Source organism: Notechis scutatus, chromosome 9 (genome assembly GCF_049901735.1).
Source record: "Notechis scutatus isolate UNSWTSFEM ecotype Mainland chromosome 9, rNotScu1.2, whole genome shotgun sequence".
In the NCBI taxonomy this organism is placed as follows: Eukaryota; Metazoa; Chordata; class Lepidosauria; order Squamata; family Elapidae; genus Notechis; species Notechis scutatus.
The window spans coordinates 5573219-5645307 of record NC_142017.1 but is presented as its reverse complement, the minus strand read 5'-3'; the positions used below and the strand labels follow the sequence as shown (position 1 = coordinate 5645307).

The window sequence follows — 72089 nt, the reverse complement described above, 5'->3', positions numbered from 1 at the left end:
GACGGCAGCGGAATTGGACAGTGGGAAATAATGCGGACCAGTCCAGGAGTCTGGAGGGGACCTGGACGAGGGTCTTGCGTCCGATACAGAGCTGGGGCCAGGACCATCTAGGAGTGGTATGTTGACTCTGGAGCCTCCAGAATCTGACAGCAGTGAGGCGGAGGAACAAGGGGAGCCTGTTTCCAGTATGCTTGTGCACAGAGCTGCTAGAAGGGTAGAACAGTTAAGACATAAGAGCCGACTCAAGAGTAAGGCTTGGAGGTGATTGCCCCTCCCCTAAAATATAAAGGAGGTACAAAGGTAAAGAAACCTTTGCAGGAAGCAAAGTCGTTTGCTCTGTTCGAATTAAACCTAGATGCTCTGTATGGACTTTGTACTTCGGTTGTTGTTGTTTTTTACAGTTCATTTGGCACTTTAGTTGTTGGCAGTAATTCAAAGGAGAGAAAGGTGAGTGCTTATCTTGAGGGACTGTTTGGGACTCATTAGGGGCTGGGAATGAACATAATTCCCAGCATTGAAATAAAACAAGAGTTATTTTGACTCAGCGTGTGCTTAATTACGGTCTCAGGAAGCCTTGGTCAGAACATGGGGGAAGTTTAGGGGACTGGAGGATAAAACATATAAAGAAGGTTTGTGGAATTGGGTATGTCTAGCTTAATGGAAAGAAGGACTAGATATACTATAGCAGAATGTCTAAGGAGTTGCCATAAAGAAGAGGGGATCAAGCTATTCTCCAAAGTACCTGAAAGCAGGACAAGAAGCAACAGATGGAAACTAATCAAGGAGAGAAGCAACTTAGAACTAAGGAGAAATTTCCTGACCATTAGAACAATTAATCAGTGGAACGACTTTTCTCCAGAAGTTGTGGGTGCTCCAACACTGGAAGTGTCATGCCCCTGGTAGAGACTGACTCTGAGGGAGAGGAGGAACAGCTGACAGGGAGTGTGGCTCTGGAGGTTGTGGAGGAGGCTGGGGGAGGGCAGAGGCTGGCTGAGCAGTCAGAGGAGGACCCAGGCCCATCCCCTATCCATCTTAGGGCATGCAGGGAGGAGAGGATCAGGGAGAGACATGGTCTACTGAGGAGGAGAGGGCCTTGATCCTCTTCATGGGCTGCAGCTGTGACAACTGAATAAGAGTACGGACCTGCATATGGGTGAACGCTGGAAACAAAGCATGGAAATATTTCTAGTTTATGGTTCCTCTCTGAGTTTGGTGTCCTTCTCAGTGTGTGTTATCAGTAGATGTCCTCCAGCCCTTATCTTGCCTGGTTTGTGTTGCTTTTTTCCTTCTTCTTGTAACTGTTTGTGGGGGAATTTTTTGTCTTCTGTCAAGAATATTCGGAGCTTGGAAGCAAACTGAAGGAATAAATGTCAGGACCTTGCTTACTACTAGATCCATGTCATCCTTATATTTGGTTTCAATCAGCACCCACCCAATCAAAACTAGAACTCCATCCGTAGTCTGGAGGCTACAGACAGACTTCCTTAAAAACATAGAATTTGGATCAGTTTGGAGTTGTAAACAGGCCGGCTGGAAGTCATCTATTGTCTTTGGTTGCAAGGTAAACAAGTAAATGTTCTTGCAGGTCATGTTTTTTACAACATCAGAGCAGAGAATTTTGTTCTCAGAATCCATCCTGAATTTCTTGCGCTTGACTTTGTGAAGGTACCACACTCCATCCTTCTCCATGAAGCAGAAGATTCCTGGGGCCTGAGGTTGGTTCTTCTCAGAAATCAACTCCATCGGTTGCCACATCTGATAATCCACCCCAAAACCACCATCAACAATGTAGGTTTTACCTTCAAGAATGACTCTGATCAAAAGATGAGTGAAATTTGGATAGTAGGCCTTTCGCTCTGGGTCATAAACGTGAGCACCTAAAAGATCAACTTTGTAGCCCATGATCTGGAAGGCCCAAAACAGAAGTTGGTTGTTCTCCATGCACCATCCACCACGGTTGTGCTTCACAATTTTATCATACACTGATTCTAAATCCAACTGAATGGTTTCGCCACAGTGGAGGCTGAGATTTTCAAAGGGCACTGCACGGATGTGATGTTGAAAAACCTCAGTTAAGGTTTCCAAGTCTATTTTGTCCTGGGAACCTTTGTAACAAATTCTTTCAAAATAATCCTTAATATTCATGATGGGTTCTTTTTTCTTTTTCTTTTTTGGTCTCTGCAGAGTGAAACAAATAGTTAAACTGGTTGTATAAAAATATCTCCGCCATTGTTTTTATTTCACGGTTGCAAGAAAACCCTGGAAAGTAAAGTCATATAATTATCCTTTGTATTTCTAATTTGGAACGGACAGACAGACGGACGGACGGACGGACGGACGGACGATTGACGGACAGACGGACTAGGACGGGACAGACGGACTTTGGACAGGACGGACGATTGACAGGACAGACAGGACAGGACGGACAGACAGACAGATGGACAGACTGACGGACTGGACAGACAGACTGGACGATTGATGACTTGACAGACTGATGGACTTGATGGACAGACAGACGGACGGACAGAGAGACGGACGGATCGGACTTGGACTTGGACGGACGGACGGACAGACAGATGGACAGACGGATTTGACAGACGGATGGATTGGACGGACGGACAGACTGATGGACGGACAACAGACGACAGACGACAGATGGACGGATGGACGGGACGGACAGACGGATCGGACAGACAGACGGACGGATGGACAGACAGACAGACGGATTGGACTGGACAGACAGACAGATGGATTTGGACAGACGGACGGATTGGACAGACATGGACAGACGGACAGATGGACGACAGATGGATGGATGGACGACAGAGGAGATGACGGATGGACGATGAAGATGGACAGAATGGACAGATGGACAGACGGACAGACGGACGGACAGACGGACAGATGGACGGACGGACGGATGGACGGTTGGACAGACAGACGGACGGACAGACGATGGACAGACGGACAGACGGACAGGATGGACAGGACAGATGGACGGACGGACGGACGGACAGACGACGGACGGACGGACGGACAGACGGACAGACGGACGGACGGACGGACAGGACGGACAGACAGACGGACGGACAGACAGATGGACGATCCCACCCTAGGTCACCACAGGAAGTTTTTAAGAAGAGATTGGACAGTCATGCATCTGGAAATAGCAGAGGGCTTCTTTCCTGAGGAAGGTGTTGGACTAGAAGACCTCCAAGGTACCTTCCAACTCTATTATACTGTTTCTGTTTCACTTGTGGACATCAACTCCCAGAATTCCAGCACTGCTGGCTGGGGAATTCTGGGAGTTGAAGTCCACAAGGATGGATACCCCCGGTGTAAAGTGTCTATGTATAAATACAAATAAACTGGATTCAGTGCTGTTTGGTCTTCCCCTCTTCCTGCTAATGTCCCACCAACGCTAAAACGGAGGCCGGCAAAACCATTGCTGCAGTTTGTTGCTGATGGTTGGCAGTGAGCTATTTATTTCCTTTAAAAAAAAAACTCCAGATAGAATCCATAGCTGGCAAGAGCAATTCTGTGTAATGTTTGCTCTGCAACAGCCGAAGGATTGTATTTGTGTAATTAAGGCAGGGGCCCCCCTGCCGATACAGGTGATGGGCTATAGATTTTAACGGGTCTCCGTTTGCAGAAATGGCAACCCGTCCTGATTCTCCCAATTTTCAATTACCTGCCTGAACCAGGCAAAGCAGAGTGAGGCTGAACAAGCATTTTGTCCTGCGGTGTTTTTCGCTGGCCTCCCTTTAGCTACGTGAGAAATAATGTCAGAAGGTCTCCGGACATCAAGACCATGCAAACCCTACCCGAATGCTCCGTCAAGGCAGAGTTTTGGATGCAGAAATCTACATTTTGAAGCCCACAAAGACTTTTTGATGGCAGATGGCATGGTGCGAGGGTCTTCTACATACTCTTTGTCCACTACACTAGGGGTCTGATCCAGACATAAAACATCCATGTCCCAAGGGAATGTCCCATCCAAGGCACAGAAGCTTGAATTGTGTCCGACTTTCTAAGTAGACCAGACAGTAATAACAATAGCTCTTAGACTTATATATTGCTTTACAGTGCTTCACAGCCCTCTCTAAGCAGTTTACAGAGCCAGCCTCTTGCCCCCAACAATCTGGCTCCTCATTTTTCCCACCTTGGAAGGATGGAAGGCTGAGTCAACTCCCAAAGTCTTTCCCAGATATGGTTACAACTTTCCACGAAAAAGAAAGGAAAGGGAAGGAAAAGGGAAGGGAAGGAAAGGGAAATGAAAGGAAGGGAAAGGAAAGGAAGGAAAGGAAGGGAAAGGGAAAGGAAAGGAAAGGAAAGGAAAGGAAAGGAAAGGAAAGGAAAGGAAAGGAAAGGAAAGGAAAGGAAAGGAAGGAAAGGGAAGGGAAAGGAAAGGGAAAGGGAAAGGAAAGGAAAGGAAAGGGAAAGGGAAAAGGAAAGGAAAGGAAAGGAAAGGAAGGAAAGGAAAGGAAAGGAAGGGAAGGAAGGGAAGGAAAGGAAAGGAAAGGGAAAGGAAAGGAAAAGGAAAGGAAAGGAAAGGAAAGGAAGGGAAGGGAAAGGAAAGGGAAGGAAAGGAAAAAGGAAAGGAAGGGAAGGGAAAGGAAAGAAAGGAAAGGAAAGGAAAGGAAAAGGAAAGGAAGGGGAAGGAAGGGAAAGGAAAGGAAAGGAAGGAAAGGAAAAGGAAAGGAAAAAGGAAAGGGAAGGGAAGGAAAGGGAAAGGAAAGGAAAGGAAAGGAAAGGAAAAGGGAAAGGGAAGGAAAGGAAGGGAAGGAAAGGGAAAGGGAAAGGGAAAGGGAAAGGAAGAAAGGAAAGGAAAAAGGGAAAAGGGAAGGAAAGGAAAGGAAAGGAAGGGAAGGGAAAGGGAAAGGGAAAGGGAAAGGGGAAGAGGAAGGGGAAGGGAAGGGAAGGGAAATGGAATGAAAGAAAAAAGAAAAGAAAACATATAAGGCTTCTGGAGGCATTTTAGAAAAATGAAGATGGTGTTTTTCTATTTTTAAATGAAAATAATTTATTAACTATTTTTAAATGAGCGGGCCTTGATGCTCCCTGAGCTTGGTTGATATCTTGCAGATGTTTTATGACCCAAACTTGATAAAATCATCCATGCTAGTCATGTTACCTAGCTTGGTTCATCATGAAACATCTGCAAGCAAACAACCAAGCTCAGAGAGCGCCAAGGGCCATTCAAGTCAACCCTGAGCTACAAATATTCTCCTTCGTTATTTCTAAAGTCCAAAATTAGTTCCCATGAGACCTTCTTGCCCACCCTTACCTAAAAGGTTTTAATTCCTTGAAAATTCAACACAGGAAGAGTGTAAATCAGAGAGGCAAGGACATTATCTCCGGATTGAGAGAAATATGTAAGAAGTCAGCATCCCAAGGAATGCGTGAATTGGAAGTTCGAATTGTGTATGTGTCTATCTGTCTATCTCTGCTGCAGGTGCAGCACAGGTTTTCATTGGCTGGTAAATTGATAGGAAGCTGTTTATTTCACAGGACAGGCCCAAAACAGCACCAATCTAGCCAGGAAACATGGGGCCAACATCTGAATTAGCATATGGTTGTGCAGAGCTGTTTGGCGAGCGTAGAGAACAACCTTGAAATAAATGATGGCCCAGAATAGAGCTTGAAGCTAATAGAATCCTGGGAAAATGATGCAATTGTTGTCTTGACAGTAATAAATCAATGAGATGTTATTTTACAAACCTAAGAAAAGCAGAATGGATTATTTTTTTTAAAAAAGGGAGGGGGGAAGCTCTAATCATGTGCTATTTCCCCCCACTAAATTGGGAGTGGAGAAAGGAAGGCACATGTAAACTGTTGAAATGATTATTTGCAGAGAAAATTCTCTCTCTCTCTCTCTCTCTCTCTCTCTCTCTCTCTCTCTCTCTCTCTCTCTCTCTCTCTCTCTCTCTCTCTCCCTCTGTCTCTGTCTGTCTGTCTCTCTTTCTTGTAGAATCTGTCAAACTTGTGTGGTCGATGAAGTCTGATGAAATCGGAATCCACCAAAATATTATTATCTCCGGATAAGACGTCGAATTACATTTGTCTTGTTTTTAATATTTAAAGAAGTTCTTTAAATGTTTGCTGCCGTTTATGCCATTTTCCTCCATTTCACCATGATGGTCCTGGCAGAAAAGTCCCTCTCTAGGATAAAGGAGAAGAAAGAGATGCTAAAGGTTTCACCGTGTTCCTTGGTCACTTGTTAAGAATCAGTTTGCTTGAGCATCGTTTATTTAGAGGAGACAGCTTTGACATCTATACATGACAGAAGACGAGTGAATGAGCTGAATCAAAATTGCTCATGGCTGAGTTTTCAAACAGCAATTGGGGACTCCAGGGAATGTATGTGACAAAAGGCAACATTGCTGGGAAGCTTCCTTACCTAAAGTCTTAGTGGAACACATGATGATACCAAGACATCATGTTTTGGTGCTAACACTCTAGTGCAGGGGCAACTTGGCAACTTTAAGACTTGTGGACTTCAACTCCCAGAATTCTCCAGCCAGAGTTGAAGTCCACAAGTCTTAAAGTTGCCAAGTTTGGAGACCTCTGCTCTACTGGAACATATGATCTCACCAACATACCATATTTTAGTACCAACGCCTTAGTGTGATGACACCAAGACACCATATTTTGGTACCTTTATTAATTTTGTTGGATTAAGGTACAATTTCGGCCATCAAGGTCTTGCTCCAGTAGGTACCACTACTAGGACGAAGGAATGAAAAAAGTCAAGACAATAATTCTTAACAGAAATATGTGTAGTTCATTCAATTCATGGTATTATTCTCCATGCGTTTAACAATTTCTCCTTTGTGCACTAAATTATAATAAACATTGCTAATTTGCTGATAAAGTTTGGAGCCTTGGCAGGGGACCTTACTTTCTCCCTGAAATGAAATGAGTTGGTTCTGCATGCAATATAGATGATAGAGAGGAATGATGATGCTGAGAACAATGATCTTAAAACTCTAATAGTTTTAAGCTTCGAGCATCGACAAACATGTTCTAAGCTAGAAAATCATCATCATCATGTTCACTGCTACCACCACTACCACCAGCCACCATCATACTCATCACATAGCCACTTGTCAACTTATAAAACATTTCTATGCCTCTTTTAGAGTTGCCATGAACCGAAGGGGGGGAGCGGGGAGAGAAATTTGAAAGAGTAGTAATTTGAAAGAGTAGTGTAGCAGTTTGGAATTGAAAATGCATTCCATTTTTTATCTTGCAAAGATTATAACTAAGCTACCAGAATATCTGCTGCGCAGATCTCTAATTGGAGAACATGATTGATAACTCTTGGCTATGAATGTGTTTCATTGGAGAATATGAATTATGATTCACCCAAAGAGGTGTGGGGGGGGAACCAGGGTCAAGGGTGACAGTGAATTACATGTCTCAGAATCGGCTTCATACAGGTCATGCTGACATGTTCGCTCCTTTTAAATTCCTTGAAGCTTGGATTGAGGCGAAGGATTTAATTAAGGCAACTGCCGGAAACCTGACACCACTAAAAAAATGAATTGAAATAATGAAAAATGAAATTTTAGCAGATTGTTCTTTTTTTTTTTTTACAAAACAACATCAAAGAGAAACAAAGTACTATTGCTTGCATCAAGTTCGAGAGGTTGAAGACAAAGTCTTCCATACTTAAGCTTTAAGATATGCCTCGATTTTCAGTATGGAAGATCCTATCACAATTATGACATTTAACTGAATGGAAGTAGGGATAGGGTGCCTTACTGATTGATAAATAGCTTATGCAGCATGCGCGTAGACCATGATGGATTAAACTATCCAATGGGAACCTACTTTGTCCATGAATAGAAGCACATAGAAGCTGGCATTTGCATGCATCGTAAGATATTGTAACCTGCTATCAAAAACACAACATTGCCATTGTGTTGTGTGTGGTTCCATTGCAACTTGTGCAGTCTACATGACTATGTCTCATAAAGACACAGGAATTCATAAAAGGAAACTGTGTGCATTATAATCACAACTGTCAGTAAAACTGAGCATTCTTTGTTCTGTTTTCCATAATAATAGCAATCTCACAAACGATCCACTAAGGTGAATTGAGCTCAGAAGCTTCATCTGATTATTACATTCTTTTTTTGGGGGAGGAGGGGAGAGAAATGTACTATTTTCTGGAAGGGCAGTGAAAGATAGGAATACATCTTGGAAATGTTCTCTATTGCATTTATATTTAACAGAACTGCAAGCAACTGGCAACGTTTCCATGCTTTCTCTCATTCTGTTGTGCTTAGCTTAAAATGGGCTGTATCATTTGGAGTTAAGTCTTTCAAATTCATATTCTTTTTGGAGTTAATCTGGTGTAATAAATCACAAGTCATCCAATGGACTATTCTTTCTATAAACTTTGCTAGATGCTCTTAGGTGTACTGATTGAAGAGAATAGTTGTAGCTTAGGGTTGAACTGTGGGCTCCTTGATGGTCTCTGAACTTGGTGGTTTGCTTGCAGACAATTCATTATACATGCAGGTAACCTGTAGCTAGCACTAATGAAGTCACATAGTTTGGAAAACCACCAAGCTCAGACACCATCTATGATGACCTGGGGCATGGCACAAAAACAACACAGTCAGAGAATAACGCTGGGTCCCTTTATTAGTTCCAACTTTTCCCCCAGTGATCCGGTTATCTTCCGGTCTGGAGAACAACTCTCTCACAAACCTGTAACAGCCTTTGGCTGCAGATATTCCAATTCAAACATTGTAAACAGAAAACTTTAAACTATAAATCCAACAAGGCAAGATAAGGTAATAAATCTGGCAGGGCAAGATAAGGAGTTCCAGAAGTGAAGTAACCTGGCAGTAAATCAAACCAGTTGGGAGGATGCCAGGAACTCAGATAGCAGCAGCCAACACTAGATGAACTCAGTGTTTGTTCCCTACAATCACCCCTCCCATCTACCTCTCCTTTAAACTCCACCCCCAGGTGTGCCTTGTGAAGGGAATCAGGGCCCTTTCCTCCCTTGTAAGCCATGTAAGTCCCATTGCTCTTTTCTCTGTTCTTCCCTGCATGCCCTAGGATGAGGAGGGGGTGGGCCTTCATTTTCATCTGAACCACCTCTCCCTTGTTCTACCTCTTTCCTGCTCTGCCCATCCTGACTTTCCCATTCTTTGTCAGATGTTCGTCTTCCTCCTCGGATTCAGACTCCAACAGGAGCCATCAAGGACCTCATAGCTGTTAGGGTTTTCTACTGATTGTCTTTGTTGTTTGTATGTCCAGCTCCAATGTTGGAAAGAGGTAGTTCATAAGATTGCTCTTAGATTTAAGATCAAGCCACCAAATCGTATCCAAAAGCAGATTGCCTGGGAAATGACTATCCATCACCACTTTCCCAATGGTGTCTTCTTCAGAGGAAGTCCAGCATTATCAGATGACTATTCTGCAACAGACAACCAGATTTTAATATGTGGGCTTTGCACCTTCTCAGAGGCACTCTGTGTCTTCACAAAAAAAGAGAAATGCTTTATTATTATTGTTGTTGTTGTTGTTGTTGTTGTCATCGTCGTCATCATCATCGCCAGTTTGCAAAGATAACTCTGGGGTAGCAAGTTGATTCCTCTGTGTGAGAGGCACCAAAATAGCCAAGATGATATAAGGTCTCCTGCTGGAGCAGGGGGTCGGACTAGATGACCTCCAAGTTTCCTTCCAGCCCTGGATTGCTGTGCTGTTTCAAAGCAGCAAAGCCTGCAAACGAAGCAAAGATGGGAACTGTCAGTCCACTGGCAGTATGACTTGCCTTCCCTTGTCCCTGCCTCCTCCCAAGAGATTCAGGTGTTAATAAAATCAGCAAAATGAAAAATAGGCAAATTATTGCAAGCTATGAAAAGCTACGGCGTGCCACGCCTCACTAACTCCCAATACCACCTCATTCTTAACAACAACCCATCGGAAAAAGAGATGCAATTTCATCCTTTAGTCAGGATCATACAAAGGCAGGACAAAGGAGACAAGATATTGCAATCCAAAGGTCAGTAACCCACTCACTTGTATAATTATAGCATTTCATTTCTCTCTTTCAGGCCGCTTGGGCTGTGTGTGTTAGTAAATAAGTGTCTAAAAAGTCAATTTAAAATAAGATATCATCCACAACTAGAAAGTTGAGCTTTGCTGTCTCCAGAGTGTGCTTGAGAGAACAAACCCATGTTTTCAATTTATTCTCCCTCTCTCTCTTTCTCTCCCTCCTCCCTCTCTCTTTCTTTCTTTCTCTCCCCCCCTCTCCCCCTCTTTCTCTCTCTTTTTCCCTCTCTCTTTTCTCTCACTCCTCTCTTTCTCTCTTTTTCTCTCACCCCTCTCTTTCTCTCTCTCCCCCTCCCTCTTTCTCTCTCTCTTTCTCTCTTTCTTTCTCTTCCCCTTCTCTCTTCCCCTCTTTCTCTCTCTTTCTCTTCCTCTCTCTCTCTTTCTCTCCCCCGCTCTTTCTCTCTCTCTCTCACAACCACACCCACTTTCTCTCCCTACATCACTTCTTTCCTCCTTCCCTTTCTCCCACTTCAGAGAACAAGCTGATATGTATATTTTTTTATTCCCCTACCCCTCTCTATCTCTCTCTCACACACACTTTCACTACTCACTCATTCTTCCCCCCCCTTCCCTTTCTCCCTTTCATGATAATTAAAGGTAACTTTTGGACTGGAGCCACAGCTTGTTTATGTAGTATTGCAAGAAACCATTACTGTGTTTCTTTGGAAAACAAAACAACAAAAACAACAACAAAACCAAAAACACAAAAATTCATCCTTGCAACAAGTTGCTTTGGTTTCTGCAAGGAAGTTTTTAAACGTTTTTTACATTTTTCAGAATTGTATTAGGGGACTTACACTCACCACCTCCCACAAAGTTTTCCTTTCCCTCTATAAAATTCTAGAATGTCCAATGAATTCAAACTCTAAATCAAATCCAAACCAAATACACCTCTCTTTCTTTTTCTTGGTAGAAATGCCAAAAGCATCCTCTAATTTGCATCTTTCTTTTTGCACTGACAAAAAGTGACTTATGGCCATTTTTCACACTTAATGACTTTTGCAGCATCCGCACCATCACGTGATCAAAATTTCAGATGCTTGGCAACTGGCATGTACTTATGACGGTTGCAGAGTCCTGGGGTCGCGACCTTCGGACAAACAAAGTCAACTGGGAAGCCAGATTTGTTGAACAACCATGTTACTACCTGAATAACTGTGGTGGTTCACTTAACAGCAGTGGCAAAAAAGGTCATAAAACAGGGCAATATTCACTTAACAATATTGCTCTTGTTTAGCAATGGAAATTTGGGCTCAGTTGTGGCTGTAAGTCGAGGACTACCCGCCCTGTAGGTCGTTAAGTGAGTAATAGGCTTTTATATGTGGACACATGGCACTTCCAGCTCCTGAACTCTACAGTTAAACAACTTAGAACGAAGGAGAAATTTCCCAACAGTGAGAACAATTAATCAGTGGAACAACTTGCCTCCAGAAGTTGTAAAAGCTCCAACACTGGAAATTTTTAAGAAGAGATTGGATAACCATTTGTCTGAAGTGGTGTAGGGTTTCCTACCTAAGCAGGGGGTTAGACTAGAAGACCTCCAAGGTCCCTTCAAACTCTGTTATTTCACATCAGGGGTCTTCATACTTGACAGCTTTAAGAATTGTGCACTTCAACTCCCAGAATACAGATACAGATAACCAGAGTTGGAAGGGACCCTATAGGTCATCTACTCCTACCCCCCGCCCAAGCGGGAGACCCTACACCATTTGTGACATAAAGCAGTGCAGTCTCTTTTTGAAAGCTTCCACTGATGAAATTCCCACAACTTCCGAATGCAACTTTTGTTCCATGGGTTGATTGTTCTCACTGTCAGAAAATATCTCTTTATTTCTTCTTCTCTCCTTGTTCAGTTTCCATCCATTATTCCTTGTCTGGCCTATAGGCACTTTAAAAAATAGCTTGACCCCTTCCTCTCTGTGGCAGCCCCTCAAATGTTGAAAGACTGCTATCATGTCTCCCCTGGTCCTTCTCTTTACTAGACTAGCCAAGCCCAGTTCCTGTCACCGTTCTTCATATGTTTTAGCCTCCAATCCCCTCATCATCCTGGTTGCTCTTCTCTGCTCTCTTTCTAGAGTCTCAACATCTTTTTATAATGTGGTGACCAAAACTGGATGCAGTACTCTAGGTGTGGTCTTACTAAGGCTTTATAGAGTGGTATTAGTACATCGCTTGATCTCAATTGTATCCCTCTGTTAATGCAATTTAGGATTGCATTGGCTTTTTTTGGCTGCTGCTACACACGGCTAGCTCATATTTAGCTGGTTGTCCAATAAGACTCCAAGATCCCTTTCACAGTTACTGCTATTGAGCCTGGTTTCACCCTGTTTATATGTGTACTTTTGGTTTTTCTTGCCTAAGAATTCTTCCTCCAGTCATGTTAGCTCAGAAATTCTGGGAGTTGAAGTCTGCAAGCCTTAAACTTGCCAAGTTTGAAGGCCCTTGTTCTACATTCTAAATTGCAAATTAAAGATATTCATTGGGTGGGTTGAACTGCTGTGGATGATGGTCCCTTCGGCATCTTGCTTGTTCTCCAGGGATTTTTGTCCATCGTTGCTTCTCTATCTTCTCCATTTTTTCCTCCAGTTACTGTCTCCCACGCCCAGTACGGGCTCCAGCAGCCTTGGGATTCGGTTAAATGCTTATCATGTAAAACCTTAAGTGCTAATTGCTTAGTAATGAAAACTTTAATTGCTGGGAAATTAAACCTTTAATTGCAAAGTGGCTGGCAGAATGCCAGTCCATAACAACAAAGATTTGCTTCTTCTATTTTTTTTTTTTATTAACGGGAAAAAAAATGTCCTTTACTCAATATTACCCACTTGCCTGCACAATAAATAAAATGGAAATAGGTCTTGAGGGTTTTATTGTTATTATTATTATTGTTACAAAGAAGAAAAATCAATCTGTAGAATTCTGCATGTGGCAAGTGCTAATTTCAGCTCTTGGTTATGAGCAATTAAAGAGAAAAAAAAGAAGAGATGGAATTGAGAAGATTAACTATGGCGTATTTAGGAAGGATGAATTTAGCTGTAAATATCTTGCTGGATGGGTCTACCAGCTGCACCAATCCAGATGACCACAAGAGGGCAGCAAGGTGTTAGAGTTTTCTCCCCTCTAGTGGTCAATTGGAGTTGTGCAGCCCAATCTAAAGGGGGTGTCACTTGACCAAAATTGGATTTCCAGAATTGTTTGGCTTGGACATTAAGCTGATTACATACACAGAGCAAAGAAAGTGATTTTTGATTCCTGGGAATGCAGAAACTGTTTTTTACAGGGACATATCTAGGAAATATCAAAGGGAAGGGAAAGGAAGCAGGGGGGAAGGGGAGGATAGGTAAGGAAAGGGTAGGAAAGGAAAGGAAGGATAAGGAAGGGGAGGGAAGGGAAGGGAAGGAGGAAAGGAAAGGGAGAGGAAGGGGAAGGGAGGGAAGAAAAAGGAAAGGAAAGGAAAGGAAAGGAGGAAAGGAAAGAAAGAGAAAGGAAAGGAAAGGAGAAAGGGAAGGAAAGAAAAGGAAAGGAAGGAATGGAGGAAAGGAAAGGAAAGGAAGGAAGAAAATGGAAAGGAAAGGAAGGGAAGGGAATGGAAAGGAAAGGAAAGGAAAGGAAGGGAAGGGAAGGGAAAATGGAAAAAGGAAAGGAAAGGAAAGGAAAGGAGGAAAGGGAAGGGGAAAAGGAAGGAAAGGAAGGGTAAAAGGAAGGAAGAAAGGAAAGGAAAGGAAAGAAAGGAAAGGAGGAAAGAAAGGGAAGGGAAGAAAGAGGGAAGGAAGGGGAAGGAAAAGAGGAAAGAAAGGAAGGGGAAGAAAGGAAAGGAAAGGAAGAAAGGAAAGAAGGAAAGGAAAGGAAGGAAAGGGAAGGAGGAAAGGAAAGGAAAGGAAAGGAAAGAAAAGGAGGAAAGAAAAGGAAGGGAAGAAAGAGGGAAGGAAGGGAAGGGAAGGGAAGAAAAAGGAAAGGAAAGGAGGAAAGGAAAGGAAGGGAAGGGAAGGAAGGAAAAATGGAATGGAAAGGAAGATCTTTTCAGAGGCTACCATCCACACACTGCAGTAGATAAATCACAGTTACCCTAAGCTGGCTGACAGAACTTTAAGCTCTAGCAGTCATCATTCACAGAGGGAGTTTCTTCTTTTATCTTACTAAATGTAAAAAAAAAGTAAAAAAAAAAGTGCCAGGAACTAGTACCACTGCAAGTCCAATGGTGCTGACTTTTTCTTTCTTTCTTTCTTTCTTTCTTTCTTTCTTTCTTTCTTTCTTTCTTTCTTTCTTTCTTTCTTTCTTTCTTTCTTTCTTTCTTTCTTTCTTTCTTTCTTTCTTTCTTTCTTTCCTTCCTTCCTTCCTTCCTTCCTTCCTTCCTCCTTCCCTCCCTCCCTCCCTCCCTTCTTTTTTCTTTCTTTTTAAAGAGACTCTCATAAATATCAGCCAGCAGTAAGCAAATTTGGCTAATAAAATGTAATAAAAGGATGAGGGGTTTCATCCCCAGCTGTTTCCCCCAATGCACTTCTTAGCTTTTCCCCTTTCACTCAGCGAGGGTTGCTGAGATTATAAGGTTTGCTTTTATCTGTCAGGAATCAATATTTCAAACATCGGATAAAAGAGAAAATTGAACTGGGAATCGGGCTGAAATGCTGTAAAAAAAAAAACTACAAAGCACAATTATCAAAAAGCACTTAAAGTACTTAATAGGACACACATATAAAAATGCTCAAATTAATGTCAAGGATGTATAATGAGCTCTCCTTCCTCCTCTTCAGCTTTTGATCCAAATGCAATGTAATTCGAAAGGCAGCCTGGCTTGTCAATACATTTTTCGATTGATAAGAAGTCCCAAGGAGATCCAGCAAATCTGCTCTGAATGGATCTGGATGCCCGTTATGTAGGATTGGTTAATATTTCAGTTGATTGAAAACACATTTATTTTCGCACTGAGTGTTTCAACACAGCGTCAGGGTTAAGCGCCATAAACAGTTATGAGAAAATAAAGCCCTCTGGATAAACAAAAGATTTTTTTTCCGGGTGAGCTTTTCATAACCAACCACCCAGTGGTGGGATTCAAATTTTTTTTACTACTGATTCTGTGAGTGTGGCTTGGTGGGCACGGCAGGGGAAGGATACTGCAAAATCCCCCTTTCCTCCCCACCCCACTAACCTGCTTTCCAGCTCCGTTCTCCTGTGCAGGGCAACCAAAGAAGACCCAGCCGATCAGCTGGGACTCAAAGGGAGGCAGAGAATAGATGGGGGCGGGGCCAGTCAGAGGTAGGATTGGCCGGTTCTCTGAACTACTCAAAATTTCTGCTACCGGTTCTCCAGAACTGGTCAGAACCTACTGAATACCATCTCATCTCCCCACCCCACTAACCTGCTTTCCAGCTCCGTTCTCCAGTGCAGGGCAACCAAAGAAGACCCAGCCGATCAGCTGGGACTCAAAGGAGGCAGAGAATAGAGGGGAGGGGCCAGTCAGAGGTAGGATTGGCCGGTTCTCTGAACTACTCAAAATTTCTGCTACCGGTTCTCCAGAACTGGTCAGAACCTACTGAATACCATCTCAGCTCCCCACCCCACTAACCTGTTTTCCAGCTCCGTTCTCCAGTGCAGGGCAACCAAAGAAGACCCAGCTGATCAGCTGGGACTCAATGGGAGGCAGAGAAGAGGAGGTGGGGCCAGTCAGAGGTGGGATTTTCCAGTTCTTCAAACTACTCAAAATTTCCGCTACCGGTTCTTGAGAACCGGTCAGAACCAGCTAAATACCACCTCTGGAACCACCATAACTGGAAAATTAGATTTTGAAGAGAACGGGATGGGAGAGAGATTTGGCAGGGAATCTAAATGTGATAAAAAGTTTCGGCCAATCATATTTATCCATGGGTGATAGATTGAAAAAAATTGGTGTGGCACCAATTATAGAGAAGATGAGAGAAGGCTGGCTTCACTTGTATAGACATCTCCAGAGAGCAACACTGTCCACAGTGGCCAAGACTGCCTACCAACTAGAAGTCAATGGATGGCGATCTCGTGGGCACCCAAAATAGAGGTGGCAAGACACCATCAACAAAGATATGCAGGCCACGGGCGTGTGCCCTGGAGACTCAGCTGACTGTGCAAAATGGCGTTAAGTGATCTGAAAAGCAGACACTGCACCTGTGGGAATATGCTAGGAAGGAGAAAGAGAAAGAGGAGGAGGAGGAGGAGGAGGAGGAGGAGGAGGAGGAGGAGGAGGAGGAGGAGGAGGGAGGAGGAGGAGAAGAAGAAGAAGAAGAAGAAGAAGAAGAAGAAGAAGAAGAAGAAGAAGAAGAAAGAAGAAGAAGAAGAAGAAGAGGAAGAGGAGGAAGGAGGAGGGGAGGGAGGAGAGGAGGAGGAGGGAGGAGGAGGAGGAGGAAAGAAGAGAAGGAAGAGGAGGAGGAGGAGGAGGATTGAAAAAAGGAGTGCACGATGGCTCAAGTGGTTGAAATGAGCCCATGTTCGAGACCTGAGAGCTGCTGTGGCCGGGGTTGAGTTCTCGTCCTTCCCTTCAGCTCCTGATGGGGACGTGAAAGGAGCCCTCAAATGGACGTCCCCAAGGCAATGGTGATTTCACCAGTGAATCCTTTCAACCAGAAGCACCTCGGTGCTTTTGACTCAAATCCAAAAAGTGCAGGTTCATAAGAGCAAGCTAGGGAATTCTTGAAACAGCAGTTCTAAGACATTCGGAAGAAGGCAATTATAAACCCATGACTTCTTCACAGGGTTATCTTTAGTGAGGTCTGCAAAGAACATTTGGCAATGACACCCATGAGAGCAGAACCACCTGTTACCCAGAGCTTCTTCCCTCCTCAGAACTGTGCACTGTATCTTCCTCTTCGATTGTTAACTACAAAGGTTTAACTTAAAGCACAAATGTGCTTGTCTCTGTAGGTGTTTGAATTGTAGCTGCTATTTAAAACTAATCAATGTTTTCTTTTAGTATTTTAATAGCCTGTTTGCAAAGCACCTCTTTAAGGAAAATTTGCACTGTGTTCACTGGAGGAGAAAATGCATTTTTATGGGCAAGGAACGGCTTGTGATAAAACATAGCAAGTTTTCCTGTGCTGCAACTTATATGTGTACATTATTAAGATTGTATATACCTTTAGGGCTTCTAAGAGTTGCTCTTGATTTACACTGAGCCAACGATCAGGAAATGAGAATCCTGGAATTATTTTGCACTTTCATAAATTGATTTTGTCACCCAATACTCCTATTTTTGAGGGATAGCCTTGTAAGAGGAAGAAAGAATTGTAAGAATCCTTATTTTGCATCTACGAATTATTTGGTCAAACCCCAGAAGGATTTTCCCCTTGATAGATACAACATTTATGTGAATGTCTCACGAGCAAAGAATACATATTTGGCTATAGCACTGAATTAATCAGGTATGAAATTAAATTAATTAAGGTGGTGGTTTAGAAACAGGAGGCAGCGAGTTCTAGTCCTGCTTCAGATGCAAAAGATGGATGGGTGACTTTGGGCCAATTCTGAACTGAACTGAGTTCTTTATTGGCCAACTGTGATTGGACACACAAGGAATTTGTCTCGGTGCAAATGCTCTTAATTGTTCTGTCAGGAAACTTCTCCTTAGTCCTAGATTGCTTCTCTCCTTGATTAGTTTCCACCCATTGCTTCTTGTCCTTCCCTCAGGTGCTTTGGAGAGTAGCTTGACTCCCTCTTCTTTGGGGCAGCCCCTGAAATATCAGAACACTACTATCATGACTCCCCTAGTCCTTCCTTTCATCAGACTAGACATACCGAGTTCCTGCAACCGTTCTTTATATGTTTTAGCCTCCAGTCCTATAATCATCTTTGTTGCTCTTCTCCGCACTCTTTCTACAGTCTCCCAACATCTTTTTTACATCGTGGCGATCAAAATTGGATGCCGTATTCCAAGTGTGGCCTTACCAAAGCATTATAAAGTGGTATTAACATTTCACGTGATATTGATTCTATCCCTCTGTTTATGCATCTCTCATATCTGCTCACACCTGCTTTCGTATCTCCCCTAGTACTTTTTTTCACTAGACCAGACATATCCAATTCCTGCAACCATTCTTCAGTGGGGTCTCATTGTTCGGCAGGCACACGGAGTAGAAATCCGGGACCGCTGCTTCTCTGAAAGTTATTACCACTCCCAAGATCTCTCTTGAAGAAGAGGAGGAGGAGGAGGAGGAGGAGGAGGAGGAGGAGGAGGAGGAGGAGGAGGAGGAGGAGGAGGAGGAGAAGAAGAAGAAGAAGAAGAAGAAGAAGAAGAAGAAGAAGAAGAAGAAGAAGAAGAAGAAGAAGAAGAAGAAGAAGAAGAAGAAGAAGAAGAAGAAGAAGAAGAAGAATTTGCCTCTTCTAACCAATTTTCTGTTGACTCTTCACCTACCTATTAAATCATGGTTGAATGTTCTGAGAGGCATACCAGTGTTTGTCTACTTGCTATGCATCGGCCACCAAGTAAGTGTTGCAGTCATGCCATTTGCACAGGAGGCGCAAAGGCACATCTGCTTTGGGACTCACATGTCCCTGTAATAAGCAACTGTGTCCAATGTTTTCTTCTCACACCTCTTTCATTGTCTGGCTGTGGTTTAAAAATACAGATGTGCTTCCTCCCAATTAAATTCCACAGTGTGTGGTGGGTGGAGAAGTCTGTTGGTTTGAGTTTTATGACAGGCAAGCATTAGGTGTATGCATAGACTTTAACCCAAGGAAATATCTGAAGCTTCAGATATCCAAGTTGAATTTCTAATGAGATACGGTGAAAGTATTTACTCATGCTAGCCACATGACCATGGAGACATCTTTGGACAGCGCGGGCTCTTCGGCTTTGTAACGGAAAGGAGCACTGCCCCCTAGAGCCGGAAATGACTAGCACATATGTGCGAGGGGAACCTTTACCTTTAACGTTGAAATCTCTCTATTCCCACCGAGTAAGATGTTACAGTGCCAGAAGGAAGATCATTTACTTTTCAAGCATTATCTTACCAATCAATTGAAAAATTACCCCTATGAATGACAGAACTGTGGACCTTTGAAGTATTTCATTAAAAGAAGCAAACATTAATTACAAACCCAGCCCAACTTTTTGCAGACATAAATTATGGGGACGATCTATTTTCTCCCTCTTTAATTGGAAGTGGTGACCAGCTCTTTAAATTATTACCCGTAAAGCATGAATGAAATTAGAATGCAGGGCAGAGCATTCAGAAGGTTTATTTTGCACCCTAAATATCTCACAGAAGTTGGAATTAGCCAAAGAATACTCAGTGATGGAGCCAGTCAGAAAGAACAATATCTTTTGATGAAGAGCTTCAAAATATTATGACCAACAGTTCTAACCCTTCAAATACTCTGCTCAAATTGCAGATTCACAAGGGCTCTGTGGCTTGCCCAGAAGCTCAGCTGTAATCAAATGAAGGAATGGAGAAGCTATCTCTGTCTGTCTGTCTGTCTGTCTGTCTGTCTGTCTAGCATCTATCTATCTATCTATCTATCTATCTATCTATCTATCTATCTATCTATCTATCTATCTATCTATCATCTATTTATCTATCATCTCTATCTATATATCTGTCTGTCTAGCAACCATCCCTCCATCCCTCCCTCCCTCCCTCCATTCAGTTGTCTATCTATCTATCTATCTATCTATCTATCTATCTATCTATCTATCTATCTATCTATCTATCTCTATCCATCTCTGTCTGTCTGTCTAGCATCTATCTATCAATCTATCAATCAATCTATTTATCATCTCTCTCTCACATACATACACACACACACACACACACAAATACAAACACATCCATCTATCTATCTACCTACCTACCTATCTATTGGTATCTATCTATTGGTATCTATCAGTATCTATCTATCTATCTATCAGTATCTATCTATCTATCTATCTATCTGTCTGTCTGTCTGTCTGTCTGTCTGTCTGTCTGTCTGTCTGTCTATCTATCTATCTATCTATCTATCTATCTATCTATCTATTTTTGCTACCCATTTTGTTAGAAGATGATTCTGGACACTTGAGTTATATAGCAAATTTCCTTATTTAGTTAATGACTTCTACTCTACTTATCTGGAGGGTGAGTAGAATTCAAAACCATCCCCATTATAAGGATAACGTTACAATGGTAGTCCAATCTGAGTTCTTCACAGGGGATACCCATGGTTATTTATCTGCATGTCCACAAAGATTTGGAGAATGGAGGCTAGGTTTCTTGTCCTGTGATGTTGTTACATCTGAAGTTGGAAGGGAAGGGAAGTGAGAGAAGGACTACAAGGTAAGACTTCTATAGAAGGAGGTATCTGCTTTCTAAGGAAAGCAGTTTTAGCTGTCAGCAACATCTAGAATAAGGGTGGAGTCTTCTTCTTCTTCTTCTTCTTCTTCTTCTTCTTCTTCTTCTTCTTCTTCTTCTTCTTCTTCTTCTTCTTCTTCTTCTTCTTTCTTCTTCTCTTCTCCTCCTTCTCCTTCTCCTTCTCCTTCTCCTTCTCCTTCTCCTTCTCCTTCTTTCTCTTCTTCTTCTTCTTCTCTTCTTCTTCTTCTTCTTCTTCTTCTTCTTCTTCTCTTCTTCTCCTTCCTTCCTTCTCCTCTCCTCTCCTTCTCCTTCCTTCTCCTTCTCCTTCTCCTTCTCCTTCTCCTTCTCCTTCTCCTTCTCCTTCTCCTCCTTCTTCTTCTTCTTCTTCTTCTTCTTCTTCTTCTTCTTCTTCTTCTTCTTCTTCTTCTTCTTCTTCTCTCTCTTCTTCTTCTTCTCCTCTCCTCTCCTTCTCCTTCTCCTTCTCCTTCTCCTTCTCCTTCTCCTTCTTCTCCTCTCTTCTTCTTCTTCTTCTCTTCTTCTTCTTCTTCTTCTTCTCCTTCTCCTCCTTCTCCTTCTCCTCCTTCTCCCTTCTCTCTCTCTTCTCCTTCTCCTTCTCCTTCTCCTTCTCTTCTCCTTCTCCTTCTCCTTCTCCTTCTCCTCTCTTCTCCTTCTCCTTCTTCTCCTCCTCCCTCCTCCTTCCCTTCTTCCTTCTCTCTCCTTCTTCTCCTTCTCCTTCTTCTCCTTCTTCTTCTTCTTCTTCTTCTTCTTCTTCTTCTTCTTCTTCTTCTTCTTCTTCTTCTTCTTTGCTGGGGTGGGTTGCCAAGGAAAGGACTTTCCTTGTGTCTTCCATTCCTCCCCATCCTCCCTTATGAGGGATGATGTATGACTTAGATAATAGTATAGGTTAACGATCTTCAGCTGCTCCTCCTAGTCAAACCAAGTAATTTCATAATACAGAACATGGTGGATTAAATCATGCGAGGGAACATACATTAAAGGAAACGGTCTTTTTGGCACGCTCAACGGCAAGACGGAAAACACTTTTAGGAAGTTGTATGATGAATTGGCTGCCCTTTTTAATCTATGTGCCATGATAAAGCAAAGGACACTTTTTGCCTGGACAAAATTACCTCCTGGGCTATTAGGCTAAAACTTCCTCTCCTAGAGACGATGGTTTGGGATGTCGGGAAGACCTCAGGTTGGTCTTTCTTGTGATAAAAGTCAGAAATTGCGTGACTTTCCCTGCTTGCTTCAGGGCTATGGTGGCGTCGTCCCCACACTTTGCTTCAATCACAACTTCTCTTTCAATTTTCAAGACTCATCTGTAGCTAATATTTATGCCTATGAGAGATTGGACAGCCATTTGCCTGTAATGGTATAGAGTGTCCTGCCTGAGACTCACTCTGTCTGTCTGTTTGTCTACCTAGCTACCTATCTAATCTATTTCATCCATCATCTATCATTTATCTATCAATCTATCTATCTCTTATCTATCTCTCTGCCTATCTCTCTCTCTCTGCCTATCTATCTATCTATCTATCTATCTATCTATCTATCTATCTATCTATCTATCTATCTATCTATCATATATCTATCTATCACTTATCTATCTGTCTATCTATCTATCTATCTATCTATCTATCTATCTATCTATCTATCTATCTTTATCTACCTATTTATCTGTTTGTCTATCTCTCTGTTTATCTGCCTAGCATCTCTCTTTGTGTTTGTCTGCCTGTCTGCCTGTCTGCCTAGCATCTATCTATCTATCTATCTATCTATCTATATCTATCTATCTATCTATCTATCTATCTATCTATCTATCTATCTATCTATCTATCTATCTATCTATCTATCTATCTATCTATCTATCTATCTATCCATTCATTATCTATCAATCATCTCTCTCTCTCAAATCTATTTATCCGTCTGTCTGTCTGTCTGTCCGTCCATCCATCCATCCATCCATCCATCCATCCATCCATCCATCCATCCATTCACAGCCATTTGTCCCCACCTACCCTTCTATATTTTCTCCCTTCTTCTCCCTCTAGGTCAGGGGTGTCGAACTCAATTTTATTGAGGGCCACATCAGCGTTGTGCTTGTCCTTGAGGGGGGGCATAGTGGATGTGACCAGCTTGACGTCACTCGTGTCAGGGTGCCTGTGGTGGCCCAAGTGCTCTTCCAGCAAAAACATGCTCCTGAGCTCTGTTTTCGGGAGTGACGGCCTCCTGCGACCCTCTGCCTGTGAAAATAGAGCTCCTGAGGGCTGCTAGTGGCCCTCCTGAGCTTCGTTTTTGCTGGCAGAAGCAAAAGTCCTTCGCTGTTTCCAGGTCGGTCCCGTGGGCCAGATCTAAGCACTCCAAGGGCCAGATCCAGCCCGCAAACCTTGCGTTTGACCCCCCTGCTCTCGTTCGAACTCTTAACTGGAACTTTCTCCTGTCCAAAAAGGGAGAGAGGGAGGAAGGAAATGAGAGAATGACTTGGTTGCAGTGGTGAAAAAAAGGCAGCAACAGCACTAGAATCTTTAACTATCCGATTATCTCCCTTATTCAGAAAAGGGTTGAACCGGTGGGGTCTTTGATGCTCTCTGAGCTTACTGGCTTTCTTGCAAACATTTCATTACCCACTTAAGGAACATCACTGTGCGGCGCTGAAGATGTTCTCCATCAGGGTAATGAAATGTCTGCAAGAAAAGAATCAAGCTCAGAGATTACAAAGACCCCACGTCTTTGTAGCTTTCCTAGCCAGTCAAAAGGCCAAATGGTCCAAGAATATTAATTTGTGGGGGCAATCAGGAAGAGGCAGGGGATGGGATTCTACCGGTTCGGACCGGTTCTATAGAACTGGTTGTTATGATTCTGCACAGTTCGAGAACTGGCAAACTGTGCCTCTGCCTGGCCCCTCCCCTCTCCGCCCCACCCAGTCAGTCCTTATCGCGCATGCACAACATCACATGCATACCTGACATCACTGACTGTGTTCTTCCCTGCCCAATCACTCCTTAAGTTATTTCTTTTTTCCCCTCCCAACAATCAGCTGTTCCTATGATCAGCTGTGCTGGGATCCTCCTCGCTGCCTTATTGCTTCACCCAGGAGGCTCCCTGGGCCCCAGTAAACTTCCTGGGAGCAAAAACGTCCCCCCCCCCAGGAGGCTTCCCTGAGGCCCAGAAGGCCCCTGTAAGTGTATTTAAATAAAGACTTCTAGGGCGATGTTCCTATTGGTTGACAGAAGCAATGATACAATTGGTTAGTAATGTTAGTACCTGATTGGCCGCCAATAGCAGCGGAAAGTTTAACTAAATATCATTGGTTGCGAGCCATGGAGCAGCCGCTATAAAAAGGGCTGCTGCGGTTCGACTGCAGTTGAAGTTACTGTTATTATTAAAGAGCTGAATTCAACTCCAGTCTGCGAGTCTCTTTACTGGCGACAGAACAGCCCCAAAATGGAGCATGGCGGAGTCCAGGCTCCATTTTCTTCCTGAGCCCCAGAGAAGCCTTCTGGGAGCAAAAATGCCCCCTAAGAGGCTTCCCTGAGGCCCAAAGGCCCCAAAAATGGTGTGTGTGTGTGTGTGTGTGCGTGCTGCAAAAGAAGCCACGCCCACTTGGTCACATGGCCACGCCCCCTAACCACGCCCACAGAACTGGTTGTTAAAACATTTGAATGCTACCCCTGGGAAGAGGGTTTCCTTTTGGCTCTGTCCACTCCTTCCGGCCTCAATTTCTGTCCGGTTGTCTGCTTTGTAGGGAATGAACGGGGCCAGCAAAAAGATTCACCGAGAATTACAGAATCCTGAGGGTAAGAACAGACAACCAGTGGAACAGCTTGCCACCAGAAGTTGTCGGTGCTCCATCCCTGGAGGCTTTTAAGAAGAGACTGGACAGCCATTTGTCTAAGATGTTTTCTAGGGTCTCCTGCTTCAGCTGCGGGTTGGACTAGAACAGTGGTCGCCAACCAGTGGGCCGGGGACCACTGGTGGTCCGTGAGAAAACTTTGATGGTCCGCAGAGAAATGTCACCCCCAAAGTAATTAATCCAGGCTGCACAGGAACACAGAGCTGTGTCACCCACATGGCCCACAGGAACACAAGGCTTGCGTCACTTGCATTGCGAACAACATGAGGTAGTGAGGGGAGGGGGGGAAAGGGTGGAGGGGGGAATTTGCCCCACGCATCCCACGTGCCTCGCCTAGCCACTGGGCTGCTTCTCTCCACTTCTTTCTTTCTTCTTCTGCTTTTGGCTGCACACAAGGAAAGCAGCCAAAGTCTTTCTTTCTCTCCCCCAAACTCCGCCAGAAATGCGTCTTTGGGACCCTGCAAGGCCTCCTGCTCCAAGAGGCTGAGACTCATTTCTGGCAGAGTTTGGAGGAGAGAAAGAAAGACTTCTGCTGCTTCTGCTGCTTTCCTTGCATGAAGCCAAAAGTCTCTCTCTCTCTCCCCCTGAGAACGGAGCTGGAGACGGTATCCTGCGATCCCAAACAAAGAATGATCGATCGGTAGGAAAATGCTGCGGGGAATTTTCCTGCAGACTTTTTGGGGGATTTTCCCAGGGTCTTTGGTCCGCGGAATTTAAAATTATGAGTTTGGTGGTGCCTGAGATCCAAAAGGTTGGTGACCCCTGGACTAGATGACCTCTAAGATCCCTTCCAACTCTGTTATTCTGTATTCTATACTTACATTTCCCCATCTTCAGTATTTTTCCTTCCCTGCAAAGGGTGAGGCAGTTGGGGAAACCTCCCCCAACCCTCACATTACTGTCAACAAGCCAGAAATGCAAAGATACATATAAAGTGTAATTTTGTCTCATTAGCCAACAACACGCACACTTGCTCTTCATCTCTATAATTCATTTCTTATTGTTTTTTTTCCCTTCCCCTTGTCCCCATTCTTCTTGTTTTATAGTTTTTGTAAGTTGCCCGTTATGGTTGTAATTTATGGCCGGGATTGGACAGTAGCAAATCACTGAATATTTTCATTGATTAGCCTAAATTGTCTAATCTCCTGTATGTTTTTAAGGAGTTGATTGGTTGGTATTTACTGATTGCCTTCATCTAATTTAAAAATCAATCAATAGCCACAACGAGAGGCAATGGATAAATCGAGTCTAATGTGGCATAACTGCTGCAAATATCCATCAGAGGGCCATTTTCAATCGCATTTGGAGCAGTTTTAATACATAAACCAACATGTCTAATGGTTTTACATCCGAAGCATATCATTTGGCAATAGAGCTTCACCCTGTGACAGAGCCTGATATTTCTGCTGTCTGTTTAGGGTGATTTCCCACCCCGAAAATGAACATATTTCACCACAATAAAACTGCAGCAAATGAAAGGGGAGGGAAAAAAAAACTGCGATAAACTTCGGTTTAAAGGCGCTTTGCTCCATCGTCCCCAATATGATCAGCGTATATTAATGGGAAATTAGCATAGTGCTAGTTTTTCTTCGAAAGGACGTGATGCCTTCAAAAAACAAGGCTGCAGATGGAAGAGCGGGCTTCCTCTGCTTGTAAAAATTCATTTGGCAAAAAGTATGATTTCATTCAGGCACCTTTAGCCATTGCAGAGGCAAAGAGGGTGGTTTTAATTCTTCTTTTTTACAAAAAAGCTGATTTGATTTTTACATGGCGTTCCTGAAATTTGGTAGTATATTAAGGGCGTAAATGGGTGGGGGGCTGCTTTGTTTTTGTCACTTTTAGAGCGAGAAAGCAGGCTCGGTTTACCTCTGCGCCGTGGTTTTTCAAGCTCATTATGATTGCTTACCACACCATAACGGTGTGCTTGGCTTGAGAAATAACTTGAAAGCCCTTCGACCGGCTCAGCATCTCGCTGGGAAACCAAAGTTTTCTCAACTTTGCAAAGTGGGGAGTTGACAAAGGCAAAACCAGGGACCACGCTGATGATTTAAAACACAGAGAGGAGGGCCTTTCCGATCCCCCCACCCCACAGCTGGCTGTTTCGGGTGAACCTCTGAAAAACAGTGAAGATGGAGGTCTTCGGGGAGGATGCAGGGAAGCAGAGATTCTTGAGAACTTTTAGCTCCGCTTCTTTTAACTTTTAGCCCCGCTCCCTCCTCACAGCAGAAAGGGGTGAAAAAGGAGGAAGCCTCTCCGTGGTCCATTACCCTAAGAGCCAAAGAGCAGGCTTCCTTATGAAGATTTCCCAAAAAAATTGATGACCGGTTGATTTGAAAGTTTTATGGTCATGGTCATGCAAGAATGGAGAAAAAGAATCTAAAGGATCTTAAAGGTTCCTTCTCCTCCTCCTTTTTCCTCTTCCTCTTTTCTTCCTCTTTTCTTCCTCCTCCTCCTACCCCTCTTCCTCTCCTTTTCCTCTTCCTCTTTTCTTCCTCCTCCTCCTCTTCTTTTCCTCCTCTTCCTCCTCCCTCTCTTCCTCTCCTTTTCCTCCTCCTCCTTTCCTCCTCTTTCCTCTTCATTTCCTCCTTTCCTCCTCCCCTTTCCTCCTCTTTTCCTCCTCTTTTCCTCTTTTTCCTCCTCCTCCTCCTCCTCCTCCTCTTTTCCTCCTCTTCCTCCTCCCTCTTCCTCTCCTTTTCCTCTTCCTTCTTTTCCCTCTTTTCCTCCCTCTTTTCCTCTCCTCCTCCTCCTCCTCCTCCTCCTCCTCCTCCTCCTCCTCCTCCTCCTCCTCCTCCTCCTCCTCCTCCTCCTCCTCCTCCTCCCCTTGTTAGTGTGACATAGGAAAGACATGCAAACTCTACCATCTACCTGAACATAGGCAGGCATACTTAACCTCATTTGTTTTTACAAAAGAAAGCCTTCCACAGCTTATGAAAAAGCCTAGATTTCTACTCCTGCCCGTGTGTGTGTCTGAGAAAGCTGTACCTGCTTAGCAACCCTTCCTTGCCCCAAACTTGAGCTCTTGACTACCCACATCTTCTCCTTGTGCCTGTCAAATTTTGCCCTTGGCGAAAGGAGCACGAACAGAGCCTGCCAGTCTGTGAATAAAACTGTGAAAAGACGTGAGTCTCCGTGAGATCATAACATCTTCACATTCTCTTCCCCTCCCTCTGCAAATCCACCTAGATAGATCGGATAGGGGACATAGATATGCGCATGAACGTGTGCAAAGATAGATGGATGGACAGCTAGGCAACCCTACAAGGCGGGAAGCTGGACGAAGACACACGGGTTCAAAGCAAGAAGGTTGATGCAACCTGACGGATAAGGTGCTACTACTCCACACCATAGTTAAAGCTCCTTTTCTTGTTAACAAATGGCTTATGAAACATCTTTTGAAATGTGATGTATTCCCTCCCTCTTCCCTGCCTAAATCATAAAGAGTTAGGGAGGAGGCGGAGGAGGAGGAGGAGGAGGAGGAGGAGGAGGGCCAGACTGGGAAAGAAACATTTTTGCAACATGCATCTTTGTCGGTATTTGTCTTGCCAAGGGCTCTTTGGTCCCCTTGTCACAGCCTTGCAAACCACATTACTTACCCAAACACGCTACAGGGAGACCATGATGGATATAATTTCCAGAAGATTGTAAGGCAGGCCGTTCTAACCATTAAAATGAAATAAATAAGAATAAAAAAAAACCTAAGAGAGCTTTCTAGGATAATGGAAGAGGCTCGGTTTGTTCTTGCTTCTCTATGGGCCATTAGTTAGAGGGGGAGGGGAGGGGGGAGAGACAGAAAGAGAGAAAGAGAGGAAGCAAGAAAGAGAGAGAGAGAGAGAGAGAAAGAGAGAAAGAGAGTGAGAGAGAGTAAGAAAGTGAGTGTGTGTGAGAGAGAGACAGAGAGAGGAAGAGAGACAGAGACAGAGAGGAAGAGAGAGTGTGTGTGTGTGAGAGAGAGAGAGAGAGAAGAGAGGGGAGGGAGGGAGAGAGAGAGAGGAAGAGAGAGAGGAAGAGAGAAAGAAAGAGAGAGAGAGTAAGAAAGTGAGTTTGTGTGAGAGAGAGACAGAGAGAGAAGAGAGACAGAGACAGAGAGGAAGAGAGAGGGAGAGGAGAGAGGGGGAGAATGAGGAGAGAGAGAGAGAAAGAGAGAGAGAGAGAGAAGAAAAGAGAGAGAGAGTAAGAAAGTGAGTGTGTATGAGAGAGAGACAGAGAGAGGAGAGAGACAGAGACAGAGAGGAAGAGAGAGGGGAGAATGAGGGAGAGAGAGAGGAAGAGAGAGGAAGAGAGAGAGAGAGAGAGAGAGAGAGAGAGAGCACAGAGGGGAAAAAGGAGGATGCAGGGACAAGCCCTCGACTGCAGGTGCTTCATCCTTTTTGTAAGAAAGCCGCTCCGAGACAAATGATTCTGCCTGGCATTTTGTACACACCGGAGATTGCTTATCGATCCAGATCAGAATATTCAAGCTGGCCCAGAGGGAGAAGGCAGAGTATTTTCTGAGGGAGTTAATAACTTGGCAGCTGAGCTGTCTTGTCCAATTCACTGAATCCGAGTCTCTAATCAGGCCTGAGTTTCTTATTTGGAGGACAGGACCCACATGCGTCGACGCTTCGCCTTCCACTCTGCCTGCCCAGTGACAGTGATTGAAATGACAGCCTTATGGATGGAGGCTAATCAAATTGTTTATTATCAGCCTAAATCGATAGGTATAGATTGTGGAAACATCACTATCCCGCCAACAAAAAGTCATACTAATGTTTCTGGTCCTGCAGATATAATTGGAAATGGTCTTTTCCTGTGGTATCCTTCCTTCCTTCCTTCTTTCCTCACTTTTCTTCCTTCCTTCCTCACTTTCCTTCCTTCCTTCCTCACTTTTCTTCCTTCCTTCCTTCCTTCTTTCCTAACTTTTCTTCCTTCCTTCCCTTCCTCTCTCCCTCCCCCTCCTTCTCCCTCTCCTTCCTTCCTTCCTTAGTCCTCCCTTCCTTCCCTTCCTTCCCTTCCTTCCCTTCCTTCTTTCCTTCCTCCCTCCCTTCCCCTTTTCCTTCCTTCCTTCCTTCCTTCCTTCCTTCCTTCCTTCCTTCCTTCCTTCCCTTCCTTCCTCACATTTCTTCCTTCCTTCTTTCCTCACTTCTTCCTTCCTTCCTTCCCTCTCCACCTCCCCCTCCTTCTCCATCTCCTTCCTTTTTCCTTCCTTCCTTCCTCAGTTCTTCCTTCCTTCCCTTCCTTCCTTCCTTCCTTCCTTCCTTCCTTTCTCCCTTCTTTTCTCCCCCTCCCTTTCAACTTCCTTTCTTCCTCACTTCTTCCTTCCTTCCTCCCTCCCTTCCCCTCTCCCCTCTTTCTCCTCCCTCTCCTTCCTTCTTTCCTTTCTCCCTGCCTCTCCTCCTTCTTCTCCTCCTTCCTTCCTTCCTCCCTCCCATCCCCTTCCCCTTCCCCTTTTCTGAGCCACATAGTTTTCTTGGTTTTGTGTTTTGTGGTTCCTGGTCCTTCCATTTTACAAATCCTGGGCTTTGGAGGGAGGAGGCATGTGAAATGTTTTAATCTTGCAAGATCTCCTCCCCATCTCCTTGGCCAGCCACTTTTAACCATGTGCCATCCCCAAAATAGAGGAAGGGAGTTTAGAAGCATTCGCTTGCAGCTCTTCGTAACTAAGCCGTCCTGCAAAGAGTGGAGCTTTCAAAATTATATCTTGCAAACTGTAAGGGGGACTTGCATATTCTCTAATTGTTGGGTTGAAACCTGGGATCCTATTTTGGGTTTTTGGCAGCATCCAGAAAAGGCCTCAAAGAAGTCTACCTTCCCCCCTTGCTTTTCCAATAGTTTCTGGGATTATGTTTTTTTATCATTATTTTTATAGTATTGTTTTTCTTGTTCAATTGGAGTGTGACTGACATGAGAAAGACAACGAAATAAATGTTGGCTGCCTCCACTCTTAACTCCATCTTTCCTTTGGTTATGTCATTGCGTCTTCAACATAATGTTACTCAAAAACAACAACAACAATATCCCTTTGGAAAAGACACATAGGGAAGAAGATGGAAGCAGAAGAATTTTTTGAAGGAACTGGAGATTGTTATATGATGATAAAACTGGTGGAATAAAGAACTTGAGTAGGGTTGGGTTTTTTTCTTCTATCTGACCTTCTTTGCACTTTTGGGAAATATATTTTAGTTTGGAATAGGGCTGGATCAGAACACTTACCTGCGTTTTCCAACTCACACCTCTTCTATTTCAATTTTTTTTTTTAAAGAGAAGACATCTCATTTAATGCCAGATAGTAGAGACTTCCTTTGGCTTTTCCTTAGTAACAAGCTGGCTAATGAATGTGGGTGAACATTCTGTCTTTTACTATAGATAGGGAAAGGGAATTCTGTAGAGGCACTTGTTTTAGCAACTGAAATATAGGCAGGTGGCAGAGGGAAAGATGGATGGGAAACGCCAATGGCTTCCTTCAGTCTGTGCCAACTCCTTACACTAAAACAAAACTTTAGCAAAACAAACTCTGAAGCATCCCAAGAAAAGGGAAATAAAACTAGGAAGAACTTGAGGAAATTGGAGGGCAGATTTTGACACACTGTTAATCTGGAACAACTAAGAATGTCCTTGGAAGGGAAGGAGGGAGACAGATGATTGATAGATACACGCACAGAGAGAGGATGGATAGATAGACACACAGATAGAAGATTAGATAGATGGATAGATAGATAATAGATGGATAGATAGATGGATGGATAGATAGATAGATAGATAGATAGATAGATAGATAGATAGATAGATAGATAGATAGATAGATGATTGATATACACAAAATGAGAGGATGGATAGATATCACACACAGAAGATGGATAGATAGAAAATAGATAGATAGATAGATAGATAGATAGAGAGAGAGAGAGAGAGAGAGAGAGAGAGAGAGAGATGATTGATATACACAAAGTGAGAGGATGGATAGATATCACACACAGATAGAAGATGGATAGATAGAAGATATATATAGAGATAGACAGACAGACAGACAGAAAGACTAGAAGCACACACTACATAGACACATTACATAGATTAGACAGATAGGATAGATAGACACACACACAATCACACACACACAGAGAGAATGAATGAATGAATGAATGAATGAATGAATGAATGAATGAATGAATGATGGCCATGCCTGCATGTTAGAACCCCTGGCCTTTTTGATATGTTCTATTTGTAAATTAGAAAATGTATATATATATATATATAAAAAAAAAAACACAGAGAAGGCCAGCTCGACTTTTTAAAACCACCCCCCTTGCAGATGCCTTTGGGAACAATTATGACTTTGGGTTATAAAACATGCATCCTTCTGGTGCCAAAATGGCTCCGCTTCAAACCGCTGGCTTTGAAGTAGGGCTTAATTTTTCATTCTGCTAATTCAGATTCTGGCTGCATCACCATCGAGCATCTTCTCCTGGCCTGGATGGTTGAGATCCAGCGGGGTGTTTTTATGTCTTCTTAATGTCAGCTACCCCTTGCTTGACCCTGAGTCCCTTCCCTTCCCCTCCCCTCTCCTCTTTTGAAGTGGCCTGAAAAAAGCAGCGGTCCCTCTGATTAGCCATATTTTTCCATTTCCAGGAAACAAAAGCCGAGTGACACACTCTTGCTAGATCTTCAGCGCCAGGGTGACCTTGCTAAGTCAATGGCCCAGCTGCCCAACAAGGCTTCGCTTATGTTCGGCCATGAATACCGGGTGTCCCAAATGTCAGCAATGAAAGGGAAATCGGGAGCAAGCCGATGGGAAATCGAGTGTAACATGACCCCTTGTGTGCGATAAGAATCACTGGAGCAGATCCTGTCTCCGTAAAGATGTCCTTAAGACTGTGGCATCAAAGAAGAGGGGCACATGACACATTTCTGCCACCCACAATTGGTTGCTATTTCATGACATTGCTGGTACAGTTCTTAGGGCTTCATTCTTTTACCCCAGGTTTCTTTAAAGCAATAATAGAATAGAATAATAGAAGAACAGTGTCAGGATCCAAGTAATGCAATCATCAGTTGGAAGGGACCTTGGAGGTAACAACAGATAACAGATAATCAGAATTGGAAGACACCTAATAGGTCATCTAGTCCAACCTCCTGCCCAAGCAGGAGACCCTACACCATCTCTGACAAATGGCAGTCCAGTCTCTTCTTGAAAGTCTCAAGTGATGGCGCTCCCACAACTTCCAAGGGCAACTTCTGTTCCAGTGGTTGATTGTTCTCACTGTCAGAAAATGTCTCCTTATTTCCAGGTTAAATCTCTCCTTGTTCAGTTTCCATTCATTATTCTTTGTCTGGCCTATAGGCACTTTAAAAAATAGCTTGAACCCCTCCTCCTCTCTGTGGAAGCCCCTCAAATATTGGAAGACTGCTATCCTGTCTCCCCTGGTCCTTCTCTTCTCTAGACTAGCCAAGCCCAGTTCCTGTCCTTGCATGCAGCCAAAAGCAGAAGAAGAAAGAAGCAGAAAGAAGCAGCCTGGTGGCCAGGCCAGGGGTGTGTGGCAAGTGTGGCAAGTTCTTTCCCTCTGTCCTTTCCCCCCTCCCCTCACTACCTCGTGTTGTTCGCAATACAAGCGACACAAGCCTTGTGTTCCTGTGGGCCATGTGGGCGGCACAGCTTTGTATTCCTGGGCAGCCTGGATGAATTGCATTGGGTGTGACAGATAACAGATAATAGTCCTCTGGTCCAGCTACCTGATCAAGCAGAAAGCCCTATATACCATTCCAGACAAATGGCTGTCCAAGCTCTTCGTAAAAATTTCCAGTGTTGGAGCATCCATAACTTCTCAAGCCATTCCACTGATTAATAGTTCTAAAATTTGAATATATAATCTAATTTCCTGCCAATAATCCTTCTCCTGAAGGCAAGCTATTCCTCTGGTTGATTGTTCTCACTGTCAGGACATGTCTCCTTAATTTTAGGTTGGTTCTCTCCTTGATTAATTTCCATCTATTGCTTCTTGGTGCCTTCAAGGTACTTTGGACAATAGGTTGATCCTCTCTTCTTTGTGGCAGCCCCTCAAATATTGGAACACTGCTATCATGTCACCCCTGGTCCTTCTTTTCATTAAACAGGACATACCGAATTCCAGCAACCATTCTTCATATGTTTTATCCTCTAGGCCAGAGGTGGGCAACTATGGCCCTTTTATGACTTGTGGACTTCAACTCCCAAAATTCCTGAGCTAGCATGGCTTGCTCAGGAATTTTGGGAGTTGAAGTCCATAATTCATAAAAGGGCCATAGTTGCCCACCCCTGCTCTAGGCCCCTAATCATCTTTGTTGCTCTTCTCTGCACTCTTGCCAAAGTCTCAATATCTTCATTATACTGCGGTGACCAAAACTGGATGCAGTATTCCAAGTGCAGTCTTACCAACTGGTTTCACTTCCCTGGTTCTTGTGTTCTGGGATAGCACAATCAAGCAATCATGGAAGTGAACGAGGAAAGACACCACAATCTCATGTTTCCTAAGAACTGTTCCTTGGATCTATACATGAGTTAACATAGTGTCTCAAGAGTCTGAAGATCTTTGTGAAACCTGAAAAACCTTGTGGTTACAGGAGCAAAGATTGAAAGTCTCACACAGATGTCCAACTTGTCCTTAAGGAGCAGAAATAAATCCTATCTTCAAACTCCTTGCTCTTTTTACTTGCTCCCAAACTTTCAGTGGTGAAAGGGAAGGTCAAACGAAGGTTTCTACTTAACCTATTTCTACATACATAGTAGAAGATTCCTCTAGTCTAGGTGATCAGAAATAGGCAACAGGTCTCAAAAGGATGGATCCTTTTTTTATTTTTGAAATAAAACATTCGTATTGTACATTTGTGCTGAGAACAGGCGGATAAACTCCCACAGTGCTGTTCTAAGTGTTGTGTGTGGTTGCGGGTCACTTGATGGAAATATGGTTGTGCTGTTGTGCATTTGGTCAGGGGTGTTTCAAATAATTCTCTCTCCCTCCTCTCCAATCAGTTCAGGAGGAAGGATTGATCCACGCTTGTTCAACGGTCAACAAGGGTTGTCTGAATGGGATTGTAAGAATGGAGATGGGGTTTACACTGATCTACAACTTTCTTACCCACTTTTAACTTTTCCACGGAGAAGATGGAGATCTGTATGGGTGTAAGATAAGAGGGGGGGTCTCCTACTTGCATTCTACTCTATAGACCATTCCCAAAACAAATCAGGTCCTTTTCTACAGCAATTTACCAAGTTTGAATTCTTTAAGCATTGTCCCTTCCCTCTCTCCCTCCCTCCCTTCTCTGTCTTCCCCTCCCTTCCCTCCTTCCCACTTCCCTTCTCCCTCTCCCTCCTCCATTCCCCCTCCTTCTCCTCCTTATTTTTCCTGAGAAACCCCACTTCAAGAAAGAGGACCCCTTCCCAAAATTGAATAAGGGGAGAAAGAGAAAACCTGGTTGTCATGCACATTACATTTTTAATGCCATTTTGCTCGCTGTCATGGTAAATAAAGAATATTAATTAGTCAAGTAGCCTCTCTGACAGGCCTTTTGTTTTTACCCTGATTCCTAAATTATGTATTCTGCCGATTTATTTATAGCTCTTGAGTCAGAAATGTAGATGCTTTTGTACGAGAGAGGTTGGAAGATATGTTGGCAAAGAAGTCAGGAGGCCAAGAAAGCATAGCTTTTTCTGTCCGTGTCTTTCCCCCCTTTTATTTTCATCAAAATGTTCTTAAGTGTATTCGTCACATTGAAGGAGAGATCGGGAAAGAGGGAAGTCTGGATTTCGGAGCTATTTCTGTAGGGTTGTTTTTTCTTTTAATTGTTGTGAAGCCCACAAATAAATGTTTCTTCCTAAAATGTTGCCCTCATCTCATGCAAGCAAAATTAGTGCCTATTAATTAATTTAAAAATGTATGCTTTTTTAAAAATGATTTTTTTTTAAAAAAGGAAGAAACAATTAGCTTTCTTATTTTTATTTAGTGCTGAATGCCAAGATTTGTTTAACCACACCATGGGAAGGATCTTCTTCTCCATCTAGACTCGTATTTGTCAAAATGGAAACTTCCACATGTGTGGATTCCAAATCCCAGAATTTTTAGCAATGGTTCTGTTAGATGGGGATTTCTCCCTCCCTCTTCTGTCTTCCTCCCTCTTCCTTCCTTCCTTCCTTCCTTCCTTCCTTCCTTCCTTCCTTCCTTCCTTCCTTCCTTCCTTCCTTCCTTCCTTCCTTTCCTTCATCCCTCTCACCCCTTCTGTCTTTCCTCCCTCCCTTTCCTCCCTCCCCTTTTGTCTTCCTTCCTTCTTTCTTCCCTCCCTCCCTCCCTCCCTTTCCTCCCTCCCTTTCCTCCCTCCCTCCCCTTCTATCCTTCCTTCCTTCTTCCCTCCCCTTCCCCTTCTATCTTCCTTTCTTTCCCCCTCCCTTCTTCCCTCCCTCCCTCCCTTCCCTCCCTCCCCTTCCTTTTCTCTCTCCCCTTCTGCCTTCCTTCCTTCCTCTCTTCCTCCCTCCCTCCCTCCCTTCCTTCCTAATTTATAAGCTGCCAATCTCACAATTACATGACCCTGGCAGGCTTATAACCCAATAGAAACATTAATATAAAAGGTTAAAACACTAAAACAGTATAGCTTCCTTTCTCTTCTTTACAGAAATGCACGCATGCCACTGATGTCATCTATTTAAGGAGTAAACCAAGGTGGGGAGGTTTTTTGTTTTCATTTTGTACATCATACCTTTTTACAAGATAAAGGACGGGAACGTCTTGGGTAACAGAGCTACATTTTTGCGGTTTTTATCCATTGCGCATATAATATGTGGTCGAAGGCAAAGTAATGCTTTAAAAAGGGTGGATGGCCAGCACGTTTTTAGGCTGAGGTTTTACTGGGATATATGTTTTCAATGGCAGAAATATGTGTGCAATTATGTCTTGTGAATTTGGACAAACCTGCGCTGCTCTTTGTTGTTGCTGTTGTTGTTCGCCATAATAAAATCACTTATTTTAAAATTCATGCTGGCGTTTCTGGGTTTCCTCCCCTTCAGACAATTTAGTCTTCCTTTCTTTCTTCCCTTGTCTTAACCACCACTAGCAGTCATCTTTCTGATGCAAAATATGGTTTCCGAAAGTGCCAATAAATGACGTATGTTGGCCCAGCTTTTGAATTTCCTACCTACAGGCTTACAACAGGTCATTTAGTGGCTTCCAAAGTTACAACAGCACTGAAAAACAGTGACTTATGACCATTTTTCACACTTACAACCACTGCAGGATTGGTTTTTAATCTCCCTGACTTTAGAGTATACAACTGATTTTTATCTCATGGACTCAAAACAACAACAACTGGATTCTATTATGGAAGAACTATGCCTTTTTAAATTATTTTTAATTGGTTTTCTCTTTACATACAAATGCTTAATGAACAGCATACTCTGAGGTCATTTGTTTGCATAGTAATGCTCCTTAAATTCCTAATTTCTACCTCTGTTGTCCAATCATCGATAAAACAAGTCCCAAGTTTGAAAATATTCCGTGTCTTCTTTTTCTTTCAACTTCAGTGTTAGTCTATCCATTTCTGCACAGTCCAGAGGTGGTATTCAGCAGGTTCTGACCAGTTCTGGAGAACTGGTAGTGGAAATTTTGAGTAGTTCAGAGAACCGGCAAATACCACCTGTGACTGGCCCTGCCCCCATCTATTCTCTGCCTCCCATTGAGTCCCAGCTGATTGGCTGGGTTTCCTTTGGTTGCCCTGCCCAGGAGAACGGAGCTGGAAAGCAGGTTAGTGGGGTGGGGAGGGAATGGAGATTTTACAGTATCCTTCCCCTGCCATGCCCACCAAGTCATGCCCACCAAGCCACGCCATGCCCACCAAGCCACATCTACAGAACCGGTAGTAAAAAAATTTGAATCCCACCACTGGCACAGTCCAATATTTTTTTAGAATTATATCTTCTTCCGTATGAAAAACTATGCTTTTTCATAACAAACTCCCTTGGCTTTCTAACCTTTAATAAGAATGCTATATTTATCTCAGATATACATATCTTCCTTCCCAGGTATATTGGTAATTCAAAAATCTGTAGACAAGAGCTGATCATGAAGAGGATATATCCTCTTTACGGGATGAAATAGTTATTAAACGGTAATGTGTATTATTACACCCCCCCCCCTTTAAAGAAAATTCTTTTCATGCCTATTTTAAGCAATTGATTACTCCCTGACTAATAATAGGTGTGCCTTTTGTCAACGAGCTGAATGGAGAGGATCGCAGATAATGTACTATATAATTGTTCAGTTGACTGCTGTTGAAAATTCCCAGCTCCTACTTGAGGAAACCAACAGTCCCATGTTACTAACCAATTTATCCTGTAAGAGTAATTAGAATTCTCTGCCTCAACAGGACCCACCTGGGGTGCAGCTTCCTTGATGTAATTGTCTTATTTATGTAGCTCATACTTCCAGTCCTCCCGCAAGAAAAATTAAGCTGATGTTAGGAAGTGGAGGAGAAGGGATGTGGGTAGAAAGCCCGACCAAAGCAAAATCTAAGTGGCGTTCAGCTACAGTATTATAATGCTGGTCAAAGTGGTTAAATCTGGGTCAGTCTTTGCATAAACCAGAATAATAGAGCTGAAAGGGACCTTGGAGGTCTTCTAGCCCAACCTCCTGCTCAAGCAGGAAACAACCCTATACCGTGTCAAATGGTGTCCAATCTCTTCTTGAAAACCTCCAGTGTTGGAGCATTCACAACTTCTGCAGACAAGCTGTTCCACTGACTGATTGTTCTCACGATCAGGGAATTTCTCCTTAATTGTAGATTGGTTCTTTCCTTGATTGGTTTCTGTCCATTGCTTCTTGTCCTGCCTTCAGGTGCTTTAGAGAATAGGTGGACCTCATCTTCTTTGGGGCAGCCGCCCCTCAAAATTAGAAGACTGCTATCATGTCACTCTTATTCTTTGTTTTCATTAAACTAGACATACCCAATTCCTGCAACCATTCTTCATATGTTTTAGCTTCCAGTTCCCTAATCATCTTTGTTGCTCTTCTCTGCACTTTTTCCAGAGTCTCTGACAACTCAAAAAACATTTTGTATGCATGTTTTATAGTTGACAACAGAAAGAATTGGGGGGGAGTTTCAAAGAGCAGGCGGCAGTGTGGAATCAAAACTACATTCCATTCATATTTTCTCCAAACGCTGATTAGATGACTGAAGCTTCTGCCCACAAAAATCTAATTGGAGAGCATGATTGATGACTCTTGGCTATGGATTTTTTTCATTGGATGATATACCCAGGGGGGTGGGGGGAAAAGCAGGATCAAGGGTGACAGTGAATTACATATTGGCTATGCCCAGGCAAATGCCGGATGTAAAATGTTACCTTCAAATAAATCTTTTTTTTTGTTTTGGGAGTGTAGGCTTATTATTTAATTGGAGTAACTGCCGGAATCCTGACAGCCTTAGCATCTTTTTTAATATCATGGCAACCAAAACTGGATGCAATATTTCAAGTGTGGCCTTTCCAACCATTCTTATTTTGAAAAAAGTAGGGATGAAAATAGTAGGCACGAAATATAATGTTCTATATTTTCTACCTTAAAAACCAAAGCTGCATAACAGAGCATGCCATTTAAATGCATCTTAGTAACATCAGCTTTCATCCCTCTGACATAGAGCTGTGAGAAATCAGATATTTTAAGGTGGATAATATGGTGGAAGAATTATTATTATTGTCAGTCAAAGGTTCCTTCATCTTTCTTCAAGCTCGCCTGGAACTATTCTCGCTATTGCTTCAATTTGTTTTCAAATATCTGTTAACTTTTGATGACCCCTTTCAACCCAGGAAAAAGAGAGAGAGAGAGAGAATCTTGTCTTCACAGCATGGAACCTGAACTGGACCTCCTGAATTTTTTTTTTTATCCTGGTCCCTATTTTGAAGAGTCATTCAAGTTGAACCATTTCTGTGGGCTTCATGCAATTCCTACAGCCTTTTAAACTAACCCCCTGATTTTTCTAACATGTGAATTCTTGTCGTTGCTTCAGCCAATTATCAGCATCTTCTGTAGTGTCTTTGTTTTCTCCATTCTTCCTTTGGTTAATTGTTTACTGAGCATGAAGTCCTTCAATGACTATGGAGTTCTTGAGGGGGTGGTGATGGATGAATGGAGAAGAGGCTGCAAAATACTTTGCTTCCTAAATTAGATTGAAAGGAAGTCTGAATCAAAATATGATGTGATCATAATAATGAAGTTATTAAAGAACAACTAATAATGAAGCTAAAGTGCTCTGGGACTTTAGAATTCAAACCTGCTACGGAACACTCCAGACTTAACAATTGTCCATAAGAAAGACCAAAAGGTCTGGATAGAGTCTAGAGTCATCGTATGAGTGAGATGGGCAGCATAGAAATTGAATAATAAGTAAAATAATGGACATGGCAGTACTTGGAGAGAGACCAGAATGGAAGACGAAGAACTGAAGAAGATAACAAAATACAAAGGCCTGCAAACAGAAGTAGAACAACTGTGGCAAAAGAAAGCAAAGGTGGTATCAATTGTAATAGGTGCCTTGGGTGCAATCCCAAAACACCTGGAGCAGCATTTGAATACCAACAGAACTGACAGCATCACCCTCAGTCAATTGCAAAAGGCAGCTTGACTCGGAACAGCTTACAACCTGATACGATAGCTCTAAGACCATCAAACATCTGCCTGTCCTAGGTCCTTGGGAAAGACTCAATGGGTGGATAAAAATTCCGAATCCAGTCTAAACATCTGGCTGACTGTGAGACCCAACCATAATGACCATAAGCAAACAACAGTAATAGGAAATACCAAGACTTGCTCACACGAGATTGCAAAACATTGGAAAAAAATGAGAATAGAATCATTTGTTTTGGGGGCAATTAGGGGGAATGTCATGAGTTATTCAAAGGAATTTGAATTGCTTATTTATGGAACAATTTATTCACACACACACACACACACATGCACACACACGCAAAAAAAATCCAGCCTTGTTAAGCATCTGATATCTAATTAAATGTAACTTTTATGATTTCCAGCTTTTTGATGAGGCTGGAATTACGAAGAACACTGGCCAACCCTGACTATATAATGTATGATTCAATATTTCAAAATCTCTTAGACTCTTTCAAAACTTCCACTTCTTCTCAAATTTATGGTCCAAATTTTGACCAAGTGTCCCCTGTTGCTTCAGTAATTAAACCCAATTCAAGAGATTGTCCTTTCATGCTATCCTTCCTTTTTTTATCCTTCCATTTTAGTGGTACCCAACAGAGGTGGTATTCAGCAGGTTCTGACCAGTTCTGGAGAACCAATAGCGGAAATTTCGAGTAGTTGGGAGAACCGGCAAGTACCACCTGTGACTGGCCCCACCAACCCCATCTATTCTCTGCCTCCAAAGTCTCAGATGATTGGCTGGGTCTCCTTTTTTTTGCCCTGCACAGGAGAACGGAGCTGGAAAGCAGGTTAGTGGGGTGGGGAGGGAAGGGGGATTTTGCAGTATACTTCCCCTGCCATGCCCACCAAGCCACGCCCACCAAGCCATGCCCACAGAACCGGTAATAAAAAAAATTGAATCCCACCACTGGTACCCAAGCATTCAACCCAATGGTCTTTAATAAAGGGGCATGCATATTTAGATAGCTGTTATGGATGTTGATCAAGCTTTGCAATGGATCATCAATCACCTTTACTTTTCCAAAGCTACTCACCATAAAGCTTTTGATAACATCTCATGCTTAGCCGGGGGAGGATACATTTCAAAACAGCAGCAAAGTCTTTAAATTTTGAAACATTAAAATTTGCTTTTTTTTACATGGACTCCTGAAACAACAGCGGCCCCAACTTTTCCATTCTGCCAAAAGTGATATTTTAGGCTTAGAGAGAGTAAATCATATTTGACAGTTTTAAGACTCCGAAATGAACTTTGCAAAAAATGGGAGGTTAAAAGTAGCTAGAAGGTGATTGGGATAAAAAAGAGGGTAAATAGCTCTATTTGCCAACAAGCTACGTTATAGTCCCAAGGAACATTTCTATTATGTATTTAAGAAAATCATAGTCTGTTGTTTGACCATTTTTTGTGCATTAAAGTCAACATGTCGACTTCAGCTGCGATTTCATTTTGTCAAGTTACAATGTACTTTATATATTTTAATAACAATTCAGTTGTGTATGCTGCGAGAGACGCATACATTAGATGGCTGGCTTTATAAATCTGCTAAATAAACCAAACGAATCAAATGAGAATAATTCCTAGGTAAGAGATGTTTTGAGATATTTTGATACTAGCATATTTGGAGTCAGTGAATGAACAGTCTGTCTCTGGTAAGGTGGACTCTATTTTAGATGTAGATAGAATAGAATTGGAAGGGACCTTGGAGGTCTTCTAGTCCAACCCCTGCCGAGGCATGAAACCCTACACCACTTCAGACAAATGGTTATCCAACATCTTTTTTTAAAAAAAACTTCCAGTGTTGGAGCATTCACAACTTCTGGAGGCAAGTTGTTCCACTGATTAATTGTTCTCACTGTTAGAAAATTTGTCCTTAGTTCTAGGATGCTTCTCTCCTTGATTAGTTTCCATCCGTTGCTTCTTGTCCTGCTTTCAGGGGCTTTGGAGAATAGGTTGACTCCCTCTTCTTTGTGGCAGCCCCTCAGATATTGGAAGACTGCTATGATGTCTCCCCTAGTCCTTCTTTTCATTAGACTAGACATACCCAGTTCCTGCAACCGTTCTTTGTATGTTTTAGTCTCCAGTCCCCTAATCATCTTTGTTGCTCTTCTCTGTACTCTTTCTAGAGTCTCAACAAAAGATGCTGGAAATCACCTAAATCTAAATCTCAGACAAGACCTTCTTTCAAAAGGGACATACACAAGCACAGATGTACAGAGAAGGTTACATTTCCTAGGTACCAGTAGATGGCATTGCTTCAAAAAAGGCATCTGGAGCATGCCTACTTTCTGTGACCTTGTGGGATGGATAGAAACAAATGGAAAAAGGATGATAGCAATAGCACTTATATAACACTTCACAGAGCTTTCCAGCCCTCTCTAAGCGGTTTACAGAGTCAGCCTCTTGCCCCCAACAATCTGGGTCCTCATTTCACCCACCTGGGAAGGATGGAAGCCTGAGTCAACCTTGAGCCTGGTGAGATTTGAACTGCCAAATTGCAGTCAGCCGGCAGTCAGCTGGCAGTACTGCACTCTAACCACTGTGCCACCCTGGCTCATGAACCTGATTATAACTTGGTCTTATGTCTTGTAGGTCAGTGGCCTCCAACCTTTGGGGCACCAAGGACCGGTTCTGTGGAGAGAAGTTTTTCCGTGGCCTGGAGGGTGTGTGGTTTTGTGGGCTGCCTGCATCCCTCAGATGGGGGTTTGCTTGTTTGCATGGCCCAGTTTCTAGCATGCCACGGACCAGTGCTGGGTCATGGGCCTGGGGGTTGGGCACCTCTGATGTAGGGATAATCAGCATTTGGAATTGCACCTAAAAAGCTGGACAGTTATCAGGAGATGTTCAAGTGGATACTGCACTGAATAGGAGGTCAAACCACATAACAGCTAAAATCTCTTCTTCAGTTCTACAATTCTATGAAGTCATCAGCAGTTGAGGTTGCCTTGGGAGCCTCAACCAGCTGCCTTCCAAATTCCGTATTTTTTTAGGAAAACATGTTGGCATCTAATTCTCTCCAGAGTAAGCATGGACAAAATGAGTCTTCCAGAATTCAAGCTTTCCTATTTTTTCTTCTTCATTATCCATTTATATTTGGACCACAGAAGCAGCAGCAACTTGGGTGGCAAGGTCAATGGGAAAAGAGAAGCAGCCAAAGGTAATCTGTTTTTGAGATGTTCTCTCTGAATTGGGACAAAAGCCCTGCCAAGCCTCAGAGGGATGGCAAGAACACAGTAGGAGAATCACAAAACCTGACCAAGGGATGCTTGCTAATCTTTGACCTGCAAAAAGACTACACACCTGCATTTTGAGGAAACCAAAGGAATAGAATAGAATAGAATTCTTTATTGGCCGATGTGATTGGACACACAAGAAATTAGTCTTGGTGCAAATGCTCTCAGTGTACATAAAAAGAAAAGACATATTCATCTAGAATCATAAGGTTCAACATTTAATAATAGCCATAGGGTACAATAAGCCATCAAATCATACTAGGAAACAAGTCAATATAAATCATAAGGATGCAAGCAACAAAGTTACAGTCCTACAGTCACAAGTGGGAGGGGATGGGTGATAAGGAGTGATGAGAAGATTAACAGTAATAGTAGTATAGACTTTGTAAATAGTTGGACAGTGCTGAGGGAATTGAGGGAGTGACACCATTCAACTTTTCAGAGAAAATAAATCTTTGGTAAGTTAAAGGTATCAACCCAGCACAGAACATTTTCCCGAAGAAGACAGGATAAAAGATGACCAACATTCTTTATTGCTAGAAAGGAGAAGAGGTATCCCTATGTTGCTTTGCAAATTACAGCTTGCTGGGGGTGCCATTACTGGGTTGACACCATGGTGGGTCGACAAATCAGTCTCATTATCGGTTGGAAAATTTGAGAGCCCAGAATTATTTATTGGCAAATTAGAGATGGCAGAATTATTGGTTGGGAAGGAGAAGGTTGCAAGCAATGGGTTAGGAAATTAGAGGTGCCTGGTTTTGTCCGTGCATAAATCGGAGCTCGGGAAAGTGGTTATTGGAGGCCAAATTAAAGACAGGCAACATTATTTATGGCTCTTTCAGAAAATATTGGAAGGAGGCTGCCCAGCTTGTTAGAGAAGAATGTATTGGTTGCTCTGGAATGATTCCTTCCTTCTCTTCGTTTTGAGACAACTATAAACAACAAAATACCTTTGCAGAACAGATAGCATATTTATATTTTAAATAAATAATAGATACATTCTAGCTGTGCTCCTCGAAAAATTCCAGCAATGAAAACAATATTCCTTTGTGCCTTCAGATCAGGGTTGACTCCTGGTTTCTGTCTGGAAAATTTTCTTGACAAAATTTTGAAAGTAGTTTGCCATTGTCTTCTTCTCAGGGCTGAGGGAGACTGACTGGCTCAAGGTCAACCAGCTGTGTCCAAAACAAGACTAGAAGTCACTCTCTCCTGGTTTCTATCCCGATGCCCTAGCTGCTACATCAAACTGCCTTTTTATGCTCTATAGATTTCTATAATTCATCATAACTTTGGAATAAGTAATTCCAAATAATAATTCCAATATTAAGTAACCCTATGGAAGAGGTGCAAGAATGGTTGCAAAAAAAAGAAAGAAAGAAAGAAAGAAAGAAAGAAAGAAAGAAAGAAAGAAAGAAAGAAAGAAAGAAAGAAAGAAAGAAAAAAGAAAGAAAAGAAATTCAGAAGACATTTTCAGCACTGCCCCTAGTTTAGAATAAATGGTTGTTCATCTGTTGGGCTTCTTTCTGGTTCATGTGGAGGATTTGCAGAATAATTGTTTTTGAAAGTGTGCAGAGAAGAGTAATAAAGACGATTAGGGGACCAGAGGCTAAAACACATGAAGAATGGTTCCTGAAATTGGGTATGTCTTGTACCTATAATGAAAAGAAGGACTAGGGGTGACATGATAGCAGTCTTCTTATATTTGAGGACCTGCCACAAAGAAGAGGGTGTCAAGCTATTCTCCAGAGCACCAGAAGGGCAGGACAAGAAACAATGGGTGGAAACTAATAAAGGAAAGAAGCAACCTAAAAACAACTAAGGAGAAACTTCCTAACAGTGAGAACCATTAACCAGTGGAACAGAAGTTGCCTCCAGAAGTTGTGGTTGCTTCATCACTGGAGGTTTTTAAGAAGAGACTGGACAGCCACTTGTCTGAAATGGTATAGGGTCTCCTGCTTGAGAAGGGGGTTGGACTAGAAGACCTCCAAGGTCCCTTCCAACTCTCTCATTCCTGTTGAAGAAGATATCACTCAGAAATTACAGAAAGACTCAACGCTGTAGAAAAGCTGCCATGCTCTCATATCCATCTGGGGAAAGGTAACGGGATACATGAATGGTGAGCTGAAGGTCTCCCCCAGCACATGGCCTCGTCATTCTTCCCCCTTTGCCACGGCATGAGAGCACTATTGATTCCCCTAAACAAAGAGGATACTGACCGTATCCCACAGTGCCACACTGGCGCAGTTTAATTCTTTTATCCATTTCAAACACAGCCAATCGATCGAGGTGCTCAGGTAGGTTGTGAAATTACCAGGAAAACAAATCCACAAAGCACCACCACCACCCCCCACCCACCCCACCCTGGATACAGGGCCTTGTCTGTGTGACTTAAAGCTTAGTGCTGCGTTGAAAAAAAAATCACTAATGGAACACACACCGCAGCGCGTCCATGCTGCAAGCCGTCAAGGATCATACATAATGCAGGAACGCATCTGCTAACAGCCACTAACACAAGCTAATTTAATCTTGTTTTAAAAGGAGACACAAGGAATTAATCTCGGGGAAAGGTCCCATTTTTGGCCCTGGCTTGCATCAAGGCAGCTATCCATTTGCAACCGCCCATTTTTCTCCGGGGAGGGCATTTACCCAAGGAGACACTCAGAGTTGAAGGATCGTCCTTGTGTTTTTGTTTCCTTTCCTCCTTCCTGGGTTTTTTTTTTTTTTTTGGCTCAAGCTTTAGCCATATTTAAGCTGAAAAATGAACCTGACCCCCAAGAGTTGGAACAGCATGGTAGGGTTAAAAATGTGTCAGCTGCTGATTTTACCCACCGATGCCAAAGTATTTTTTAAAAAGGGGAAAGCTGATCTTCTAATTATATCCGTCCTTGTGGATGTTCTCGCTGTCTCTCTTCATGTCCCATCCATACAGTAAATATGCCCCTTTCTGGGTGGGTATTTATGTATTGGTTTTTGTTTAACAGAGCTGGAAGGGACTTTGAAGGTCTTCTAATTGAACCCCTTTTTTCAAGCAGGAAACTCTATATCATTTCAGGCAAATGGTTGTCCAATTTCTTCTTGAAAACTTCCAGTGATGGAGCACCCGCAGCGTCTGGAGACAAAATCGTCCCCCTGATAAATAGTTCTAAAATTTGAATATATAATCTAATTTCCTGCCAATAATCCTTCAGATGGTTCAAAAGGATAAAACCAGTGCAATTATCCATCCCTTCATCCTCCCATCCCTCCATTCCCCCACAGCCATTCTTGGATTAGCAAGTAGATCTATTTCACATCTCATTCCAAGTCATGATTTCTTAAATAATCTACGCAAGGTCAGGTTCACCCCAACCCACTAATATAAAACCAACCAAGCATACCACATGGGATGCATTATCGGCCATAAAAAATAAAAACCACATTTATGCAAAGTAATCTAATCTAATTGTTTGAAAGAAAAAAGGCAACATAATATTTCTGATTAAGTCCCACTGAATCTGTTGCCTGTTCAGTGACTACTAGGATTGATTTCAATGCTTTATCCTAACTGATCTTATCTGGATCCAAACATAACAAAGTGCTAGGTTATCAAGATCCCTGGTGGTACATGGGGCCAAAAGCAAACATTAATCCTTGTAAAATAAATAATTAAGAGTGATTCCTCCTTATACAGCCTTGTTTTTCCAAGTTGGACCAGTTCTGGAGAGTTGATCTGGTCCGTTTTTGTCATAGCGTTAACAGAAAGGAAAATACTCTTGATATATTTGTAAGATTTGCCCTGAGATTTCCAGAAGTCTGAAGATGTTTACTTCCTCTTCCATCTTTTTCATCCCCACTATGCAAAAATAAAAATAAAAAATGAAACCTTAGAAACAGAGTAAAGAACAGCAATAGAGATGATCAGGAGTCTGGAGGCTGAACTGTATGATGAACGATTGAGGGAACTTGTCTAACGAAGAGGACCAGAGGTGATATGATAGCTATCTTCCAGTACTTGGAGGTCATCACAGAGAAGCTAAAGTTAACCTATTTTCCAAAGCGGTAGGACAAGAAGTAAAAGAGAGATCCAACCTAGAACCCAGGAGAAATTTCCTGACTGTGAGAACAATTAATCAGTGGAACATCTCCAAACGTTGTGAGCACTCCAACACTGGAGGTTTTCAAGAAGACTTTGGACAGCCAAGAATGTCCACAGTGGTGTGGCGTCTCCTGTTTGAGCAAAGGGTTGGAACAGAAGACCTCCAAGGTCCCTTCCAACCCAATTATTCTATGTTCTATCTCATTGAAGGTGGATACCAGCTCTGGTACCTTCTGGTCCTCCTCTTGTCAATTGTTTACAAAATGGTGCCTCAAAACCACAACATTGTTGGTCCTCTTTGCCACTGAAAGAACGACAGAAAGGAGGGGGTTCTGCTATGCCTTTCCCGCAAGGAAGACCAGCTTTATATAAACGAGGCATTGTAAATAAGCGAATGAATAAATAGGAAGGAGAAGAAGGGGGTGAGAAATCTCTCCCTGCTAAGCGTAGTCAAAATGCATTATTAGGGTGCCCAGGAAATGATAGTTTGTGTCCATTAGTCCTTTCAGGGTTAATATTGATGCAGATATTATTTCTGTCCACGGTGCCATTTATTTGAAATATTATGACAGGGAGTAGCTGCAGCAGTGAATCAAATCAATTGATAGAGCAGTTACTCCGGCAGACAAGCCCGGCTTCCCACTGCACAGTGAGCATGAAATATTATGGAAATTGTTCTTTAAAGGGATCACTTAATCATCATTTGTATCGTGCCCCCGTTATTCCTCTCTGCCCGGCTTGCCTGTTCAGTTACAGCTGTCATAACTCAATCAGGCATATAATACTGCTCATAACACCTCTGTAGTAGCAGGTATCGAAGCTGTCAAGGGGCACAGTGGGAATTACCCTGATGCTTTTTGACAGCTCGCAATGCCACACTGATATGGATGTCAGTTTATATATGTACCATGTGTATTTCTTACGTGTAATTAGAAGCTGGTTTGTCTCCAAATCTCTCCGGATGGTCCAGAGATGCTCATAATAGAAATGTAGGTTTCTATCTGCGTGGGGAAACCTCATCTTTAGCCAACACGGTGCAGGAAATTGTCATTTTTGCTTATTCATTCAGCCAAGGGGACTCTCACTGGCACAAGCTGTTAAAGAAACCAAGTCAGAGATCGGGTGTTATGGATAATCTGATTTTACAGGTGCTTTTCACAGCTAAGCCAGGGGGTGCAGAAATCCGAGGCGAGGTGCTGGGAGTGTGCTCCCTTGGTCCAAAAGTGGTCCCTCATCCACTTGGTCTCTCCTGATCTCGAACCCAGTGGGAGGAAGAACAACTCAAGATAAATCTGTCAATCACTCTACACTCTGGGATTGTAGTTTTTATGTCATCTCTTTTTTTGGGGGGTTAATTTATTGTTTTGGTTTTTTAAAGCTTGGTGCAATTTTAATTTCTCCGGAGAACTTCAGGTCCAGGGCAGTGTTGAAATACAATGGTGATAATTATTACTGAGGTTATTGTGAAAGGTAAACATGGTGTGTTATGCTGATTGAAAAACAGAATAACAGAGTTGGAAGGGACCTTGGAGGTCTTCTAGTCCAACCCCCTGTCCAAGCAGGAGATCCCATGCCATTTCAGACAGATGACTGTTCAATCTCTTCTTTAAAACCCCCAGTACTGGAGCAACCACAACTACACCATTCAAGACAAGTAGCTGTCCATAGTCCAATCTCTTTCTAAAAGCCTCCAGTGTTGGAGCATTCACAACTTCTGGAGGCAAGTTGTTCCACTGATGAATTGTTCTAACTTGTCGGGAAATTTCTCCTTAGTTCTAAATTGCTTCTCTCCTTGATTGGTTTCCATCCATTCTTTCTTGTCTTGCCTCCAGGTGCTTTTGAGAATAGATGGACTCCCTATTCTCACCTTGAATGCAATATTCCAAGTGTTGGATTGTATCTCAGTTGAATTTGGACAACTGAATCAGCTTGATCTGGATGTGATTTTTGAATAAAGTTGAGCCAGTTTGGAGTCTAGTCTGGGTGGAGAAGAGAAAGCTTTGTGGATCACAAGTAAGATGGAGTCAAGGTGTTCTATGAACCGACTAATTCCATTTGACAATGATCAAATTTTACAAATCTGTTTGATTTAAGGAATCAGTCCAATATTTTTTGAATTGAATCACCAAGAGCCTCTTTAAAAAAAAAACTCTTCTTAATATCTGAGAATTGTTAAACCTCCAGGTTCTTAAATCATTGGTGAAATTGATTTATTTATTTGTTTGTTTGTCAAACATGTACAAGATAACAAGTATAAGTATGAACATAAACAAGAATGAAGGGAGTAAATACAGGTAAATGGGGACAGTAGGACAGGGACGGTAGGCCTGCTGGTGTGTTTATGTATATACCCCCTTTAAAGACCTCTTAGGAATGGGGTGAGGTCCACGGAAGACAGTTTGAGGTTGAAGCTGTGTGGGGTTGAGGCTGTAACAATGGAGTCAGATAGGCGTTCCAGGCATTGACCACTCAGAGTTGTTGCTAGAGTTGTATTTTCTGCAATTGAGTTTGGAGTGGTTTACCTTGAGTTTGTATTGATTGTTTGCCCGTGTATTATTGTGATTGAAGCTGAAGAAGTGATTGACAGGCAAGAAGTTATAGCAGACAATTTTGTGAACTATGCTTAGATCTGACCACAGGTGGCGCAGTTCCAGATTGTCCAGTCCCAAAATTTCAAGCCTAGAGGCATAGGGAATTCTATTGTGAGTAGAGGAGTGGAGTATTTTTCTCGAGAAATACCTCTGAACGCTTTCAATTGTGTTAATGTCCGATATATAGAACAGGTTCCAGGTGGACGAATTGTATTTGAGACTTCTGTGAAGCATATCCTTGTCCAACAACCTTGATACAAGATAGAACATACAAGACACAGATTATGGTCATGCAACACCACAAAACCATGATGGGTTTTTCTGAAACTCTGTGATTTCCCTCTGTTTCAAAATAGCCATGTTTGACAGTTATGAAATATTCTTTTCTATGCTGAACAACCCACAAGATTTTCCTGTGGTTTACTCTCCCCCTGATTATATGTGGCATCCTGGTCTTCTCAATTTATCCTCCTTGGGGGTCTGCTTGTTCTAACTATGGTGTATTTAAGGGTTAATAGTCTATTTAGGAGTTAATAGTGTAATGAGGTGTATTTAGGGCTACTTACACTGCATGAAGCATATCTAGGAGGGGTTAATAATATAATGATAGATCCTTTTGAAGGCAGAAATATCCCTCCCTCAGACCAGAGATGATTTGAACACATGGCTCCCTTATTTCAAGACTGCCTTCATCAAGGGCCAGTCTTCTTGGCCAGGATGTTCGAATTAAAATTTGGTATCATTTTTATTCTATTTCCTCTGTTCATATGATTATGTCCCGGGGATGATAAGACGTTATCCTGAATCCAATGAAACCCCCCTTTTAGAGGCAGAACTTTTGGAATGTGGAGAGGATGGGGATTAGGATGGGGAGGACAATGCAAAGTAGGTGTGGCCAGAATTAGACACACATAGACATATAGGTTTTTTTTATTTTATTATTCCTTTGAATTTTAATTTAGAACCTCCGGATTGCCAGCCCTTGAGATGATGAAAGGTTATGTGGGGGAACCAATGCTTCAAACTAATCAGAATGTAGTCCAAATAATGTGGATAATTATACACCATTATTATAGTCAGATCACACACTGAGGAAATAGCAGGATGACAAAATGCCTAACTTCGGTATACGATACTTACAATATTGGGCCAAAACAGAAAAAAACACATTTTTGAGTCTTCACACCATAGGCTGAAGTTGGTTGAACTCAACAAACTTTGTTGAGTTCACCCAATACACTGAACCATAAACTAATTGAACAGAATGGGATTGCCCAATAGACTAAACCTGTAAAAAAATCCCTTGATCCAGGTTAAAATGAACCACATTTCATTTGATTTCCAAATGATGCTTGTAAGTCTTGTACGTCTTTCGGTAATCAAACCCAACCAATTGATGGAGTCCATTTTTGTTTTCTTCTGGTTCATGATCTGATAACTATAATTGTCATCAACTCTGGCCAGCATGGTTGATAGTCTGGAACAGTGGGATCTATAGTTCAAAATATCTAGAGGGTACCTATTTATTTACCCCGGGATTAGATTTTGTGATGAAGATAAAATGGGCTGGGAATAGAGAAAGCTTTGCATACGCATCACTTTTAATACCTTGGCGGAATGTTGTCGGAATCAGTGGTGGGATTCAAATTTTTTTACTACTGGTTCTGTGGGCGTGGTTTGGTGGGCGTGGTGTGGTGTGGCTTGGCTGGGTGGGTATGGTAGGGGAAGGATACTGTAAAATCCCCATTTCCTCCCCACCCCACTAACCTGCTTTCCAGCTCCGTTCTCCTGTGCAGGGCAACCAAAGAAAACCCAGCCAATCAGCTGGGACTCAATGGAAGGCAGATAATAGATGGGGTTGGCAGGTCCAGTCAGAGGTGGGATTTGCCAGTTCTCCCAACTACTCAAAATTTCCGCTTCTGGTTCTCCAGAACTGGTCCAAACCTGCTGAATACCACCTCTGATAGGAATACACACAAGCTAACCCAATCCTAATGTTCTAACCAACATTCCCTTTGTTTTTTATTTTAATTTTGGTTTGTTTGTTTTGGAGCCGCCCCCTCAAATAATATCTTAAATCTATCCAGTCCTTCTTGACCTACGAAAGGTTCTTAGGCCAGAAGTAAGGAAGGATAAAATGGCTTAAAGATACTCGTCTTTACCACGGTGCCTCTTTTATTAATTTAATACTGATCCATGCAGAAAAGATTAATCATAGCTTGCTAAGCGAGGTTTATAGATCCCTGTAGAGGAAGGGCAGAATCTCTGTGAAAAGCCTCGTTAAAACAAAACAAAAAATCTAAACGGGGAAAGAAGAAATAATCTGTAGGCTCACCGAGGCCATGTCGGGGCTAATTGAAATGTTTAAGAGCAAGGCACCCGTTGTTGTTTTTTGCCTGACTCCCCAGGAAACACACCAAAAACACATCTCGAGACCGTTCCTTTGTCTCAGCTGGACGTATATTATCACTCTAGATCATAGCTGGGCCTCCACAGATTCCTAATTGTGAAAAAACCTTACGACCCAGGGCAAGCCAGAATGGCAAGCCCTGAGTCTGCTTCATAATAAAGATAATTTACTGTTCCAAAGTGAGGGGTAGTTCATAATAGGTATTTTTTTTTTAAAGAAACCATGCATTTACTTTTAAAGAAAATTCCTTTACTTATGTGTTTCTTTCACCCCACCCTTTTTGCTCAAGCAAGGACACTTAGACCCAGGAAACCCTTTCCTTCCTTCCTTCCTTCCTTCCTTCCTTCCTTCCTTCCTTCCTCCCTCCCTCCCTCCCTCCCTCCCTCCCTCCCTCCCTCCCTCCCTCCCTTCTCTTCTCCCTTTGTCCCCCTCCTTCCTTTTCTCATCTTCCTTCCTTCTCCCTTTGTCACCTTCCTTCCTTCCTTCCTTCCTTCCTTCCTTCCTTCCTTCCTTCCTTCCTTCCTTCCCTTCCTTCCTTCCTTTTCTCATCTCCCTTCTCACTTTGTGTCCTTCCTTCCTTCCTTCCTTCCTTCCTTCCTTCCTTCCTTCCTTCCTTCCTTCCTTCCTTCCTTCCTCCCTCCCTCCCTCCCTCCCTCCCTCCCTTCCTTCCCCCTTTACCCCAGTTACTGTTCAGAAACCCACAGCCTAAGGGAGGAATTAAAATGCAACCAAAGACACAGGGTTTATTTGCTTATTATTGATCGGTGAGATTTATTTCCTCTGTTCACCAGACACCCTCCAACGATTTGCCCCCATAACAACATCCTCCGACGGAGGTTTGGCTGAAATATCTTCTCAGCTTCCATGGTTGAAGGTGGATTTGAATTTTGGATCCTCTCAGGTTCTTCATCCCAACGGTCTCCATGGGACCTCTCCAGAATTCCTAGCCAAACTGGGCCAGTGCTGGGAAATCTAGGACACGACCGGAAGTGGTTCCCTTTGAAGTTTAGGTCAAAGATGGGAGGTCCTCTGTCAGCAGATGAGCTTGCCTTACAGCAGAGTATGAAGTCATCATAAGTGACCTCTTAAGGTCCTTCCCCTTCTCACGTGAGTTTCCCCGGGATGTTCTCCGAGGCTGATCACTTTTTGGATTCTGAGTCTACCCAGCTTTCCCAGATGACTTCTGTTTCTGACTCACCACCCACATTGCAAGGATGAAAACCTCAGCTACTGAAGAATGTTCAAGCGACTTTGGTTGGTTTGAGGGAAATTCTGGCAGTTGCAAAGGATTTTTTTCCTATGGCTGGAAGAAAAAGGACTTTCATTCCTTCTTTCCTTTCTTCCCTCTTCCTTTTGTCCTTTCCTCCCTCCCTCCCTCCCTCTTTCTGTCCTTCCCTTACCCTTCCTTTCTTCCTTTCATCCCTCCCTCCCTCTTCCTTCCTTTCTCCTTCCCTCCTTCCCTTCCTGCCTCTTTCTTCCTCTCCTCTCTTCCTTTTTTTCATCTTCCTTCCTTCTCTGTCTCCTTCCTTCCTTTCCTCATCTTCCTTCTTTTGTTTCCTTCCTTCCTTCCTCCCTCCTCCCTCCCTCCCTTCCTTTTCTCATCTTCCTTCTCCCTTTGTCTCCTTCCTTCCTTCCTTCCTCCCCCTCTTTCGCTACCCATAACAAATCAACATTTCTAATTTTTCCTTTGGCTTCGCTTTCGCAAATTCAAGCGATGGAGAAGGAAGGGAAGGCAGTGCTGCGGAGTGAGTAGCCAAGCCAGAAGCTCCGTGCAAACAGCTGCTTTCTGTTTACACTGAGGGCCTTGAGTGTTTTCCAAATCCAACCAAACGGGTGAACCAAATGTTTCTTTCCTGCTTGCCAAGAGTCTCCCACAAATGGCTATATTTAAAACTTGGTCTCCTGCCTCGCCTTGGCTTTGGATGTGGAGGCAGGTAAGGCACATTGTCCAGGGGGATTCAGTTGCCCCCATTCTGGCGCTCTTTCAAATTTGAGGTCTCCTGGCCCTTGTCCCCTATCCCCCTCCCCCAACTGGGGTAGCCCGAAAGCATCCAATGCAGTTCTGGGATGGCTTAAAGATAAACAGATTTCTCCACACAGAACCAACTGGCGGAATTAGTCACTTTGTGGATGTACCACCCAGCTAGCAAATACCCTTGATGCATGTTGTAAAGATTCTCAGCCCTTTGTAAAGATCCTCAGCTTAGTAAGCAAAGAGGAATGGGGGCACCTGAGATGTACGTTTGTGCCCTTTGTAAAGATCCTCAGCTTAGTAAGGAAAGAGGAATGGGGGCACCCGAAATGTACCTTTGTGTGTCAAGATGGCAGCCTTGGTTACGGCCACCATTTTGACTTTTCTTTTACTCCCTTGCAGATGTAGGCAGAAACTAAGATTAGCCTGGAAACATGATGGGCAAAACGAGACCATCATATACTCCCCGCTGCCTTTTTAAACTCCCTCACTGCAGATAGTCCTTGATGTATGACCACAACAGTGCCCAACATTCCTGTAGCTAAGCGAGACAGTCGTTCAGTGAATTTTGCCCTGTTTTGCAATCTTTTTGTTGGGGTGGGGGGAAAGTTGTGAAGTTCAGCTGTTAAGTGAACCAGCCAGTCGTTAAGTGAATCTACTTCCCCATCGATTTTGCTTGTTGGAAGTAGGCTGTGAAGATCACAAACAGCAGTCATATTACCTCAGGAAAACGCAACAATTGCCAACTGCCTGAATGTTAACCCTGCAGGATTCTGGGATCATCATAAGTGTGAGGACTGGTTTATAAGTCACTTTCTTCAATGTCACCGTAACTTAAAACCATCATTAAATGAATGGCTGCAAGTCCTTGGCTTACGACCACTATTGAGTCCAAAATTTATGTGTTGCTATGTGAGGCATTTGTAAAGTGAGTTTTGCCCCATTTTACAACCTCTCTTGCCACGGTTTGCTAAGTGAATCACTGGAGTTGTTAAGTTAGTCACACGGTCATTAAGTGAATCTCATTTATCCATTGACTTTGCTTGCCAGGAGGTCACAAAAGGGAGCGTGCAACCGTCATAAATTTGAGACAGTTGCCAACAGTCTGCCTTCCGATTGCGTGACCCTGGGGATACGGCGACGGTCGTAAGTGTGGCTTTGTTGTTGACGTTGTAACTTTGAAAGGTCACTAATTGAACTGTTGAAATACAGATAGCTCATTCGTTCTCCTCCAGCACAACGAATAACCAGCTCGAATTCACTCCCCCAAAGCCAGAAATAAAGCTTTATTAGATCTGCAAAGCTTTCCTTAGGAAATAAAAATCACCGATCACTTTGTTCCAGAGAGGGTTGAGCAACCAGCAAAATGACAGCTGTAGTTCATAAACATCTGGACGGATCCAAGTCTTTTACAGCGTTATAAGCCAAGTCGTACCAAGAGCCTTGACTACGGTTTCCTTGCGCATTTTGGATTTTTTATTTATTTCTTTCTTTTTTACATCTGTCTAGTTATGGAAAAAGAAAGAAAGAAAGAAAAAAAACAGACTCCCATCTGCTGTAATGGGCCGATCGCAACTAACTACTTTTTAAGCACTGCAATTTAGTGCTATTATTTGAGAATAAACAATCTGTTCTGTCAATTAAACATTATTTAGTTTGCATGTATTTTTCTGGCCATATCAAGCAGCCATTGAGAAAACTGGCATGTTTAAGGGGCCGAGGCACTGTGGATTCTCACAATGATGCTACATCCGTGGCAGAGCGGAAAACATAATTGATCAGGTACCAGGGGTGGGATTCAAAAACCCCCAACAACTGGTTCTCTGCCCGGTTGCTGAGTTGGCTTGGCCACGGTGGGCCATTTTCATCTTCCCCAGAGTCCAGAGGCTTCCCTCGGGCCACTGGGAGGGCGAAAACAGCCTCCCCCAGGCTCCGGAGGCCTTCTGGAAGCCGGAAACAAGCCCATTTGTAGACTTCTGCTTTGGCCTGTTTTTTGCCCTCCCAGAGCCTCTGTGCGGATCCTGCATTTACCCGCTTCCAAAATGGGCTTCATAGAGACTCCTTGGAGGGGAGGGGCCAGCCGGTTGGTTCAACTATCGGTTCGATGAACCAGATGTAAATTTAACAACTGGTTTGCCTGAACCAGCCCGAACCGGCTGAATCCCACCCCTGATCAGCTAACAATAAATTTACAAGGAGACGTAAAACCAACACCGTGGCTTCCTTCAACCCGTAGCCTACTGCTAAAGTCAGTTACCCATCTAGACTGACAGGGCGTTTCTCAGAATTATAGGTAGTCCTTGACTTACGACCGCAATTGAGTCCAAAATTGCAAAAATTGCCAAGACAGTTGCATTTTATGACCTTTCTTGACTCGGTTGTTAAGTGACTCTGGCTTCCCCATCAACTTGGTTTGTCAGAAGGACGCAAAAGGAGATTGTGTGACCCCAGGACAACGCAACCGTCATGAAGATGAGTCTGCTGCCAAGCATCCAAATTTTGATCACCTGACCCTGGAGATGCCACAACGGTCATAAGTGTGAAAAACAGTCCTGAGTCCCTTTTTTCAGTGCCATTGTAACTTCATGCAGTCACTAAATGAACTGTTATATGTCAAGGATGGACTCATTTAAGAGTGAACAAGGGACGTTCGCCACAAAGAAGACAAACTGGGTGCTGTTCCTCCTTGGGAGATGCCATTTAACAGATTAACAGAGTTGGAAGAGACCTTATGGGTCATCTAGTCCAACCCCCTCCCCACCCAAGCAGAAGACCCTACACTATTTCTGACAGATGGCAGTCCAATCTCTTCTTGAAAGTCTCAAGTGATGGCGCTCCGACAACTTCCGAGGGCAAAGCTGTTCCATTGGTTGATTGTTCTCCCTGTCACAAAAGTTCTCCTTATTTCCAGGTTGAATCTCTCCTTGTTCAGTTTCCGTTCCTTGTTCCTTGTCTGGCCTTCAGGAGCTTTAGAAAATAGCTTGAACCCCTCCTCCTCTCTGTGGAAGCCCCTCAAATATTGGAAGACTGCTCTTCTGTCTCCCCTGGTCCTTCTTTTCACTAAACTAGCCAAGCCCAGTTCCTGTAACCGTTCTTCATGTTTTAGTCTCCAGTCCCCTCATCATCCTGGTTGCTCTTCTCTGCTCTCTTTCTAGAGTCTCAAGATCTTTTTTATAGTTTGGTGATCAAAACTGGATGCAATATTCCAAGTGTGGCCTTACAATTTAGCAATTTGTCTGAAATAATTGTCTCCCCATGTTGTGCATTGCATCTCACAATCCGGTTTGCTTGCTTGGAACGGTTTCCCGAAGAGGACACAAAATCCCTGGGCAGTTGTAAAATCAGTCACACTTCGGAGCAGCCCTCCATCCCTCGCAAATAATTAGCCCAAATTGAACCAGAGGTTTTGTACCTGCATGTCATCGTTTTGATATGAATGAGGCAAGAGGTTAACTGCAGGTCAAAAACAGTTCCCAATTCTGCCGGCGTATTTATTCAGCAAAATGAGAAATTGATCACATTATTTCGTATAGGGGAATCTAATTTATTACAATCAGTTTGCAATTGGCAGTTTTGGCTGTAGGCGATTTTGGAACATTACTTATGCTGAAGCAGCTACGGCTCAGGTGCGTTCGACACCTTGTTATTGTTGTCATCTTCTTCACTCTGATTTCGAGGGCCAAGCCTTTTTCAAACTTTTTCTTTTTAAACAAAAAAAAGAATAAAAGGTATGTCAATTATTATACAGGTAGTCCTTACAACAGTTCATTTTAAAAAAGAGAGAGAAAATAAGAAAGAAAGAAAGAAAGAAAGAAAGAAAGAAAGAAAGAAAGAAAGAAAGAAAGAAAGAAGAGAGAGAGAAAAAGAAAGAAAAGAAAAAGAGAAAGAAAGAAAGAAAGAGAGAGAGAGAGAGAGAAAGAAAAAGAAAGAAAGAAAGAAAGAAAGAAAGAAAGAAAGAAAGAAAGAAAGAAAGAAAAAAGTGGGAGGAATGAAGGAATGAAGGAAAAGAGAGGGAGAAACAGAAAAAAGAAAGAAAAAAGAAAATGAAAGAATGGGAAAAGAAAGAAAAGAAAGAGAAAGAAAAAGAGAGACAGAAAAAAAGAAAGAAAAGAGAGAGAAAAAGAAAGAAAGAAAGAAAGAGAAAGAAAGAGAGAGACAAAAAGAAAGAGAAAGGGAGGACGGAAGGCAGGAAGGAAGGAAGGAAGGAAGGAAGGAAGGAAGGCTTATATCATATCCATTTGATCTCTCTCTCTCTCTCTCTCTCTCTCTCTCTCTCTCTCTCTCTCTCTCTCTCTCTCTCTCTCTCTCTCTCCCTCTCTCCTCACTCCTGAAGACAGTTCTTTCTCTGGGCTCCCTGAAATAATCCAGCCCTCCTTACTCAGTGACATATGGGTAGGGTAGTGCTTCTGGTGTATTTAGGTCGTCTGTTACTGAATATTTCTCAGTTAGTACAACAAAAAGTGTGATGATCGCAGTTAAAGCTCAACAAAGAAAATGCTGTCAGGCAATTAGTAAGCTGAAGTCAGCAGTGCCAAAGCGAGAGGTAGCATATTTGGGGTAACACATGAGTTTGCTTGCAATAAAAATGTTGCAGCCAGGCCACGTACACAAACAGTAGCCCGCCTTCTTTAGGTTTTGCCTCGGGAGGGGGTGGGTGGGCTTCATTTGCAGCAGCTCAGCCTCTCCCCAAAAGGAGACCCAGCAAAACCAGGAGAGAGGAAGGGAGGGAAGGAGGATGGAAGGAGGGAGGGAAGGAAGGAGGGAGAGGGAGAGAGGGAGGAAGAAAGGAAGGAATAAGGAAGGGAGAGAGGGAGGGGGAAAGAGAGGGAGGGAGGGAAAGAGGGAGGGAGGGAAGGAAGGAAGGAAGGAAGGAAGGAAGGAAGGAAGGAAGGAAGGAAGGAAGGAAGGAAGGAAGGAGAGAGGAAAAAAGGGAGGGAGGGAGGTGCTGCTCCCTATTTTTAACTGTAGGAGGTGTTTCTTGCTGAACTAAAACAGAAGATCAGTTTGTACATTTGGTGAGGCTGCCTGCAAAGAAAGCAATTTTCTACCTAATAAATCTTGATCGCAGACAGAAATTCCAATACAGAACCAACAGACTTTTACTACGACTGCGGTATTTGATATTCAGTCCTGCTCTTTAAGCTGTTTTGATGCAACATATGTCCATTCCCCCAAGCCAGTCCTCATTCCTGCCAAGGGGTCTTAAGCTGAGTGATGCATTCCTTTCCTTTGCCCCCAATATTTTCATTTGGTTTTATATATTATATCTTGATAAACTTAATAGTATTATTTTTTTTAAAAAGAAATTCTTTTTGTTTGGGTCCAGAATTTGACCCACCAGTCTTTAGGGTGGCAGGGTCCAATCAATTTTCATTTTCCTGAGAACAAGTCCTGCTGAGGTTGTTTCAAAGACCAGACAGAATGCTAACTTTTCGAAAATGTTCACTGCAGTGAGGGGGAAACCTCTCACAGCTATAAAATTTCAGGGAATGGCTGAGAAATAGCTAGAGTTTGCCTTGCACACTCATCCAGAGGAGTTTACCTTGAAAAAAAAAAATGTTCCACTGGTTTGAGCACCGATTGAGAACACTGCTTTTAAGTAAACATTGTTTTTTCTCCAGTGTTGAACCTGATACATTGAGAAGCAAAATATCTCACCTCACTGGTTAGCAGAATTTGTAATAGAAAACATGCCTACAGTAAGTCACGAACTACAGTCAAACTACATATGAATTGGAAATGCATGTTCTTCCATTCTTGCCAGGAAGGGGGGGAAGGAGGGAAGGAGGGAAAGAAGGAAGGAGGGAGGGAGGGAAGGAAGGAAGGAGAGTGGGAGGGCAGGAAGGAGAATGAAGAAAGAAAGAAGAAAAGAAAGAAGAAAAGAAAAAGAAGAGAGAGAGAAGGAAGGGAGGGAAGAAAGGAAGGAAGAAGAGTAGGAGAGTGGGAAGGAGAATGAAGAAAGAAAGAAGAAAAGAAAGAAAGAAGAAAAAGAAGTGAGAGAGAAGAGAGGGAGGGAGGGAAAGAGAAGGAAGGAGAGTAGAGCAGGAAGGAGAATGAAGAAAGAAAGAAGAAAAGAAAGAAGAAAAGAAAAAAAAGAAGAGGGAGAGAAGGGAGGGAGAAGAAATGAAGGAAGGAGGGTGGGAGGGAGAGAAGGAGAATGAAGAAAGAAAGAAGAAAAGAAAGAAGAAAAGAAAGAGAAAGGAGGGAGGAAGGAAGGCTGGCTGGCAGACTTTCATTTTTAAAAAAATTCTTGTTGATCTGCCTAGGAAGAAAAACCAAGCTTCATTCAAAAGAATTGATTTCATAAAGTTTTCAGTTAATGTCATCTCATATAAATATTGCATTAGAACAGAGCAGATCAGAGCTGGAAGGGGTCTTGGAAATCTTCTAGTCCAACCCCTGCTGAAACAGAAGACTGTACCATTCCAGACAAATGGTGTCCAAACTCTTCTTGAAAACCTCCAGCTATGGAGCACTTGCAACTTCTGAAGGCAAGTTGTCCCACTGATTAAATGTTCCCACTGCCAGGAAATATCTCTTCAGTTCTAGGTTGGTTCTCTAGATCAGGGGTCTCCAACCTTAGCAACTTTAAGACTTGTGGACTTCAACTCCCAGAAATTCCTCAGCCAGCAAAGCTAGGCTGAGGAATTCTGGGAGTTGAAGTCCACAAGTCTTAAAGTTGCCAAGGTTGGAGACCCCTGCTCTAGATGGACACCTTGGGAATGATAGAAGAGGAAGACTCTCCTTTTCATCTCTCCTTCTTCGGCACTGCTCTTCTGCTACAGTTCTCTGAACTTGGACTATTACATCTGCCACACTAGAAAACCATCAGACCCATCAGTGAAGAGGTGCAGAAGTCCTTTGCTGGTTGTTTGGATGCCTACAACCAAGTTAGTTGGCCTGATGGACAATCAGGCAGGTTGAAGGGCATGGATCAAGATCACGTGAAGTATTAGTACCACTTTATAAAACCCTAGTAAGACCACACCTGGAATACTGCAACCGAGTTTGGTCAGCATATTACAAAAAAGATGTTGAGGCTTGGAAAAAAAAAATCAGAGAAGAACAACTAAGATGATCAAAGGCCTGGAGACTAATGACTGCAGGATTTGGGTTTGGCTAGTCTAGAGAAAAGAAGAATTAGGGGTGACATGATAGCAGTATTCCAGTATTTGAAGGTCTGCCACAATGAAGAGTTAGGGTTAACTTATTCTCCAGAGCACCAGAAAGCAAGATAAGAAGCAATAGATGGGAACTGGTCAAGGAGGGAAGCAACCTGTGATGGAATTAAGGAGAAACTTCCTAACAGTGATGACAGTTAACCAGTGGAACAGCTTGCCTCCAGAAACCAGGGGCTCTCCATCACTGGATGTTTTTAAGAAGAGTCTAGACAGTCACTTATCTAAAATGATATAGGTTTTCCTGCTGGAACAGGGGGCTGGATTAGAAGACCTTCAAGGTCCCTTCCAGCTTATTCTATTCTATTCTAAGTTGGTAGCAAGAGGAAGTTGGGTATGCCTTCTCAGCCTGGGGAACCACAAAGTGGTGCCTTTCCTGCAGGGGTGGGATTCAAATTTCTTAACAACTGGTTCTGTGGGCAGGGCTTAATTTGTGGGTGTGGCTTTGTGGTCATGTGATTGGCTGGGCGTGGCATGATTTGCAGGTTCTCCGAACTGTGGAGAATCGTAACAACCGGTTCTACTGAACCGGTCTGAACCGGTAGAGTACCACCCCTGCTCTCCTGTCTCCCCTATATTTACACCACTGACATGAAAGGAGAAAAGGGATACCACTTTAACCTATTCCAGATGCCTCACAGCCTCATGGCTGTTGCACCAAGTGTGATGGGAATGGTGCTAAGGTTTTACCATCGCCTCCTCCTACTCCATGTCTCCCTAGGTGCTAACTCACACAAGTTTGTATTAAGGAATGCTTCTCTCTCTCTCTCTCTCTCTCTTGCCCTGGCATCTGCTAAAAATGTCAGCTGCGATCACAGCCTTTGGAAAAACAAGCCTTTTAACAACCTCCCAACCTTACAATAAGGGATTATATTTCAGTGACTTGGAAACAACACTGCATTATCCGATAGAAAACAGCACAGATGTTGCTTAATAAACTGTTTGGTTTATGCATTGCATTAACCTCATGAAACATTTATGCAAATCTCACATTAACAGAAGGTAAAGAGAGAGAGAGAGAGAGAGCAAGAGAGAGAGAGAGAGAGAGAAAGAAAAGGAATGAAAGATTGGAACTGTGGATGGAGAAAACAAAAGTTTGCCAACCTTTGAATTGGAGGGTGTTTTTTTTCTCCTCCATCCCGGTATTTTATAGGGGTGTATTTTAACGGTTTGGATTTTGGTTTCAAAAGACACAACGGGCATTCCCGATGATTTCCTTCCCCTCCTTGTGTTTTCAGCTCTGCTATCTTTCCTTCCAGTTGATTTCACATTTTATAATGCTAATAGTGGGTGTACGGCTTGGCGTTTCTCTCCCGTCAGCTGGTCAGTAGGTCTGGGGGATATATTTAATGGAATCTGACAGCTGATGGGGACTATTCCCATTGAGAAGAGGATTTGATATGTGGGAGAATATCTTGACCCTCAATTCGCCATATTAATGACCATTATCATTCAAACCGCACAGCCGATATAATTCTTTTTGGGGTGTTTTTTCCCTCTCTCCCTTCCTGGGCACACCAGTACATGCGTATAAAAGAAATGACTTATGGATGAGTTAGTCCATATACTGAATGAAGTGCCTTTCTGGATGGCATGTCAAAACAGATTAGCTGTTTCGCCCCGCCATAAAATTAAAAGCCAACAGCTTTGTGCAACACACCCTTGTAAACAAAGCAATCATAAAAGTGTAAAGGCTTTCTGTCTTGTGTCAGACACCCAGCGAATGCATTCCCTTTTTACTAGGAAAGGCACAATGAAAGAAAAGAGGTGGGAAAGAGAGAACTTTTGGCCCAACCGAGAACTGGGAGAGAATGCGCAGGAGTCAACCAATTGTCCTCAATGGAGACCCAGCTTCTGTCTCTTGGTTTGCTGGCGGGGAAGGGGGGAATTGAGGCAATTTGATTTCAATAAAGACAAAAAGTGACCCCAAAGAATGCTAAACCAACTCATAAGGTTGATGAGATCCTAAGACATGTAAACGTCTACGCAGGGGTGTCGATCTAGCACAACGGTTCCCAAGAACCCCCTTCTATCCATTTTGTTAGCGATGGATAGAAGAGGAGGTGGTCTGGGTTAAGATGGGGGCTTTTGTTGACCTTGGATTAGGGTTGAAACAAAGCATCTTATCTGACAACTGGCCTCTTGCAGCAGAAAGGAAGTTGAGATCCAATGACCTGGTTGGCACACAGTTGTTGTTTTTGTGTGTGTGTGTGGTTGTGCTTTTGGCAGAAGAGCAAAACATTTTCTTATTGGCCATGGCTTGAATGTCTTTTAAAACATCCCACTCACTCAAATGCTACAATCAGTAGCATGGTTTCTGTATTAACCCTCTGTTTGTTTGTCTGTCCATCCATCCCTCCATCTTTCCATTCCTCCATCCATCGGCCTACTTTCATGCTCCTGTTGGAGTCTGACTCCGAGGGAGAGATGGAACAGCTGACAGGGAGTGGGAGTGTGGCACCGGTGGTTGTGGAGGAAACTGGGGAAGGGCATAGGCAGGATGGGCATTCAGAGGAAGACCCAAGCCCATCCCCTCTTCATCCTAGGGCATGCAAGGAGGAGCGGATAAGGGAGAAATGTGAATGACGTGGTCTATGGGGGAGGAAAGGGTCCTGATCCCCTTCATGGGCTGAAACTGGGAAGACTATTTAAAAAGACAAATTGCTAGCATGGCACAGTTGCTGGAAGCAAAGCGTGCATTCTTGTCAGAGCTTATTTGTGTTTTGGCTTCCTCCCAACTGTGGTTGCTGCATTATCTGCAAATTAATCATCATTGCCTGCTGTAGTAATTCCTTCAGTGTGGTTTGTGTTGGTTTTTTTTATTTCGAATTAACTTTACTTTGGGTGCAGACTGCATTTACTCTCTCTGTAAGCTGTTTTCTTTAAGAGTTTGATATTCAGCAGAGGATAATTGGACATTGGGGCCAAGTTGGAGGCATTAAAGGAACTTTCTTCTATTTTTGTGACTTGGATATTTTTGTGTCATGCCCCAGGTTATCACACCTACCTACCTACCTATCATCTATAACTAAATTACAAGCAACACTGTTTGGTTTTCACTTTTTAAAACCCATATAATATCTACCCTAAATGAGAATATTTGCAGCATTTCACAGTTGAAATGAAGAATCCTTGGTGCACAGTGCACTGATGATGCTACCTAGTGTGGGTGATGAGACATCTCCAAGAAAACTACCAAGGTCAGAGAGCACTAAGGACCCCTCAATATCTACCATTTTTGTTTTCTGTTTTTTTTAAAAAAAATGAGCTGAATTTGTCTTGCAACTTTTGGAGACATGTGAAATCCAACAAAGTCTCCCTGCCATGAATCCACTGCTGGATGTAACTCCCACAATGTTGAATAAACTTTGGTGATTTTTTCTTGCAGATGCTTTAATATCCATCCAGGTAACATCATCACTGTTAGTGAGCATGATAATGAATAACGATAATGGATAATGAAACAACTGCAAGAAAACCATAAAGCTCAGAGAGCACCAAGGACTCCACAGTCCTCCTTGTTCTCCCATCCCCCTCCTCCTCCCCCATGCCCACCCCTCCTCTCTTCCTCCTTCTCCTCTGCTCTACAAATCCTATTCCCTTCTAGCACTGACCTAGTTGGTGTTGTGGCCCACCAGCAGCCAGCAGAGCTGGCAGCAGACTCAGACAGTGAGGAGGTTGGGGAGGAACCTGGGCCAGTCCTGGAGTCTGGGGAAGGCTCTGACGAGGGCTCTGTGTCGGAGGCAGAGATGGGGCCAGGACCATCTGACAGTTATGAGCTGCCTTCGGAGTCGGAGATCAGTGGGGCAGAAGAACAGCTGGAGCCTGTTCCCAGTGTGCGCATGCACAGAGCTGCAAGGAGAAGGGAACAGTTAAGGAACAAGGGTCGACTTTGGATTAAAGGCGCAGGTGAATGGTGAATGGCCCCTCCCATAAGGAATAAAACAGGAGCAAAAGGGGAATGGGGTTTTGCAGGAAACAATTACTTCATTCGGGTGAAGATCTGTTCCTGCATTCTTGCCAATTATTGTCTGCTATAGTGTGGCATCTGAAAGATATCGGCCTGGCAACTCTCCAAGCCTGATAAAGGTCTGTAATAGTGAAATATCTTGAAAGGCTGTTGGCCAGGACTTTGCTGGAGACGAATTCACTGTAAACTAAATAAAAGGAATTTTATCGGGATGAGGAGTCAGCTTCATGATCTTGGGAAGGTCTCAGTCAGAACCGTTGGGTCATGAAACATCTGCAAGAAAACTACCAAGCTCAGAGATCAGCAAAGACTTCTCGTCCATCCCATCTCACTTCTCCTCCCCTATGCCCATCCCCTGCCTCTCCTCCTCCACAAAACCCACTCGCTTCTGCTCTGATGACGTTACCTAGTTAGGTCATGAAACATCTGCAAGAAAACTACAAAGCTCAGAGAACATCAAGGACCCCCAGAGTTCAACTCTGAACCACAAATCATCTCCTCTATATTTGAACAGATCTAACAGAAAGCAATTTATTTATTACCTTAACAGGCTCTTTCTTCCTTTCCCTTCCTTTCCTTTTTTTTGTTTTGAAAATAAGACTTTGAACCTATTCAAGTTCACCAACTCTTTATTCAACCCCCTGTCTGCCTAATGTCCTGAGACATGTAGCCCCCACCAGTTTTGGCAACATAGAAGAAATGCATCCATAATTTTTTTTTTTTTTTAAAAAAAACGTCAGATCAACAAGAAGCAATTAGGATTTGGGAATAAGATTCACATTTGGTTTCCATATTTTGGAAGATGAAGCTGACATGATAATATCTCAATTACTGTACGTTTTGAAAGGCCTATGATGAAGTGCAGCTTTACATACTTTCAGAGAAACAGATGAAAGCCTTTTGCAAAATTTGGATGTTTAATTGGGGATGAGTCATCCTTCATTTCTTCCCCTCATCTTCTAAACGATGAAAAAAAAATATAATCCTATCGATTACAACAATACTCAGGGTGGGATAGCTTAATATCCCCTTTCTCCAAACATGTTCCTGTTATCAGGGACATCATAAGAAGTACCTGCTGCAAAGCTGAAGACTACATAGTTGATTCTGAACATGGAGTCAAGGCTAAATCTCAGTGTTGCAACTAACCAACTCCAACCCAATAAACTCTGAGACAAGCATTTCCTCAAAGTTCCATTTTATTAGAGTTGCCATATTGGCACATCTGGGAAAACCCGAATCTGAGAGTTCTGGGTTTTCCCTTCCCAAAAGAAAATCAAAAATCCCTCTTCTGCACCCACCAGTCCATCACATGGACCAATCAAATGTCATCCCAACTGGAGTCCTTCCTCCAACCACTCCTCTCCAGGTGCAGGGTGACTTGGCCTTGACTTTCTGTTGAAAGAATGTTGTTGAGTCTAAATTTCTGCCTATGAAATCCCCCCCTCCCAATTTCCCAGGCTTTAAATGTGGCAGTTTCGAAGCGTCCAAGTAATATAACTTCCAAAGCTAACACTAAACTTACAATAGACTTTGCACGATTATATTAAAGGAGCATCTGTCAAATAAGTCAAAGTTAAATCTCAAAGTCTGTTGCTTTGTCTGTGGGGGAAATTGAAAAATAGAATTTAATAGGGAAGACAAGCAAAAAGAAAAGAGGTGGGAAATGGAGAAGTTTTGGCCCAACCAATAATTTGAAGAGAATGTGCAGGAATCAACCAACTGGGATTTAGCTTCTGAATTCTTGCTTTGTTGAGAAAAGGGGTGGAATCAACGCAACTCCGTTTCAATAAGGACAAAAACACAACGCAAAGAATGCTAAGATTGAAACAGAAAATAGACATTTGAAAGACCCAGTAGTTTAAAAATATGCCCTATTATGCAAGAAACTTCAGCAATGGAAGGAAAACTCCTCTAACGTGCCTACCGTCCCTGTCCTATTGTTTCTTTTATATATATTTTTTTATTTTTCTTATATGTATCTATGTATTCATAACTATGTTTTTACTTGTACCTATTATCTTGTAAGCAATTGACAAATAAAATAAATAAATAAGTCATGAGACTTCAAATTTGCAATTGGAAAGGGTGCAGAGAAGACTAAGAAGAAGGTTTAGGGGGCTGGAGATTAAAACATACAAAGAATGGTTACAGAATTGGGTATGTCTCGTCTAATGAAAAGAAGGACCAGGGGAGACATTCTGGGATGTTTTTTTTTTTTTTTTGCATTGTCCAGCCAACTGAAATTTTTGAAAAAATTCATTTTTCTGGAGCATTGCATCTCTCCCAGTTCAAATGTGCCCATGTTAATTCACTTTGGAGATGCTCATTGATTTTTGCTAGAGCTGTTTGCTGTTTTCTTCCATCAATATTGTCACACAATTAAAAAAAAAAAAACTTGACTCAGCTGGTCCAGCAATGTGCTCAACAAAGAACAAAACAGGGAGTATCCTTTGCTTAACGTGATCAATCTCATCTTTCCTACATGGATCAAAAGAAAAATAATTTCCCAAACTCTGTTTGGCCATAGTTTTGATTTTCTTGCTTGTTTTATTTTATTTTTCCATTTGGTATAGCGTCCTGATCTTTTTTTATCCAAGGTCTTAACTGTTGCAGATATTGTCAGAAAATGCATTCAATTTCATTTTTTATAAAGGCATAACATTGTCTATTTTGAAATCAATAAAGGGAGAGGGGAAGGTTTGAAAAAGAGTCAAGAACATTTCCTGTTTGAGCAGGGGGGTGGACTAGAAGAGGTCCCCTCCAACTCGTATTTCTCCATTCCCCTCGATATCATTCCATTAGTGACATGTCTGCTTTTGAACCCAGTTTTGCAACCTCTCATTTGATTTTCTTTCAGATTAAAACAATATATATTTTTTAAAGACAAGATAACTTAACTTTCCCTTCCTTCCTTCCTTCCTTCCTTCCTTCCTTCCTTCCTTCCTTCCTTCCTTCCTTCCTTCCTTCCTTCCTTCCTTCCTTCCTTCCTTCCCTTCCTTCCTCCCTCCCTCCCTCCCTTCCTTCCCTTCCTCCCTCCCTCCCTCCCTCCCTCCCCTTCCTTTTCTTCCTTCCTTCCTTCCTTCCCTTCCTTCCTTCCTTCCTTCCTTCCTTCCTTCCTTCCTTCCTTTCCTTTCCTTTCCTTTCCTTTCCTTTCCTTCCTTCCTCCCTCCCTCCCTTCTTATTTTCCCCATGCATGGTTTTTGCAGCTATCCAAGATCAAGGATTTGCTGAATTAAGGTTTATCAAATGATTTCACAGTCCCTTTCTGATCCTTAATGAAACTCAACTAGGCTGGCTTCTCTTGGAAGGGAGTCGCTAGACTGAGACAGACACCAAAATTGTGTTTCACCCAATCAAAAATAACTGGCATTATGTAATCATAACCTCATTCTTCAAGAAACAGGGCTTCTGAAAGGCCGTAATGTGTACATAATTATAGGCTGATATCTACTAAAAATATGCCCTGAACCACCCTTTATATAAAGAGGAACTCTTTTTCACTTTATCCTTCTATGTATTTCCAAAACTTGTAGGACTTTGCATGCTGATGGTCTCTACTGGGGAGTATTGTCCTGGTGGGCGGGGGAATCTGATGGAGACAGGAAAATTCAATCGCACTCCATCTCAGCCCAAGGTACTGTTAAAACCTCAACACAATTGCAATGGGGACCAGAATTTCTGTTGCTAAACAAGACAACTTAGTTATGCCAACTTTTGATCACATGACTGTGGGGTTGTGTGGCAGTTGTAAATGCAACTGCCGGTAGTAAATCATTTTTTTCAGTGCTGTTGTAATTTGAACAGTCACTAAATGAATGGTTGTTAAGTCAATGACTATATATATCTGCATATTCCATTCCATCAAACCTGATTCCCCTGTAGTCCAATTTTTGCCAAAAGATTAAAGCATCATGTAACAAGGGAAGAGAACAGAAATCCACAGGTGTCTCTGTAGATGACATTGCCTGTGAAATGTTATTGGGGGCTGCCACCTCACATTTGCTTGTGCCTCACTACCATGCGGTGACAGTCTGCCAATCTCTGTCATGGACTCTGGGGCGGGTGGATGGGAGGGGAAATGTTTGGGGGAAAGCGAAAGTAATTTCTGTATTTCCCCAAGATGCTGCTTCAAGGTCACCCAGCTGGGAAAAGAAGGTAGCTGCATACCAATCTATGCTTGAAGTGATCGTTCTGAAAACATCTTGCTTGAATCTGGTTGGTCATCAGGGGATCAGTGACGGGAGGCAGTTAAAGGAGGCAAAAGCCGAACTTAGGGATTTTGGCATGCGATTCTCAGTTCCAGTTATGCATTGCTGCAATACTTCTAATAAAAGTATACCTTTCTCAACAAATGGAGCCAAGGATCATTTCTAAATTAGGGTTTAACCTGTTTTATATACCAGGTTTCCCCGAAAATGTGACCTACCCTGAAAGTAAGTCCTAGCTTGATTTTTACACGTGCGCCCAATATAAGCCCTACCCCCCAAAATAAGCCCTAATTAAGATCCCACCCACTCCAGAATAGATGGGTAAAAATTAAGCAAATATGGGAATGGGGGGTGGAGCTGCCCTACTACTTACTTTTGGACAGTTGTAGCCAGGCCTCACACACCCTGACAACTGCCTTGCCAGCCCATTTGTTCTGCAGCCGGCAAGGCTGGCAAGGATTTCCTGAAGGCCTCTGTAGTAGCTGAGAACAAAGCTCTGGATCAATCCAGAGTTATCAGCTGCAGAGGCCTTCAGGAAAGCCTTGCCAACTACAGAAGAAGACGTTCTTGAAGGCCTCTGACAGCGAAAAGGAGATCTGGAGTGACGCACGCAAGTGAGGTTAGTCAGTGGATGACATCCCCTGAAAATAAGACCTGGTACCTTTTTGGGTGGCAAAATAAATATAAGACAGGGTCTTATTTTTGGGAAAACACGATATATATATAATATGTAGATCCCTCAAGATGTCTTCTCGTGAGATTTATACACACTTCTGATTTTGGGTGTCACTTGTAACCTTGCAGGAATACTTACTACAACTTCAAAACATTTGCGCATTAAGGATGCGCATTTGCTCATTTTTCCCTCTTGGAAAAATCATGTCTAGCCTCATCAAATGCACTCCCGAAGTTCTCCTCTTGTAAAACTTTATTTGAAGGCAATTTCACATTATCGCCCAAACAAATGCCTTTTCATTCTGTGTATGAAAATGTGGTGTGCCTGTTTGAGCACTTACTTTATGATGGATGCACACGGATCTATACCCTGGCCGGTTATAGATTAACAATTCTGAATGCCATTGGGAAGAACAAAAGGAACTTAATTATTGCATTTCATTCATCAACCCTTCTTAATAAGAATGTCATTACTTAATCCTCTTTGCTTTTCAGCTAGGAACAATAGGTCCAGCCTCCTTGAGTGTTTTTTTTTTCTTTTTTCTTTGGAGTGACCCATGACTGAGAAATTAATGCGTACTTTCAGAGAGGATGGGGTGGGGGAAATTACCTGTTATTCATAATTGTGTAATGGAGCATTAAACCAAATCTTTCATGGTGAAGATTGGAGCCAAAACCATTTCTGGCCGGCAGTCTCAATTCCCCAACTGCATTGAATTCGTTTATTCATTCTTTGTGTGTGTGTGTGTGTGTGTGTGTGTACATACATACATATACCCATGCACACACATACATGGTTATGGCACAGGAATTGCCCCTCCCAATCCAATCCAAGCCATGACTCCAAAAATAACACTCTTCTATAGATGAGCCCAAGGGCTGGGAAAATATTATCCTGAGGACATAATGTCTTCCAGAGGATTTACACAGCTGACGACCAAGATGTATATTTAATCTGGATGTTTTTAGGGTCTTTTTTAACTATTTTAAAATGTTTTTAATATTCTTAATTGTAACACACACACACACACACACACACACATGTCTGTGTGTGTATCTGTGTGTGTGTACACACAGAGACACACAGAAACATACACATTCATACATGTTACAATTATATATATAAGCCACCTAGTCATTGACTGAAATGGGCAGCTATTGAAATCCAATAAATACATATATAAATCAAATTTGAAAAGAGGGATTTCTTAGCAGTGATACGCCACAATATACATATACTATAGCTGAGTTTATGTACTTCTTACTCAGAGAGAAGTAACATTTTATTGCAGTTTTGTGTTCAGAGAGAATTGGGATGTGATTGTTGTCTTAGGGTTCCATCACTTTTTATTTCTGGCCTCTTCCTTTGGATCTCTTGCCCAAATGTACACTTAAGTCCCTTCCTTCCTTCCTTCCTTCCTTCCTTCCTTCCTTCCTTCCTTCCTTCCTTCCTTCCTTCATTCATTCATCCATCCATCCATCCATCCATCCATCCATCCATCCATTGATTCATTCATTCACTCCACAGTTCTTTAAGTTCATTTCTCCCTTTCTAATGGCACTTTCACAGCTAATTCTGAGGTGAATGATTCTCTCAGGAGCTCACGATCTTGACCAAATGAGAGAGACCAATGTGATTTGCACCCCAGAATCTCCCTCACACTCCCTAAACTAAACTCTCTTTAAATGCCTTAATCTTGGTTCATTTTTTGGAGATGGAACAGGAAGGAGCTCCCATCTTCAAGTATCATTTTAAAAAAAACAAACAAGAGATGGTGTCCAGGGTAATCAAAGCTCAGCCTGTTTGTTACATAAATCATCATAAAAAGTTGGTGGAGCTTTGATTGTTATCTCTATGGCTGTCATTTTTAGCGTTTTGACCATATCCTGTGGACGTACCTAAC

At 42.7% G+C, this 72089-nt stretch overlaps 1 protein-coding gene across 1 annotated transcript; it reads right to left on the bottom strand.

Annotated features, from left to right (window-relative positions):
* Window positions 1–107: 107 nt before the first annotated feature.
* On the bottom strand, window positions 108–2145 carry LOC148129811 (arylamine N-acetyltransferase, pineal gland isozyme NAT-3-like). The gene is made up of 2 exons (XM_087971790.1): window positions 1357–2145; window positions 108–143 (listed from the first exon to the last, which is right to left on the bottom strand). The coding sequence occupies exons 1-2, from the start codon at window positions 2143–2145 to the stop codon at window positions 108–110; spliced, it is 825 nt and encodes a 274-aa protein (XP_087827916.1).
* Window positions 2146–72089: the final 69944 nt, after the last annotated feature.

Bases quoted from the DNA above. Each gene is read 5' to 3' on its own strand.
- LOC148129811 (XM_087971790.1), bottom strand. From the start codon at position 2,145: ATGAATATTAAGGATTATTTTGAAAGAATTTGTTACAAAGGTTCCCAG. The intron at 144-1,356 runs GTTTGCTTCCAA...CACTGCTGTCAG, and splicing joins TCCTGACATTTATTCCTTCA to ATTCTGGAGGCTCCAGAGTC.